Raw genomic sequence first — 67,338 nt, forward strand, 5'->3', positions numbered from 1 at the left:
TTTATTGTGAAGAAAATATTATTTATAAAAAGAATTACTAATGAACATAAAAGTAATTTTATAAAATATTTTTTTATAGTTTTTTTGAACATAAAAATTAATTTTAAAACTGTAAAATATATTTTCAAATATTTATTTACTACATAAAATATTTTTAAAATTATTTTTATAATCATTAGTAATATTTTTAGTTTAAATTTTTTTAGTCAGTTGTAAAAATTTTTATTGTTAATTGTTTTTTAATTATTATTTTTAGTTTAAAATTTATGTATATTTTTATTAAAAATATTTTTTATTTTAACTAACATTTGTAAAAAACTTTTTTCTAGTGTTCATAAACTACTTTTTGTTATCAAAAATTATATTTTTTATTTAACATAATTTTTAATAAAACAAATGGTTTAATACTATCAAACAAAATTTTGTGATGGTCAGAATTTGAAATTTAAATGTAAAATAAAATTTAATTAAACTTTTTTAAATACTCAATCAAATTTTTTTTCATTTCAAAAATATTGTTTTATTAAAATGTAAATTAACGATAACTAACTGCTTTGTTATTTATATTATGTATGCTCTATATTTATCATAGTTTTTACTAAACCAGACATTAAAATGTTAATAAAAAATATTTTAAAAGCATTTAATTTTTCAGGGTTTGCTAGAAATAGTTAATTTTGATAAATTTATGTTTATAAATATAAATATATACATATATATATATATTTTTTTTCCTGTTATTTTAGTTAAAAGTAAATCCAAGATTTTATTCAAAATTTTTTGTTTTTTTTGAAATGGTTTTTAAACTTTGAACCTAATTTGTTTCCAAAATCGGCAATTACATCCTCTAAATATGCAAACAGTTGCTCAGAAACATAAATTTTTCGATAGTAAATGTTGCCAGACACATGTTGACAGCATGCACAGCTCTGAAACATTTATAATTTTAGTAATCAGTGCCTAAAAACTACACGGCTTTCTAATAAATAGTCACAAAATTTGACACTATCGCAAACAAATGTTGCGCAGCAAATGTTGCGAAACAAAAGTTGCAGAATTATATTCAAAGTTGACGGAGAGTCGAAAACATTTTCATAGAGTGTTGAAAAACAGATTTTTGTACTAAGCTAACCGCCATACTACTTTCTATACAATTTCATGTTGTAAAGTATTTCAGTTCAAACGTAGCTGGCAACAATGTTGCGCAACAGTTGGATAAGCTTAACACGTTGAAATTTGAAGTTTCAGATAGCGCAATGTGCTATTTTCATAGATATTAACATCTGTTTGGAATGGTAATGTCTTTCAAGTTCAAATTAAAGCTGCTTTAGGTATGTTCTTAAACATAAGAGACTGGCAATAATGTTGCAGCACATAATATAGGCGCTGTAATTTCTAGTTTTGGAAATACAGTGAAAATCCTCATAACCGGAGACGCATCGTCGTTGCTTTTGTCCGGCTAAGGGAGCTATCCATATTTTGGGGCGTGGCATAAACGTGCAACTTGGCAATATATTTCTATTGAACTAATAAATGTGCGCCAATGTCAGCCATGAGTGAATGAATGCCAATTATCTCATTAGTTTCCGTTGAATCACCGCGTACCAGACGGCAGCAGCACAAGACAGACAGTTGGTTTGCTCTCAATATTTACCTATTGTTCTCAAAAAAAAACTATTTCAAAACACCAGAAATTAATAATCATTTAGAAGAGCGGGAACAATAAATTCTATACAATTTCCTTGACAAATTTTATGAAATCTTTCAAATATTTCCAAAATAATGTCCAGTCATTGAAACATATTTATGCCCGGTTATAGCAATTGCTTTTGTATGAAAGTAATAATGAAAACGTTGTGTTCATGAAGTTTGTCCAGCTATGAGAGATGCTTAGTTATGGTAGATGTCCGGCTATGAGGAAAATAGAACTTATATTATAACAAATTTTGTAGAATTTTTTTTTCTTTTTTCTATTTAAAATAATATTTTTATTTCCTTTTTTAAAAAATATTTTTTTTTCGTTTTTTTTTTAATATTTTTGCCTCTTTAAAATAATATTTTTTCTATTTCTTTTTTTAATACCATTTCTTCCTATATTCTTTTTATATTAAATAAAGTTTTCTTGTGGTAAAATATCTCTACGTACTCGTATAGCTACTATTGCAAATACATAATAAATAAACAAAAAAAAAAAACGAAACACAATTTTGTATGAAATGTGAACATTTTCAAACTAAAAGAGTCAATTCTTATTCAAGTAATTTGTACAGCGCAGAAAACTAAAAAATAAGTTACATATAACTATATATAAAACTAAACTACAAAATTAAGTCCATATAACTATATAAAAATTAACAAATTAATTATTATTAAATAATTAAGCTATATTAAACTTTCATGTAAATAAAAATATGCCTAGAAATAGTTAGTGCACTGTAAACATGCATATTTGTGTGAAATTATATTCTGAGAGAAAAAAAATAGTAGCAAAATGTTTAGAAATCAGCGCAGAGCTTGCAACGAAGTAAAGCTTCACAGCTTGCTAAGCTTTCGCGGAGCTTTTAATGCACATAAATGCCCACACTGTTAGTAACTTAGCATAGTTTAGCGAGGACACTGCACATAATAAATATAGGCTCATATAATTAAGTAATTTATTAATTTAAAAACAAATAATTATTTAGAAAAAATGCGTTCGTATGTATATACGAAAATTATAGCATGATAGAGTAATATTTAGTATATTATATGTTATTAAGAAAGCTTAATAAACTGCTTGTGAAAGCGACAATAATTCCACAATAGCTATAATCAAAATATATTATTAAAATATATTATTAAAAAAATAATAATAATTAGCATAGTTTGAAAATAAAAATTTGTATTAAATTTCAAAGCGGAAATATTCAAGAATTTATTATGATAATAATATGTGTATTGTATATAAATGGATATTTAGCATAACAGTTTATTATATGTACCGTTTTTTCTGCTTCTTAGCAAATTTGTTTTACTTACAAATTCTCGTCGGGACATGTGTAATGCAACATTAGCTTAATGTAGATAAACTTCAATAGAAAATATTGTAAAAAAAACTGAAGTAGAAAAACATAATTAAAACTAAATTAAGTTTAAATTAAGCAAAACAAGTAAACAGACAGCGACCTAATTGAGTCAATTAATAAACTAACAAACATAATATGTAAAAATAACGAACAAAAAATTGCTAATTCACTCAATTAGGCAGCTGTCTGCACAATACATAACTAATTTAGTGAAAATGTCATTGGATGAGTGTATAAAAATGAGCGTAAAAGTGGTGGCGTGGAGAGCGATGCTCGCTGTAGACAAGCGTTTCAATTTGGGAGGCACTCACTCTCAAGGCTGTGTTGACAATAAATACGAGTAGTTTGTTAGTTTGATGGTGTGGTAGGTAACTAGTGTGGTAGATAAGTGTGTGAACGAGTAAAAATAAGTAGTGTTAGTGTGTGAGAGTCTTATAAATATATAAAAAATTATGGTTTATTATTGAAATTAATTGTAATTAATTATTATGTAAACAGTTATACTTTCAATTAATAAATTGTAATGGAAATGGAACGTAATGGAAATGTAATGATTTTAAATAAAATAAATGTTGAAGTTGTATTATTTGTTAAAAAAATATTATAAATGTATAACAATTGAAACTAAAAGATATAAAAAATAATTATATGCAGTTAAATGTGTAAATATGTACGGAGTCAGTAAGAAATGATCATTAAATGCTTTTGTGAATACCTTTAAGTACAGAACTACTGTAAATAAAAATACATACGCACATAAACTTATGAAAAAATCCCTATTAAGTGTTTTATGACATAATTGAGTTGAAAATTTACACAATTTAAAATAAAAAAAATATACTGCAATAAAAATATATATGTTTAAAAAATTTTTAAAATATATATTTCAGTTCTTCAAGGTAATAAATTTGATTTAAGCAGCAAAATTTCAACTGAAAAATTATACATAAAACTAAAAATTTATTTTTTAAAAAATATTATAATTTGCATATTAGTTTTTCAAAGAATTAGTATGAATATCTTAAAAAACTCTATAAAACTTTTTTAAACTAAAAATTTATTGTTGAAAAAATATTATAATTCATATACATATTAGTTTTATTTCTCAAAAATTATAAAAATTTCCATAATTTTTTTTTTTTAACTAAAAACTTATTTTTTTTTAAATACTATAATTCTTACAAAGAATTTCTCGAAAGAAGAAATTTAAATATCATAAAAATTCCATAATTTTTTTTAAACTAAAAATTTATTTTTTAAAAAATGCTATAAACTGTAATATTATGAAGATCTCCATAATTCTTTTCTTAATAAAAATTATTATTTTTTTAAATACTATAATTCTTATATAGTATTATTCGAAGGAAAAACTTAAATATGATAAAAATTCTTTAATATTTTTTTACTAAAATTTATTTTTTAAAAAATATTATAATTTATAGCATTATGTAGCTATATTTTTCAAATATTATTAACATTTTCGTTTTTTTTAACTAAAAGTATATTTTTTTGAATATTATAATTTTTATATTAGTTATATTTTCGAAAAAAAAGCTATATATGATAAAAAGTTATAAAAAACTGTATTACTTTTTTAACTAAAAATATTTTTTTTTAATATTATAATTCTTATATTAGTTATATTTTTCGAAGAAAGAACATTTAAATATTATAAAGAATCATAAAGTTTTGTAGTAAATCTAAATTTATTATTTAAAAAGTTTTATAATTATATTTTTTGAAGAAAATGTGTATATATTATGCAAATATCCACAATTTTTGTCTATATAACAAAAAATGTAATTTAAAAATAATGAAAATTAACTTATTCTTTTTTTAATTTTTTCTTTTTGAATATTCAAAAACTTATTTTTCAAAATATTTTATAATTAATTTATTGTAAATATTTATGCAGCAAGTGCATCAGTCGCACGGCATTGCAAATATAGTATTAACAGCACGTTTCCGAATTCTTTATTTGTGCACTATAAAATATAAATGAAAAATTGTAAGTGAAATATAAAAATATAGCACAAAAATTTAAACAAAATTTAATTGTTAATAAAATGAAGTAATTTAATTAATTATTTAAAATTTACTGTAAAAAACTATACACCACCACACAGGCTTCCTGCAATAATAGTTAGTAAAAACGAGAATTGAAATGCTTAAATGTTTCGAAAAATTATAAGAAAATGTAAAATATTTAAAAAATATACAAAAAATATACGGCATGAGTAGGAATATTATAAGATGTGCTATGATTAACACACATAAATTAAATATACATATATGAAAAGCGGCAAGCTAGAAGTGCGGCTACAAAAAGCAGAACTTCAAGAAGGCGATGAAATATAAAAATATGAAAATATATATTAGTTTGTTAAAACCCTCAATAAATTTTTGCACCAGTGGGCTAAAAAGTCAGGAAACAAAATCTATTTGTGAAATAAAAGCTATTTTGAAATAATTTTTTAAGCGCCTAAAAGTATGCAGTAACCGAAAATGTAACGAAGTAATGAAATAATTTCAATTTTCAAATTTCAAAACATTTCTTCATTTGAAAGCCTAAAAATATACCTTTGTACAATTTTTTACAATTCGCTCCTAAAGGTAGGCAACATATGGCTGAAAACTTCAATTACTTTTCTTCAGTTACTTTTCTGCAAGCATACTGGCGTTACAAGGAACTTAGCAGCCCTAACCTAATTGAAAATAATATTCTGCATATAAAAACCTTACTAATATTTAATTTCCAACAAATTCAAAGCAAAAATATCAGAAACCTCTGAAACCTTCATCAATTAGCAGGCCTTTAAAATCGCATATTGCATATGAATTCAAATCAACATTTATAAACAAACTACTTAAGTATGTATGTACATATGTATGTAACTGTTTACCACTTGCCATGTGCGTTTTATTGTGCAATAAAAGTGTATTTTGTCACTATGCTAATCAAGCTAAATTTATTCTATGCACCTTTGGGCACCTTTGAATATGTATGCTTGTATATATTGGCGTGTGTCACTAATTAAATTTATTGTTGTTGTTTTTTCTACTCATTACGACGCAATTATATGTGTTCAAGTTATGTGCTCGTAGTTAAATGTAAGTATATTTCTGCAATTAGTAAGTAGCCAAATTTGAAGAAAAAATTATACTTTTTTGCAACTAAACTATTTATATGTACTATATATGTGTGCGTGTATATATGTTACTCACATTATAATTTAATAAAAATTTAAAGAAGGCAAATAAGCGGCTCATTACTTAAAATCATGCATATATACTTTGAATGTATGCGAATTCCCTTTCCGGCAAGTACCCGCCCATTTAAGTCAGAGCAAATCAAAGAAAAACAAGTGGAAACCCCCAAAAGAACATCAATACTAGCATATAGCATAGAAAGGTGTTGAGATATATTAATAAAATCTTAACTATACAAATTTATATATAAAAAACTGAAATTAGCGAAAATTGAAAAAATATTATCAAAATATATTGCCACTTTTACAAAGTGATCGAAGCTGTTTAAGTAAAAAAAATCTTGAAAGCTAGCCACATATTTATATGCTTTTCTAGTGCTTTAAATATTATTAATACGAAGACATATTTTAATCTTTTTTAGTTAATATTATTTTTAAATTTTTTACACGAATTTTCCTATTTATGTAAATTATGATAAAAAATAATACACAGGCATAAGCATATTTTCACATTTAAGAAATATATGTGACGAAAACTGAAGTATAGTTTCAGGCATATCTGAGCATATAGTGGAGAAATATTCTGCTTTCAAAACTATGAGCCTATCCTCCACCTGCCTTTATTTTAATTTTTTTGTCCTACATTTTTGTGAGTTCAAAATCTTACACTTCACTTGAACATAGAAAAACTGTATAGGACACTTTTAGGCACAACTTTTCTCTAGTTATACTCAATTAAGAGAAGCACACTTTTAGGCATAACATGCCCCATTTTCTAGCAGACTTTTTGGTTCCTCACACTCTTTTTTTGTTAATTTTGATCTTCTCTTCCCCTTAAGACATACTGAACAATGCTTAATGCAAAATAAGCACCATAACTAAATTAATTTGATACATTTCACCTATTCTAAGCGTACAACACAAAATTTAATTTCTTCAAAAACATATGCACTCAAATTGCAAACAAGCAAGCACAGTTTTAGGCGCCAAGCAATGCACAACGTATTTGTATTTGAAATTCACAAACAAATTAACTAATTTGAATGCCGATTGAATGTAAAATATTATTATTATTAGCACTCATATATGTAAATATCTATTTTACTAATATAACAAGCACACACAATTTTTGAGGCATATATTTAGGCGCACATTTTGCACAAACGGCACAAAATACTATTATGAGCACAAAAAACAGTTTTAGGCGCCTATGCACATGTATTAACCGCTACTAATGTTAAATTAGTAAAAGCACCAAAATATTTGACGTATACCTTTAGGCGCACATTTTCCACAAACAGCACAAAATCATATTTTGCAGCACGAAGCACAGTTTTAGGCGCCAAACTAACACCTAAGCACTTGTATTAAACGCTACTAATATTGAAATTCAAAGCACAAAAATTTTTGAGGTATACCTTTAGGCGCATTAACGGCACAAAATAATATTTAGCAGCACAAAGCACAGATTTAGGCGCCATATGCACATTAAGTACATGTATTAAACGCTACTAATATTGAACTTATATTCTAACTTGCTTTCACTAACAATTCTGACCTTTTGTTCTAACTTACTTTCACTTTGCACATAGCACATTGCACTAGCCGTTTCTGTAAGAATTTAAGCTATACAAATAAGTACTTTATTTAATTAAAGCTTTATTTTAATTTTTTTATCGTTTTTCTTCTCTGACTAAGTAATTTTTTATACCTCTCCGTTTTTCGATGCATAGTTTTAGGTGCTTTCATTTTCTCCTACATTTTTTTCCAGCACATTTTCTATTTTGAGGCACATTCGTTTTATCCTGCACTTAGTATGACTAATTTTTGTGAAAAATAAATTATTTCGGAGACCTCAAGCACCATGCACATATTATTTCAAGCACACTTTTAGGCGCATAAAACTTAAATAGCAAATGCACTTCTAGAAATTAATATATGAGCGCTCTTAAAGACTATGGCACCACACATTGCACAACATACCTACACATGAAAAATCAAAGCACTCGCGCACTTTCTTGTTTTCACGTATACCCATGGCTGTATGCATAGTGAAGCAAAGGACAAAGCACTGCTGATTGCATCAAATGGATTTAACATAAGCAAAGTTTAAATAATACTTAAGAAACTGATTCAGCTCCCAAACAGCTTACAATGCTTCAACATAAGAGACATTGGACACCTGGAGAGGAAAAAATCGGACTTTTTACCAAATTGAATGAGTTGCTGGCTAAGGCTTAATTTGATTATCACTCGGGCGTACAATGGGCCTAATGATGGCTTGAGTATGATGGCCTATGGTCTCATGAACCTTCCTTTTTAGCCAACAACAAATTCGACTGAAAATTCATTGGGTTTCCTTTTTACCAAAATCGCTGCTTTACTCGTTGCTTGACTGCGTGCTTGGCCTAATGCACAGTGTATTACTCTAAAAGCACTTCAATCATAATTTTCTGAATTTTAATTATTGTAAATTATGTTTTATTACTAGTTAAACGAATTTAATCGGAAAAAATGTTTAATTTAATTTGAGTTAAAATTTTATATCTTTTTTTATTACGCAGCAGCTGATCTTATTGTAAAAGTGGTTATTTGGAACGACTTAAGATAATTATAAATCAGAAGAACATCAATTTATTAAGCTTAACAAAATTAAAAAAAGTATATATAAAAAATATTCAAAAAATATTAAAAAAAAAATTAACTTAAAAAATTAAGCCTACAAAATTAATTGTAAAATAAAAGCTCTGTAACAAATAATCGACTGAACACTCTAATTAATTATAGAATAATGTTAAATGAAATGTATTAGCTAAAATTAAAACCAAAAAAATGAATATGCAGCTTAAAAATTATAAATTATTTGAACTTAAAAAATATCATATATATACCAACAAAATATATAAAAAAAAAATAAATTTGATTTATAACATCTTAAGACATATATAAAAAAAAGAAATTACGAAAAGTTTAACCAGAAAATTAACCAAATAATTAACTTAAAGTTCACTAAGCACATCAAAATTATACAATAATAACAACATAACTGAAACATATAAGCTAACTGTAAACACAAATCACATGGTATACTGGTTTGCAGCTAAATTAAAATATAGAAATCTCAGCGAGTTCTCGAAAACATTATTGAATGTGTATTTTATGTGTATTTTCTTGCTCCCAGCCACACACGAACAAAATATTTATAGTTATTAATTTCAATTGCTAATATTATAAAAGTACATAATACTTGCATATAATCAGCAAAAGCGTAAGAAACCTTAATATATATATAAATATAATACATACATATATATAATTGACTTGAAAGCACAAAGCAAAATCCAAAAAAATAATTAAATTGAAGTAAAATATTAAAGTAATTGCAGTCTGTAAAAACAATAGATCATCATTGTAAATGCATATGAAAGTTCCAATAGCAGTGAATAATGTATTTCCAACAAATGTATGCATTACTTATATAGTCTACAACTCACATACAAAGAAGTATATATAAAAAAGTAATAAACTATGAAATTAAAAGAATAAAGAGAAATGTTTGAAAGGAAAACAAAAATATAATGGATCTTTTTAATTTTGGGCGAGGCATAAAATATATTTTATATTTTGTGGGATTTTACAACTAAAAACTAATGCCATGCTTACACTCAAACAAAAAAATTCTTAATTAATATAATTCATATAAGTTTTCCAAGAAAAGTTCAAGAAATTTCGAACTTATTCCCATTTAAAGAAGGGTGCTTAGTAATGTACAAATGCATAAAAATAATAAATAAATAAATTCGCAAAAATTTTTTTTTTAACCCTGAAAGCAAATCAAAGAAAAATATGTGGAAATCCCCAAAAGGACATTCTTGTTGGCATATAGAAAAAAAGGTGTTGAGAAATATTAATGAAATCGTAACTATACAAATTTATACAATAAATCTGAAAAAGTTCGAATTTTCTTTTTATCTTAAGTTGATCCGAGTAATTGTTTTGGAGATACAGCCTTGAAAAAATGGCGCTCGATATCAGATTTAACAGGTCAATCGAAAAGTCCCCCCACCATAGTAAAACACATTTTTTTGTCAAAATTTGTTTTTCGTATTCAACATAGTGCCTTTCACTGAGCGACTTCCAATGTGTCCATACCATTTTTGTAGTACGATTTGCGCTTTGCTTCCGAATTGGCCACAGTTTCGACGATCACTATCTCATTCGACGAAAGTTTCATCCCAGCAAGCATTCTTTTGAGTTCTATGAACAGGCGATAGTCGCTGAGGGCCAGATCTGTAGAATACGGTAGATGCGAAAGTTATTCGAAGCCCAAATCATGGAATTTGCCATCATTTCACTTGTGACACGAAGCATTATCTCGATGAAACAGCACTTTCTTTTTTTCTTTAAATGCGGCAATTTTGTGGTGACTTCGTTCTTCAAACGGTCTAATAGCGCTATGTAATAATCGAGCGCTATTTTTAGTATTTACAGTAACTTAAAATATTCAGCTCGGCCGAAAAAATGAAATTAAATGGCAATGCCAATGATGTTGCAAGATCCTTATGTGATCTATCGTTAGATTGAGACAATTATAGCAATTAGTGGGACTAGCATACATTCAATATTACGTGAACATTTGAACGTAAAAAAAATTATTTACGTTGACTCTCGCACAATTTGTCAATGGCGCGAAAAAAGGCTCGTGTCAATGGTTCAAGAGAATTGTTAAAATGTTTATGACATCGTGGCAGTTGATGGATTGTCGAATGACTTCTTTTTATTCACGTACGTCAAATAATTAATTATGTAAGAGTTCAATGTTTTTTGACATCTGAAGTGGCGATTGATTCGTTTAGAACGCATGTTTTGGAGTCACCTAAATCAGGCTGGCAAAAGTGCTTCGAGAGTTGGCTCAAGCGCATGCAAAGTGTTCAGATCTTAATGGAGCATATTTTGAACAAGAATGTTTTTATTCTATAAAACCAAAATATAAAACTTAATATTCGCAAAGGTCCATACCAGCTACACATTTATGCTATGAAAGAATATATTATTTTATTAAGAGGAAAACGGAAAATATAGGAGGGTATTATTTTCCAACAAAATATTAATAATTACTTATTTTAAATATATTAAAACGAAAATTTAGGTTTTCGAATTTTATTGTTTTATTACATATCAAATATACAGCACTTTCTATATAACACTAAGAGAGAACACTTTGTACAAACATTTCAAGCTAAAATATAATAACCATGAAAAAACCAATAAAAATCTTTTATAAAAACAAACAAAAATGTTTTATAAAAACTAAAAATATAAAAATATTTTTATTTAATTTTTTTAATTTTTTAAAACAAAAAAATTTAAATAAACATTTTTTATAAAATAATTTAATAAAATAATTTTTTTTCTTTAATTTTTATAAAAAAAGATTTTATAAAAATTTTTATAAAATAATTTTTTTCTTTTTTTTAAAAAGATTTTATAAACTATTTTAATAAAATAAAAAAAAAATTTGATGATTTTTTTTTCTTTTCATAAAAACTTTTCTTAAAATAATTTATTTTTTGTTTTTATAAAAGATTTTATGACTCAATATATAGAAAATTATTGTTAGGTAAGTAAATGGCTTTTTATATAACAAATTTTTAAATATAAACTAGTCTAAATAATATTATTATAAATTACTAAAAAATATTTAAAATAAAACGTGCTTTAATTTGATCATGGAAATATGTTTTAGTAGTTCTCAAAATCTTGTATTAAAAAAAAAAATTATAACCAAATGTGTGTTATTTTAATTTGTTTATAAACGTTTATGAAAATTTAAATTTCAAACTAATTTTGATGCTAAATAAAAAAAAAATAATTATTGTTTTTCCTTCAAAACAATACTTTATGCAAAATGAGAAAAAATTTTCACAAATAATTTTTAGCAATTTTTTTCACTATTTTTTATTTTGTTACTTTAAAAATATTGATTTTCGTTACAAATTCAAAACCAAAACACTTTTTATATTTCATTTCCACCCTAATTCATATATACATAATTCCATTTCTACACTCTTAAACCTTTAAAATTAAAACTGTTCGAAATTTACAATATTTAACATAAATACATTAACTGGTACACAGTGAGAAAATACCCAATTCTATAACTAAAATCACAAGTACGCACTACTTTTATACAAGGAAGTTATAAATTCTAACTAAATGATTTATCATATTTTATATATACATATATGTGTATGATTCTAGGTAGTTGGGATTATCTGCGCACGCCTTGATACTCGCCATTGTTTGCGGAGCGTCCTTTTCCCGGAAAGCCACGCGCATAGGGTGGTTTGGCATTTGTGGTCACGTAGTAATTTCCTCGAGCTCTGCAAAAGTATTGGAAATATAGAATCAACTGTGGTGACTGCGTAAACCTTATAGCATATTATTTCACTGGTTGCACTAACTGAATCATACTGAAAAGCAGATGGGGGTTTTGAGCTAGACTCAAGGTTTTACTGACACGAAACGGAATGACTATCTCGGTATTGACATCGGCAGGAAGTTATGTTAGATAGATGAACCGAAAGGGGGTTGCTTTATGCAAAGCTAGGCTATTAATGTCGTATGATATTGATAGGGAACTTTCTGTACTGTGATTTCGGGGTAAAAGTATCCCATCTGCAAAGCGAATAGGGTGGAAATAAGAACTTGAGATTGCTTGTTTTTATAATAGAGTAATTCCGTCAAATATTATAAGAACGAGTAAAAATGGTTTAAAAACTTATATTCAAAATTTACTTCGAAGATCTCTCAAGTAAGTGTAAAACTCGAGACTTCGAGAGGCTGTAAACTATTCACGGATCACTCGATCGAATTTGGAGGATATACTTTACCTGGTGCGACCATCTACTTATTGCTTGGAGACATATTTAGAAAACATGAAGAGACAGACATTTTCAAAGACTATTAACAAAGTTGGTGTGAGTTCAAATAGAATTAAGGAAGCAATGTTAAGGGAAACCTTTCACAAAATCTGACGAAAAACTTCGTTCCACCTCAAACTCGACATATTACACTGTACAGCTTTCCAAAAACTTTTCCCTTCTGATTTTTTCTCAGCGTGCAATTTAAAATGATCACAACCAACCTTCTTTTTTTCGACTACTTTTTACTTACTCATGCGAGACATGTTCGCCCATCAGCACATAATCCGAATCCTTGGGCTCACACCAACCTATCAGATAGGTGAAGAGATTCGGACAAGGACCCGCATAGAAACCACGCGTCGAGGTTATGGATTCGATGAAGTACGGTGTCACCTTCGTATGATCGCAGGCTAAGGTTTCTGCACAAAATCAAAAAACAAATCGACAAATAAATAATAATAAGCTCCAAACAAGAAAAAAGCACTGAAACCTACGAAAGAGCGTCGCTGAACCCACACACGCCGGCTGACGCGTGCCGCCGTTCACATAAAAGTCCGCATGACCACTCGAATGCCACTGACCCAAAATGCCGGCGCCAGTATGCAGCACATCGACAAAATGCGCATCGCTCGAGTCCAAGTCGCGTGAGTTGTTCGTGCCCGCGTAAAAGAAAATGGTCGGATCCAAGGCGGTAATGCGACCCAACTTACCTTCGTTCGGCTTCAGATAGTTTGCAATGAGTCCGGCTATATGTGCGCCCACGCTATAACCGATAAAGTGTAGATCATCAGGCCGCACGCCACGCGGATGACGCGCCAAATACTTGACCAACTGTGAGATGCACAAGCTGCCAAAACGTGGCGCCCATTCCATTTGGCTGAGACACGGCTCCTTCACCGCTTCGGCATAATCTACAATAATGATATTGTAATCGCCGACGGTAAAGTAGGCCTCGCGCAGATCCGGACTGGGACTATTATTGCGTCCGCCGCCAAAGCCATGTATGATGATTTTGGTGGGATGCCGCGGATTGAAGTGCGTGTAGTAGAGCGCATTGTCGTCCAGCACATCGATGAATTCGGGATTCTGCTGTGTGCGTCGTGTGTAGAGGTAGAATTGTATCTTCGGATGTGGGCAACGATATGGCTTCTCCAGGCACGAATCGGTCACGTACACTTGATTCGTGTCGTTCTTACGTTGTGCGACTGCAAAGATGAAGCCAAACGGGTTTAATGCTTTGTACTCGTATGTGGTTGGTATGAAATCGATGGTGATGATGATGATGGTGTGTGTGTGTTTTGTGAAAATATGAGTTATTATTTGAGAAAATTGCACACTTTTCCGTTATCTGAACACTTTCACATGTTACGCAAATAAATGGAAAACCTTTTTATCTTCAAATCGTAAAAAAATATGTTTTCTTTGTGTTAATTTGTGCGTGTATTGAATTACATTTGTTGCATTTGCAAATCATAACAATTAATTGCGTGTCTTCATAAGCCGTTAACTCGTTTGATTCGTGTGGCGCCAAATTCCCAAACAACAATTTATGCAGTTACTTTTGTTATTGTTGCCGTTGCCTTGAAGAAAATTTGGCGGAAGTAGTGGATTCACACTTGCCAAACGGCATTGCAACGAGCCGATAATGCATGCAACATGCCACTCGCAGCATGCCACAGCAAATTAATGCGAGTCAAGTGTTAGTGCTGTAAGCTTTGTCATTGTTAAACCGGTTACTTTTGACCGAAATTTACCGTTGTTTATTCAGTTCAATATGCGGAAGCGCTGCCTTCGTTTATTCGAAAGTGGAATTGCGCTGCGACAAGTTTAATATTTACGATTTTTTTGCTTGATTGATTAGAGATTTAGCTTAACTTTTTTGAATAAAGGTGTGTGTCTTGGCTATTCGTTTTTAGAAAATACATGCACCATTTTAGAGCCTTAAACATAGAGAAATGCTCATTCTTAAATAATGTATAGAATGTCGAGAGTTTTATAGCTTAGGATAAGGCGGTTAAATAAAGAGAGAGAGAGGTCTGTTTTTTACAGCTGACTTTAACGAATGGAAAGAGCTTGAATGTTTTCGTAGTAGGAAGCACACTCAGAGAGAGACTTCGATTTTTTTGTTTGGATTTCGATACTAAAATAATTTTTGAGAAGTTGCAACTTGAAAAAGAGTAGCCGTTCATCTTAATCAGCTTCATTATTTTATTTTGAAACCCCTTTTTCTGAAAACTGCATTTTTCAAGTTTGCTGAGTGATTACTCATAGACATATGATCAGATAACTGAAAATTTTTCGAGAATATTCTGTATATAGTTCATCATAAAATGACCTCCCGAGTTTTTGATTTGGTCAAACAGCAAAATACATCAAAAACATAATTTGAATTTAATAATCTTCCACGTTTTTTTAAACATTTTGTAAATTTTTGGTTATTTTTCGACCGTAAGCCATTGTACACCCCCAGAGGTGATCTGGCGACTGATGCATATTAAAATTATGGAGGAAACACTTTTCCAGCCTGCTAAATGACAGAGAAAGCATAACACCTGGAGCTGGAGAACCCAATATACCCAGATATTGTGTCAATTCCACAGCTCAAAAGCTACAGAGCAACCTATTGGTGGGGAGTTATACCTTTGAAAGTTATTGTAACCTCAAATCTGTTTCATTTTAAGCCAATTCCATATCTCTATATACCAAGGTAAGATAGATAACGGCAAAAAGGTACTTTAAATTCTAACAATTTGGTTCAATACTACTTTCTACCAAGGATTCAAGGATGAATCCGAACGCAAGATTTTTCGAAGATATAGCAAATCTTTTCTTGCGTGAACATCACTTCATTTAAAAGACAATTTAATAAGACTTAGACTATAAGTCAGCACCTAAGCCATTAAAAAGAACTTACTTACGAGGATCAGTAATGGTTTTTTTTAATAATTAAAGATTTCAGGAACCCTGAAATATTTGGAGTTTATCTGAATACGTTTTTTCTGCAAGTTTTGTTATATTTTTATATTTATATTCTCGACTTAATCATGGAAGCCATCGGAATTTGACAAGTAGAAAAGCAGTATGTGACAAGATCAACTTTACGATAACGGCATTCTAAGGTCAAAACCATGAGCAGTCTAAATTTAGTGAATGTCTGTCGGCTCATAAGTGCCCATTGTTTCAAAAAAGTAGTCTAGGGCCTTGGCATCAACCGCATTGACTTCATAGGCACTACATTTTATCAAACCAATTTCCATAAAAATATTACAAGTGTCAGTGCTGAGAAGCGCTAATGTAAATCGTAATACAAACAACACCAACAACATATAGTAACAAATTACATCATCATCTTCACCTCATTGTGCCTCAAACAACATATTAATCACCGACATCTAACTTTTTTTTTGCGCAGGTCGAGCAACTTGAACTCTGCGCAGGTTATCTAATCACATAGAAATGCAACGCTTCCTTAAACAAAAAGTTGACAAATAGCAAAAAAGTAAAAATAAATGAACTAATGAAAATGCAATTCACAGTCCAACGAGCAACACAGTCATCGCCATTGGTGAAGTTGACAGTGACCAACGGCCCGCATACATACATATGTACATATGCTGCATGTATGAGGCTTATATAAGAATACCAAAAACAAAAAGTCATAAAAAGCCATTAAACAAAGCAACGCTACAATAAATGCAAACTGAAGCTCATGGCAACACTAGCGAACAACAACAACGTGATGAGCGTGCTTAATGGGCAATTGAAAAGTAATGACAACAACATGCATGCTCATACAGGTAAATAAATATTTATGTACATAGATATGTATGCATAACTGTATGTATGTTTGTATGGGTGTATTACATGCGGACAGCCGAAAAATTGCCATAGACAACTCACTAAGCCAAACTGGCGGTCACCATTAAATAGTTATCCGCCACCTACAGCCACCAACGGTAGCAATGTGTTGCATTTGAGAGTTGCACCGTGGGCTATTTGCATAAATTGGTTAAGTGGAATGAATGTAAGGTTAGGTTTGGTTTGATGGCTTGTCCAAAGACATTAAATGGACTACGAAATGCAGTCCTTTATGAAGCCAAAAAAATAGAACTCCAGTAATTCGAACTTATTAGTCAGCAAAATGCCTTGGGGCCGATAAAAATCATTTAATTTCTATTCCTAGCAATTCGGTAGAATATGTGGTGGGACAATCAAGAAGAAAGTGCTGAGATGTTTTCACCTCGTCTTCTTCCATACAGCTTCTGCAGTTTGCGTTCTAGTAAGATTTCAACCTTATGGCCTGAACGCCGAAGGAGCAATGGCCTGTTAGGACCCCCAGAACTAAGGAGAGGCTAGCCTTATTGAAGGAAAGAACTGACTTGATCTCTGCGCTAATTGACACATGGTAGCGTGGCACTGTCCAAGTTGCCGCGAAGCCCAGCTTTTAAGCACCGACCCGTTCCCATTCTATTGAGAGCGGAGCTAGGGTACATTTTCTGACCGATTAATCAGTTTACCGTTTACTGTGATTCCGCTACGGCCTGGTACGCACTTTTAGTGAGCTCAAGGCTAGAAAAGGATTGCAATAGTCAGGAAGTCTGAAACTGAAGTTGAAGAGACATTCTGATAATATACCCCTCCACCAACATTCTCCTCAAGCTTTCACTTATCCGTAGTAAACAAAATCATTTCCTCTCTTCTTCAACGGCTTCTACCCACCATGATACAAAACAAAGATATAAAGTTTAAAAATTAGTTAGTCCAGACATATTTTCATTTAGAAACGCAGATTCGATAGCAATTTTTTCTACCAAGCACCTTCCGTCGATATCTATGGGCAATATAAGCAAAATGGCAATAAGTGTCATGATTGGAGTGGACCTTAGAGCACCACACATGCTGATGAGCGCTGTACGTTGAACGCTCTCCACATTCCTTGAAAGTGTGGTCTCTTCTACGGCCCTCCACTACACAAAGATCCCATAGAACATAATGGGCTTGACTGTGGGGTCCTAGAGCTTGCGGTGGGGAATCAATTGCCAATGGATGCTCTGCAGCTGTGCAGGGCAACCGATGCCTTTTTGGTAGAGTGAGTCGATTAAAGGTAGACCACATGTTTTTCAAAGAAGGCGACAACATGACCTATTCAGCGTAGCCGCTGTCTCTTAATTCGCTGAATTATGTCAATTACTATGTATATTTCATACAGCTCATCGTTCCATCGGATGCTCTTGAAAACTCGTAAACTCGTAATATCGACTCATCATATGTTGTCATCGTCCATGCATCTGGATCATATAGCAGAATGGGAATAATGAGTGAGGAGGATAGAGTCATGTAAAGAAATCCACGCAAGTGAAAAAAGTTCTCTGGCCGCCATTCACTTGGAAGTGGCTAGAAACGACTCTTTTATATATGGCTCAAGGAGCTCACGACTTCCGGTCTTAGACCAAGTATCCTCTGGGTAGCCAAAAACATCAGTTTGAAGGCGAGCTAAAGTGAGAAGGCGAAACATCCCCTACCCTGGGTTGTGCGCCGGGTTGGGACTCGCCACGTAAAAAACACTATCAATGAAAAGGAAACAAAAGTCTAGGATAAGTGACCCCTTTTTAAGGACAAAGCATCGAACACTATTTAAAAATTTATTCAAACTTTGTTTTGGAATCTCGCCCCACTGTCCACCAGCCGGCGAGACGTTGAAATTCCACGTGAGTGAGCAGCAAAAATTAGCACAGCAGCCAAAAACGGCTGCAATTGCACGCACACACACACAAAAACAAACGCAAAAGCACAAAATACTGGCAACAACAATATTTCGTGTCTCATACAGTTACCAACTAACGGCTTTCGTGGTTACTGCCGCTCCGCAATGCTTCCACCTACCAATGGTGCTGTTGTTGTTGGTATTACAACGTTGCGTTTCGCTCGTAACTGGCATTTCTGCTCGGCTACACTCTGCGGTAACGATGCGATGTTGCAAGAAGCCGGCTGATCCGACGCGGCGCACGCGAATGAAACGTTTGTTGGCTCATTTTGCGCTGCAACTCTTGTGTTTTTTTTCTATATTTTGTATTACGTTTTATTTTTGTTTTGATTATGTTGTTTGGCTTTTGGTTTGCTATACTCGAATTGTTGGTGTTGCAGTTTAAGTAACCGGTACCTGCTGGCGTCTTCAACAGTTCAATGCATTTATGTTTGTATGTATGCATGTAGTTTGTGTGTGTGTGTGGTGACAGCTTGAGTGGTTAAGTGGCATTTGTAGGTGTGTAAGTGTCTGCTACTGTTGTTACATATGCGCCGTGCACAAATTGTCTGATTTTCATATATAATATTTTTGTGTGTTTTTTACACATATATTGTGTGTATATGTATTTGCATGCAAATATGTGTGTGTGATTTATTTGCATCCAACGAAAGTCAATGCTGTTGTCGTAAGTTTTTTTTTTATATTTTTTCAGCCGCTGTCAGGTTTTGCTTGTCTCCTTTGTCTTTGTTTTTGTTCACTACTATTTACTTTTGCCAATTTCATTACCATTTCTTTCGCATTTTTTCGCTCATTTACTTTTACAACACTTTTTATTGCATTCGCATTTGCTTTGAAACCAAAAGTGCATATATTAAGCACCATATATGTACATTTGTATATATAAATATACATATCTACATGTGTGCACAATTTAAGAATTCATGTAGGTATGTAAGCGATCTTGTCTTCCGAGCGCATTTTCGGTTTTTGGTAAATCACTAATGTTGAAATGTAATATAACAGTTACATAACAGTAATAGTGACCCACAGATTTAGTTCAGCGTTGCAATTTTGCAACTAGGAATTCGTTGTTATTTCATAGTTGGCATTTCCTGGTAGGAGAAATAAACACATAAGCGGCATACCTCGTGTGAAATTCAATATACCGTTGTTTTTCATATTTCGATAGTATATATCATTAAAAAAGGGAGATCCCATAATCTACACCAACTACCGTGAGATAAGCCTTCTCAACATTACAAACAGGATCTATGGAGCGCACTGTGTGAAAGACTGATTCCTACCGTCAACAAACTGATTTGACCTTATCTGTATGGTTTTAGACCTCGAAAATCTACAATCGACTAGCCAAATCTTGGAAAAGACCTGCGAAAGAAAGATCGGCACACACCACCTCTTCGTCGATTTTAAAGTCGCCTTCAACAGTATGAAAGGAACTACCTGGTTGCCTCTATGTCTTAACTTGGTATCCCCGTCATCACACTGTTCACTATTGACACTCATAACTTCGAAGTCGTAGATAAATTTTTACTTACTTAAATAAATTAAACAATAATTAATATATGTATTTATAGCACCCTTCACAAGGAAAAAAGTTTCCATACAAGAGCTTGACTTTGAGCCGCCAGTTTGTGTGACAGCTATTTACATGCCATAGTGGTCCGATCTGTCCAATTTGTTCAGAGATTTTAGCGTTGCTACTCACAGCAGCATCTTCTTAGTTCATATGCCTTCGGTAGAATCGCTGAAGAAGTGGATCGGTGAGCTTTTTCACGAATGGATCGAAGCTCCATGGAAGGTAGGAGAAGAAGTCTGCTGTCGGGAGCTCTCTATCAACTCTTGCTTTAGACTGCCAGAGGACTGTAGCGTATTTCAAGCAGAAGTGTCAGCTATCAAGACAGCAGCAGATGTAATTTTCCAAAGTGCGGTATCCCAGACGCAAAATCCATGAAGATGAGAACGAGTAGGAGTTCCCTGTCTTTATTCATTTGGCGGCTGGAACTATGGCTTCACGCGAACTCAGCAATGGTCAGTAACCAGCTCTTGTAGAGTTGCGAAAGCCCTCTGGCTCAAACTGGAAAGAAAAAGGCTCATGTCGCAGGAACGTTAGAACACTGTGCAACGCGGAGAGGATAATAATTTCGACGCAATCTTTCAAAGTTGAAATGAGGAAGGTGAGTTGGAAACATCTAAGCACTTTCTTTTCCACTGCCCAGCTGACGCCAGACTAAGATTGAAGCATCGCTGTTGTCCAACTTTTTTCGAACCCGTCGAATTGCCTCGAGTTGATATTAGCCGCTTCAATAAATTTGTGGCAGTCTCTAGACGTTATGTCGGCCCTTTTTAATACATCCGTAGGAGTTCTGGGTATTTACGTAACCTAACTGGAAATTAACCTCGTCTGAAGATATTTCGTCAAAGGTTCTCCACATAAGAACTTGATTTAGATCATTCAGTTTGTATGGCAGCTAAATGCTATAGTGGCCTGATCGGCGGCTCCGACAAATGAGCAGCTTCTTGGAGAGAAGTGGACGTAAGCTAAATTTCAGATCGATATCTCAAAAACCAAGGCACTGGTTTGCGTATATACCGACAGACAGATGTGGCTTACTCAGCTTAGCTCGACATGCTGTTCATTTATATATATTTTATAGAGTCTCCGATATTCCTTGTGAGTGTTACAAACTTCGTGCCAAAGTTAATATAGAATGTTCTAGGTATGAAGAACTATACGCTCGCTTTGGGATAAAGTTTGGCAATTCAATAGTGAACCCTACAAGTTTTTGAACCACTTTGACTGAACTTTGGCGGATTAAAATCTGACTGTGCTGGTGATAGCAACGGCAGAGAGAGCCTGCATTTACGTAGTAGAGGCATCAGGCAGAAAGCCTGCTTGGTTCAGAGGGGAGAGAGGCAAAGTCAGCTTGTATTTTAATAGGATAGATTAGGCAGAAAGTCTGCTTAGTTCTGCCAATAGTTTTTTCAGAATTCAGGGCGCATCTGTTTTGCACTGAAGCTTATAACTTCTAGCTCATTTCTTCTTTGAGGCGCCTCTTGGAGAGTTTTGTTTGCGGCGTCTCCAAAACTCAGCGCTGTTGGTTGTAAATAAATTTTTTTATAAATTTACATTGATTGTTTAAACTTTTTTAAGAAAGATATTTCATGTAACACACAACTCTTACATAGATTTTTTAAAAACTGCCACATTGTGCAATAGATAAAGATGCAACTTTGTCATCTCTGACTGCCCAACCGACCATAAAATTGCCTATGCGCTTAAAATGCGGGAAAATGCACACACACACACAGACATGTGCATTTCTATTTCATTAAATATTGCGCAATTCGTTGAAATTGCAACAATTTCCATGTTGCGATTTTCAAAAAACCACTCTTGCAACATATTTCAACTGACAGACGTAATACATACAAACGCACAAATTATGAACTGTTATGTCACGACGATATGTCACATGTGTATGTCTGTCTGTTCGCATGTTTGTACCTACTAATTGCATTTGTTAACTCCATGTCTCACTCGATTGCAGTTCGATTATGACAAAGTACCTCAAGCGTACATTGATTTCCTTCTTGCTCGTAAGGCTGGACTGTAAGGCTAAAAAGTCGATGAAGTGAAAAGAAAAACAACTAAAAAAAAGTTTGCTCATAAACGCAACTTGCAGGAAATTTGATGTGAAATACTTGCAATTACTCGAGGCTTATTAATATGAAATCAATTGTGACTCGCTTGAAAAAGATTGTATGTAATTATTTATATAACGAGTTAGGCGATTGTTATTATTAGCTGACCGAGTTTTTAAGTTTCCTGCGCACATTTTTGCAGTCATAATTGCATGTTGCAAGAAATGCTTTTTGTAGTTATGAATTCAAGTTGCAAGAAGCGCTTTAAGAAACGTTTTCATTGGGTTTTATTTGGAATTTATTAGTAGGAAAACTCGCTCAAGCAGTTGAGCGCAAATTGGCTGAGAGTCACTCAAACCATTTTTTGATATACATATATTCATAAGTAAGGAAGTACTGAGTGTAGATGTAGCCGAACATTTTATACTTTCGTGAATTAAAGAGATATATGATAGTCGAAAAAGTCTTTTCGTATTTTGTCAACAGTTGCCGTTGCAGTCGTATATCTCCAAAGCTACCAATCACATTGTGTCATACCATATAGTGTTGGAAAGGTGAGATCTTAAGCATCATTTAACTAAAAAAAATTATGCAAAAATTAGTAAAAATAATGAAGAAATTCGCTGTGTTTCGAACTATTGGTATAAAAAAGGTAAGAATGCTACGCAAGCCACGAATGAAATTTTAAATGGTTCACTCACTTCCGTTCTGGAAATTTCGATGTGAAAGATGCACCACGCTCTAGTCGATCTATCGTTGAAATAGTTGATGAAATTATGGAAAGGATTGACCAGGACCGTCACTTAAGCAGCCATGACATGGCTAAGGAATTTAACATTCATCATCAAGCGGCTTCAGCCATTTAAAATAAGCTGTCTACAAAAAGAAGCTCGATGTTTGGGTACCACATGAAATGTCTGTGAAAAATTTAATGGACCGAATTAACATCTGCGACTCTTTGATTGAAATGAGATGAGATCAAACCATTTCTGAAGCGAATGGTAACAGGAGACGAAAAGTGGATGAAATACGACAATATTGTGCGAAAAAGATCATGGTCCAAGCGTGGTGAAGCTCAACAAATGGTACCAAAGCCAGATTTTTTCCATTTGTCTATTTTTTTTCCTAGGTTGGTATGACTGTCAGTGATATTTGTGCCAAATGTCCCATCAAATGATTGGCTTTCTGAAGTACATAAGGAGCATTCGGCGATTTCGGCGAATTATTCAACAAAAAAGTTCAATTAAATTTTGTGAACGGAATCAAACTTCTGGTGCCAAAATGTTCAAAATGTTGGAAAAGGCCTTAAGCGAGAATTGTTTGTCGCGAGCAAGTATTTTCGGTTGGTACAAATTACTCAAAGAGAGTTGAGAACGCGTTGACGATGAACCACGTCCAGAACGGCCATCAACTGATGATCAAAATGACGAACAACAAAAGAAATGAAGCAAAAGAATCGACGATTGAAAGTCAGAGATCTTACTGGAAAACCATTTTCGGCCTAAAAAAAGTGAAAACACGACTGGTTCCAAAATCACTCAATTCAAAAACAATCGATTGCATTTGAGATCAGTAGTACATAGTCTTACAATTTTTTGCTCATACTAGTATGTAACTATTTCTGGAAAAGAAAACAGGAATTTCATTAAACTTTTAAATTGAGGAACTGTTCCGTTAATTGCCTTCCTTCATAAAATAATTTAAGCGGATGTTACAAGTAGCGTGATTTTTTCGTATTTCCACAACACATTCATAAATATTTATGTGAGTTTACGCCCACTAAAACCAGCTAAAGCTAAGCCAATCGATAAAAAAAATATTTTGTAACAACAAAACACAGTTTTCACAATTTTTTCTATGCAATCAACACACATTTATGCAGGCATGCATTTGTTGGGCATACAAAGCCGCGTTCAAGCGCTTGCTAACCACAACAATTTTATTAAGAAATTCATTTGGTACAACGAGTACAAGCGATTAGTGCAAGTGAAGGCATATTTCGGATATTTGGTTCAATAAACCAAAGCAACCGGACACGCGCTATGCTTGGAGTTATTAATATGCCTCGCAAGTGTTGGTTCGATTTCTACGCTTCAGTTGGTGATAAAATGCGGAAAATCGAAAAAGAGAACAACAACAAAATGTAAAAAAAAAAATGCAAAAAAAATTTTAAAGTAAACGGTAATGATTAGGCGAAGTTATTTTTTTTAACCCTCTGATGCACGTAAAAATCTTTCTCTCTTTGATATCATCACTTTCTGGTAGGGAGACTGACCGATTATTGAATTGTAATTTATTGCAATGTCCGTGTGGAAATTTCATATTTCAAAGCAACTAAAAAAATATATATTTAACCAATTTATAATCATGCAACCCTATTTCAATTTTTGTCACTGTGTGAGAACATCCTTTGAAAACGCCCAGAATTGTGGAAGAACAATTCATGGACTTCACATGATGATAATACACCATCGCATCGAGCAACGATTGTGACCGAATTTAAAGCCATAAACACAATGAATACCATCGCTCAACCAAAGTATTCACCAGATTTGCCTCTGTGTGATTTTTTCTTGTTCCTCAAACCGAAATTTCAGTTCCGTGGAACCGGTTTTCAGTCAATTGAAGAGATAAAACATTCCCTGAAGGAGCTGAAGGCTGAATATTTTGTTTGAACTGAATGTAGACTCTGAATGAGATTTCTACTAATGAAAAGACAGTTCATTCTAAAAATGTCACCAGCCATGAGTTGATTGCGTACGCAACTGGAAGCTGCTTCGGCTACAAGGTCCGACCAGAGACTTAATGCTGGTAACAGGGGGAGCAGTAAACCCTTAGAGTTTGTTCGAAACTACTCATTACCGTTGGATCTTTGGGGATATACGTGGTTCCTGGGGCAAACTCAAAAGCGGACGGAACTAACCTTGTGTCAATTGAATGTGGAGTCGCATTGTGGCCGGTTTCCGGACTCAAAGTACGGCAGAGGTTTTGAAAGGGCCTCGAACCCGACCAAGGTGGAATTTATTGTCCATTCTACTTCACCAATTAGTAGCAAATAATGCTTTCACTAATGAAAGCTTTGTTTTGAACCGCCGATCTCTTGAGCACCATGGGGTTAGGCCGTCAACGGTAGGTACCCACGTTAAATCCAACCAAAGTTAATGTCAGTCCCTCTGTGCTTCTGTCTGTATAAACATGAAAAATTCCTCAGTATTAAAGATAACGATCTGAAATTTTACACACAGCGGTTCATTGGCCGTTCCGATATCGAACCATTATAGAATATGGCTGCCATTCAAACTGACTGATCAAAATCTAGATAAAGATCATTTTACTCCCTTTATGCTATAAGAAGTGCTGTTGTGAAGGGTATTTAAGCTCGATGCCGTCGAAACATAACATTTACTTTTAAAATGTAATAACATGAACGAACCAGCTTAAATTGGGCGGCAACAACAATTTTATAAATTTCAACAATTTCAGAACTTAATTTGTTTTCGAATAAGTCATTATTTACCAGTTTTTCGGCGAATTATTCAAACCAAAATACAACAAAGATTAAAAAAGTCAAAGTAAAGGAATTTATTCGCTGCCTTGAACCTCTCCTAAAATAACTGTGTAGTTATTTATTGTTGTCAAACTAAATACAGCGTTTATGAAATTACGAAAATACAAAGACTGTATAAATTATGAAAAGTTCTTGAACTCGAGCAATTTGTACAGAAAATATTGCGCAAGAGTTCAACGACAATTAAAAGTGAACGTGCGCCTGTAACAAGCCATCAGAAAAAAGTGAGTTTTCAAAGCAGAGTTGGAAGCACAATTATCAATCAAATATGCGCATACCAAGTTATGTACATATGTTTAAGTATATATGTATTTATTTTTATTTATGCTTTGTTGGTAATTTAATTGTAGTGTGCATTCATGGTATACCAGCATAATAGTCCCTGTGTGTTAGATCCACCTTGACACTCATTTACACCAAATAAAGTTAGTAAAACAGAAAAGTGAAAAAAATATATAAATAGCAGACAAATTAATTGAACCATAATACAACTCTGGTTACAAGCGCACACGGTCGTCCTAAGCAAGCTAGCGAATATTGTAGGAAAAACAAAAGTAAATTGGAAGGCACATAGGTGCTTTTATACATATGTATGTATATAATAGGGTATGCCCCCCGAAGTTCATGCCAAGTGAATGACTACAAAATATATTTTAATTAGTCGCGTTAGTGTTGACAAGGTGCGTTACACATGCGCATTTCACGAATTTGGCGACTAAGGCTATGCGTATAGTGGAGTGAACAGCGAAAGTGTGCAAGACTAATAAGCAGATAAAGTCGACAATAATATTTTAGATAAGCGAATTATAAGGAAAACTTTTATTGTAGTTCGGAAAAATTTTTTGCAAAATATAAAAAACTCGCACGTAAAATATATGGGAAAAGTAAAATTATTTAGCTTGTTTACTTTGGATCCTTCTTTTATGGCAAAAACTGAAACTTTATGAGATGTTTACACAAAAAAAATCGACTTGAGGAAATATTAAACACGCTAATTTATATCTATAACCCTGGGATGCATTTTGCTAACGAATATTGAATATTTTTCTATACAAATTGACAATACAATTAGGTCAAATATTTTTTCAAGTTTCTCTGAGATTAGACTAAATTCAAATTTGAGGAATGCGCTGCGACCTATGGTCTATTATGCTCTTTCCTGTTATTACAACAGCTCGTTTAACCTAGACAATACCCTTGTATGGATGACCTGCCATATAATTGCCTGAAACTGCAAAGCCGATAAGCTAATCAAAAGCGAGTCGGTTTTCCGATATCTTCTTGTGTTCTTGCGTCAGGCCTGAAGTTATTATTGTAGTGGCAGGAAATCTGCAGATTTGATAGTCCTTGGCCTGATAAAAATCCGGGAATGGAGTCATCTTGTCACTTTCTCCGAAATTTCTCGGCTTTTGTCAGACTAAGATTAATTAGATACACCTTTGGAGTACCCAGCGATATGGTTGGGACTAATATTAATTACCTTAAAAATTTGTTGAAAACTCACAACGTTTCGTCGGTTTGTCCGGAAAGTTAGAGGACTGAGTCGATAAAAAAAAATTTATTGAAGCAATAGTTACAATTCTTTAAAAACTTTAAAAATAGGCTCTTTCTGTATCGATGCAGCGCTGCCAGAGCGATTTCCTTATTGTCTGCGTTTGTCGAAGTCGCAGGTCTCCCAGCTCGGTCTTCATCAGCGACCTCTTCTCCCGACCCTCCAAAAAAGTCTGGTGCCACCAAAACACACCACTTCTTTCTAAAGAAACTTCTGGGTATGCCTGCTTGATTATATCAAACGTCTCTGTGGCAGATTTACCGAGTTTCGTTAGCTAGGAATATCCTTTACCGAATCCAGTCGGTGCGCGTACGCTCCAAAGTACCGTCGCAGCTGAAGAAATTCAGTCCCATTACTTTCCAGACAAACCCTGTAAGAGGATCTTATCCACTTTTATGAGTTTATGGGAACACAAAGAACAAATATCTGTCCAAGTGAGATCAATTGATTTTTGTATCAACCCTACGACCTAACCTAACCGAGGTTGTAAAGTGTTCTCTCAATCTGCCCAATAGTCTGACTACTTCTTCTTGAAACTTCGGGGCATTCCAGGAGTATGTGCTCAGATGTATCTGCTTTTTAGTCACAGAAGTGACACAGATCCGTGGGATGGCGGCCTTATCTGAGAAGATGACACCGCAGTCTGCAATGTGCTGTATAAAATCCTACAAGCTACCGTAATTTGTTTCTAGGAGCTCGTTCGTTGAACCGTTCTGTTTCGAACACTCCGCGAAATCGCCCCAACGTCGAAACCCAGACACTTGTTGTAAAAGGCGTTTGCTATGGGATCTTTCCTCTTTCCATAGCCCTCACGTAAAGTATGGGGGCCCACAGTAAAGAACGGTTTCAGTCTAATCCTACTGGTTGCCACAGCTTCACTTGGATTACAAGCAATTGCAATTAGATTGGCATTAGATCTTAAGACCACATTCCCTCTTTGGAAAATGTTTTAAGAGGTTATTGGGAGCTTTTGCCAAAGGCAAGAAGTAAAAATTCCTATTTGTGGGCTTTCCAATCGAGTCAAATACAAGACAATCTCTAACACTACAATATAAAGGCTTCGTCTAAAGCCAAAATTATTCCAATATGCTTGTATCGGTTAAACAAGGCAGTTAGTTGAACCGTTTATTAAATTTTGTATGTCACGTAAATTTTGTATTATAATTTGGCTGACCTTGCGATAATTTGGAATATTAGATATGTAAGTATTTCAACGATTTCTGTGGATTGAAGACACAAACTTTTCAATATGCGACTCTATACATATCCCCGTCCTTCATAACTATACAAAAAACAAAAAAGAAAAAAACAATAACAAAAATTAAAAAAATAATAAAAACAATAACAAAAAGAAAAAACAAAAATCAAGCAAAAAAGCTAAAGCAATAATAAAAAATCGAAGAGTCCAAATAAAAAAAAAAACATACGTACGAATTATGAGTTCAAAAGCTTTAAAAACACTATTGATCGGGAACACCAAAACATAAATAAAGCTGCTTACATTTGTAAATACAAATAAAAAAACCGCTAATTTTTTGTTTCGTTTCTTTTGTTTGCCATTTGCATCTCTTTTTGCTTTGCCTACTAACACATTTTGTCGAATACATTACCACGAAATTCCGCCTCGCGCTCTATTCACTGAAGCTTCATAAACGGTCTGTCAATCGGTCAATCCGCGTGTTAGTCCGCTTGTCATTGCCAATTTGTGCCCTTTTATAGGCTTGCGTTAAAATTTTTATAGTTTTTACTTTACAACGTTTTTATTTGTTTTTGAATTTCGTCTGCGCACAAATTCGCACGTTTTGTTATTATCTGAAATTCCATCGTTTGTCGTCACAAACGCACAATGTAAAAATTCGTTTGGTCATTGCTTAGCTGATTGGTTTGGTTGGCTTTGCGGACTCTCTGCGCTTCGTTCGCCAGAAAGTTTTCAATTAGTGGCTTTTGCAGCCTGCTTTTGGTAAACCCAATTAATAAATATATTCAGTAGCAATGTGTTTATTGATTATTAAGCTGTTATGTGCCGCCAAAATATGGTGTTTCAAGGACTTCTAGAAAATTCCGGGCAAAGCGAAGTGCAAAGTCTTTGACAGAGCATGATTCATGTTTATGGATATATTTTTTGTACACAAAATAGCGTGATTTTAATATTTTTTTTTCAATTGGAAACAATATGTTCTCTAATCGAAATATCTGTTCACTTATTTCAGGAAATCGCATCCATGATAACATCAGTTAAAATGCAATATAAAATGGTTATGAAAAAATACAAAATATAAATGCTTGGGTCTACCAAAGCTGTTCGAAAACTGAAAATTTTCATACCATAAATACTCTTACTTTTTAGCCAAACTATAAAGAGAGTTTGACGTAGTAATTTTGCAGTGTAATCTTTATCACTTCTTCCTAAAAAGGCGATTTTGAGGAATTAATATAAAAAGCTAGTGTACCAATTGTTTTAAAATTTAATATTATGTTTGTAAAGTTTTTAAAAAAAATGTTTCCAATGCCGCTGGTTTTACCATAAATCCTTCTCCGTGGATTACCATAAACCATAAAAAATCACACTGGAAGATATTGTTCGTGCAATGACTTACTGTCGAAAAAAGAATCAAAAAGTGGCAAAATTTAATGGGTTTCGACCTGCCGAAATTGGAACGAGGACGAAATTTACATCGTTGCTGCGTTAACGAGGGTGTTTTGCTTCTGAAACTCAAAGAAGTGATCTAGTTTTGAAGCGCAATGTTACTGACGATGAAAATTGGGTTGTTTACGATAATGAAAAGGGTAAGAGATCATGGTCTAAAAAGCATTGACCAAATCAAACCACTTCGAAGACCGATAGTCACCAAGAAAAGGTTTTGTTATTTGTTTGGTGTGGTTTCAAAGCGATCGTTTATCTTTTTTAAGCCTTTGCCCGACAATACCACGATATATTCTGAAGTGTATTGAGATCAGCTGAACAAGTTGAGTGATGTGCTCAAACAGAAGAGGTCAGGATTGATCAATAGAAAAGATGTAATCTTCCACCAGGATAATGCAAGACCTCATACAAGTTTGATGATCAGGCAAAAGCTTTTGCTGCTTGAGTGTGGCTACCGCACTCACCATATTCTTCAACTTGGCTCCTTCGGACTATTACTACAAAATTTTTTAGATGGGCGAACTTTCACCTCAAATAAGGACGTCAAAAACACTAGGATCATTTTCTTGCCTGCATGGGTCAACAATTTTATAAACGGGGGTTCAATTTCTCGTCCAAAAGATGACGAAGGGTATTTAATCAAAATGTAGCATATATAATTTCATAAAATGTTTAAAATACATTAAGAAACGAAATTACTTAGTAAACAACTTAATAGTTGAAAAACTTGAAAAATAGCGTCGACTTTTAATTTATTTGTATTTTTAGCATGACTTGGAAAGAATTAAAAATTTAGTTAAGGAAAATAAAGTTTACTCCATTCACAAGCAACATACTTATGTACATATGTATATAAAACCTAACAATTTTCAAAACTACAGTTCAAACTTCAAAGCTCAGAATAAACAGCCAACTATGTAAAATCTAACATTTCAAGGTTACGTTACGTTAACACGTAAAAATGTATTCTTTCGATTCTTTCGTTTAAGGAAGTCATTAAAGATATAATAAAACTAAAAAATATGGCAACTCGTGCAAATAAATGGGCTAAATGAGAAGTTTATTGCAGTTTTAAGTGAGCCATTTGCTTTATATGAACACTAAATGAGTTAATTGCAAAACTATTTTTCTTTTTTTTTTTTACTTATTATGTACTTCAAAGTGCATATGTATGTATGAATTCCGGTGTGTTTGAGCAATAATTTTAGTGGTGCTACTTTCAATTTGTTGCACAATCAATGAAACAGTGGTACATACATACATATGTGCGAATTTGACCAAAATTTTAGCAGATATGTGAGGAATTGTATACAAGTATGTAGGTACACAGTAGGGTGTGTAAAAAAATTTTTTGCTAGATACTCTTAAAATTTGGTTGTTAGACAGCTCTAAGAAAGTATCTCGAAGTATGAGAAGAAAAATTCATATACTACAACACTAACTGGTTTGCAATTTTAAATGATAAACATTAGGGTGGGTAAAAAAAAATGTTTTTTGCTGAAATTTGTTAATAGACACCTCTAAGAAAGTATACCATGCGATAAAAACATTCCTTTCTTTTGACCCACCCTAGTACATTTATTTCTTTATATGCAAATACGCACAATGTATGTATGTAAGTCCTATTTTTAGAGCCATAAAGAGTGACATTGCAGTTTGTGGAAATATAGGCATACAAATATATTTATATATGTTAATATATAAGCAAGTGTGTTCCATTATTAATGGGAATTTGTATGCACTGTTGGTATTGACACATACACTCATGCACATAAGTACGCTGACATAGTTTGCTTGAACTTTTGGGCAGGTGCTAAAAAGAAAGTTGAAATCGATGTTTTTCCCCGTTTGCTTTTACATTGTTTTCGCATTTCGGCACATTACATGCAGCCGAGAAAGAAAAAAATGAAATGTGCCCAATTAACAGATGACTCAACCTGAGTAAGGGCAGTGTGATGCGAAAATATACTGAAATTATTAAAAACGAAAGCGATTTAAACAAATTAAGCACTAAATCATGGATTGTAGCCAATAGTGGTCAATTCCAATTCAATTTAACAACAAAAATATAGTTAATATTAAGAGATGAAAAAAGTAGCGCGCTTTCTTTACACTGAGAAAAGAGGGGCCGAAATTCAAGAGCAAGGCGAAAATGTACTCGAAAAGTTCATGCTTGGTCAAGCAGACAAGGTGATACGAAGACGAGTAAACTGCTTAGCAGTAGAGTAGTAGTAGTCCTTAGGCTCTGCTGGATTATAAAGTTATGATCAGAGAATGTCTTGGAGAAGTGGAATATTCTTCCTCTTTTGGTGTTGACAAAACAAAAAAAAAATATATTTATATTTTAGAAAAGACAATAGAGTTCAACACAAAAACTTCTCTCTCCTAAAAATCAAAAAAAAATTGCAAAATTTTTTAATTTAAAATTTTCCAAAGAAACGTGAACAAGTTAACACGAAAGACCATCCAAATTGACATAACATCGTGATTGTTTTATCACCGTGAATATACAAATCGAATACATAAGTACCGTACCTCCCTACACTTCATAACATAAGCTTCGGCATTTGAATGCTCAAATCTCAGAGCCAATAAACCAGCAAACTGTTAATCGGTCATTTAAGGCAAACATTTGTTGTTAATTGAAATGTTAAACAGCGCTACAACAAAATTGAACACATTATGGGTGTATTAACAAAAACAAATAAATTGCGAAGAGTATGAAAACAAAGTTGAAAGGAGGAAAAAAGAAAGGGCAAACATAAATATTACATAGCCATGAAAGTAAAAGTTTTTTGGCGCAGAAGCGATTGAAGATGTTGAAGAAAGATACGGCGCGAAGTGACGCGATAACGGGGAATAAGGTTACCAGGCGAAACAAAAAACATAAAATGATTAACTAATAGATATAAGGTGAACTGCTAATAATAAACAATTTTACGAAAAAAAAAACAATAAAAAATTAAAAAAAAAATTATGCAATGTGAAAAATATTTGAAAAAGATAAGAGTATTTTTTTTCAAAAAACACACATTAAAATAAAATTTTATATAAAAATTACAAATATTTTTGAAAACTAATTGTTTTCGCTTTTTTCAATATTAAATAAAAATTATGAGTGTATGAATATTAAGAAAAAATTAAAAAATTTTTTGAAACTGCTATTTTTAAAACTATAATTAAAAAAAATTAAGCAATGTGAAAAATATAGTTCAACAAATTTTTTAAACAAAATTTTAATTTAATATATAAACAACGAAAACAACTTCTTCAAACAATTTTTAAATTGCTTGAAAATAGTTAATTTCGTTTTTTAAAAAAAACTTGTTTGAAAAAAGTGTTCGAGTTTATATAATATTAAAAAAAAAAATTAAATTTTGAAAAAATATATTTTTTTTAGTATAAAAAACTAAAATTTAATCCTTTTTGAAACAATCATTTAATTTTTGTAACATAAATGTTAAAAATATAAAAAATTAAAAAAACAATTTAAAAAATATTTAAAGAAAATTAAAAATTTGCTGGAAAAAGTTATTTCCGTTTTTTATATTATATTAAAATTTTGATTAAAAAATTTTTTGAAAAAAAAAATAATTTTTTATATTTTTCACATTATGATACAAGAATTAAAAATTTTTTTGAAAAAAGTTATTTTCGTTTTTTTTGTTATTAAAAAAAATTATGCCATTTGAAAAATATTAAAAAAAAAACAAATAAAGAATAACTTTTTATTTCGTTATTTTCGTTTTCTTTAACATTTCACAAAATTATGCACGTTAAAAATATTAAAAAATTTTTTGAAAAAAATTTTAAAATTAATTTGTTACAAAAGGAAATTTTGTTTTTTTAATATTTTATTTTTTTTTTTCTATTTTCAAAACGAAAAATTTTATTGAAAGAAATGATTGTCGTTTTTTTAATATTTTTCATTTGTATAATATTGTTTGATATTAAAAAAAAACCCGAAAATATCTTTTTTTAAATTTAGAATTAATTTTTTTTTTCAAATAAATGCATTATTTTGTTTAATACAATAAAACACAGATAATTAAAAAAAAAAAAAAAACAAATTGAAAAGTTTTTAATATTCTTTAATTTTCTTTTTTTAATTACTTATGCATATATGTATGTATGTCCTATCAGTTTTTCGACTCAAGTCGTTTAGAATAACAGAAAAGTGTGCTTTTCGTCGGAATTCTATTTGGAATTGATGCCAAATGTAATTATAAACACACATAAATGGTGCGTGTGCGTGTAATTGCGATTTTATGTGCTAACTATAATTAGCTAATACTAACCGGCGTAGTCCGCATGACAGCTGAGTAGCAGAATAATGTGTAGCAGTAATGTGGCAACAATGTTGGTGTTGTATTTGCGGCAAATCAACCACATTTTATATAAATTCGAGGTTTTATGGCGTTGATTCTCACAAATATCGTTGTGTGTTAGTATGGAAATTGTTGCTATGATTTATTTTTTTTCTTAATACTAGTAATTGGTTTGTCAGATGGCCCACTTAGAATTAATATTTTTTTATTTTAAATTATTCGTCTCGATTTGAAGGTAGTGCGAAGTGTGGTCAGCTATTTAATTTCAGTATGCACCTTTACACTATAAATAATTGGTTTCTGTTTTAATAGTTCGAAGAGTTAGAGAAAGAACAGCTGCAAGTAATAAAGATTCTGCAACAATCAAATAAACTATTTTAATTTGATAATAAACACCAAGCTCAATCAATGTAAGCCATTCTTTAGTGAGATGTTGATTTTATTGATATTATTTAATTTTTTCAATTATGCAATTTATTGTTTTCTTTCTTTTTAACGTATGCAGTGTTTGTGTAAAAAACCATGTAAAATTTTATATATTTTAATTCTTGTTATTTCTTTTTTAGTACATTTATTATTTAAACTAATTTAATGCCGTAGTTTATACCTTGATAAAATATTATTTATATAATATGTTATTTTTTGAAAATTTATTATTCATTTATTTTAAGGTACACTTAACTGATTTTACACCTGTAAAATGTGGAGCGAACGTTCTGGGCGGGCGAAAAAAGTCGGGCGATGAGGAACTGGTAGATGAAGATTGTTGCCAAATACAAAAAGAGCTGCAAAAATTTTTGAGAGTCACTCAAGCATCCATTTCAAAATGTTTAAAGGCAGCCAGATACATTTAAAATCAAGCAAATCAGGTGCCACATGAGTTGAAGCCATAAAACGTTGGAAAACGATTTTACATGAGAGAAATGCTGCTTGACTTATACAAAAAGAAGTAATTTTTGCATCGTACTGTGACCGGTGATAAAAAATGTATCCATTACGAGAATCCTAAATGCAAAAAGTGAAATGTGAAGCCAGACCAAACAGTCGAATATCCACGACGCCAAAGTAATGCTCTTTATTTGTTTAAATCAGCAGAACGTGCTGTATTATGAGCTTCTTAAATGGGGTGAAATCATTAATGAAAAACGCAACCGGCAACAAGACATCAAATTGAAGCGAGTGATTGGGATAAACGTTAGTAATTTGCAACTAGAAAACTGTTTGGAAAACAACGACTAGAATGTTTTGCTTCACAGGCTTTATAGCCCAAAACTTGCACCATTTGACTACCATTTGTTCCTCTCTAGAGATTTCGAAGTCAATAGAATAGGCTAACAAAAATTGGCTTAAATCATTCCTGGCCGCCCGGCCATTGCAGTTCTTTGGCGATGGAATAAACAACTTGCCAGAAAGATGGGAAAATGTTACAGCTTCAGATGGGTAATACTTTGAACAAAACTATTGAATAGGTTTTTCTGAAATAAACGATGAAATTTTGTTATATTATATATACTTGTTTATTGTTTGCTAAATTATATATAATAGGTTGTCAAAAAAGTCTTGCGGTATTTTCGCTAGTTGGCGCTGTAGTTCTAGTTTTATTCGTCGCATCGGGTCATGCTATACCTTTTTGGAAAGCTCATTTCACGCGCTAACACGTGTTTGATTGATTGTCGTTTCTTTTAAGTCGTTCGTGATTTATAGCGCCGCAAACATGGAGCAAAATAAAGAGAAAATACGGCATATTTTACAGTACTAGTACGATAAAGGTAAAAATGCATCTCAAGCCGCCAATAAAATTTGTGCAGTTTATGGACCCGATACAATTTCCATTTCCACAGCACAGCGATGGTTTCAACGTTTTCGTTCTGGTGTAGAGGTGGTCGAAGATGCGCCACGCTCCGGAAGACCTGTCGTCGAAAATTGCGATAAAATGGCTGAATTGGTCGAAAGAGGCCGGCATAGTAGCAGCCGTAGCATCGGTCAAGAACTGGGCAAGAGTCATCAAAAATTCATTTCGATTTCAGTAAAAAAAAATTCAATAAAAATACTGCAAGATTTTTTTGACAACCCATTATTATATAATACTGAAAATAATATGAATGTCAGTGACTTCCGTCCCAAATGTCGTATCAAAATAATAATTAGTGAAATTATTCAACAAAAAATTTCCAATCAAATTTCTGGTGCAGAAACGTTCGGAATGTCGAATAATTGTTTCTCGCAAGCAAGTGTTTTTGATTGATAAAATTCATTCTTCAAAGAGGGTCAAGAACGCGTTGATGTCAACTGATGATCAACACGTCAATAAAATGAAGAAATTGGCGCTTGGGAATCGACAACTAACAGTCAGAGATTTAAATGGATTTGTTGGAATATTCGAAGGATCAGTGAAAACCATTTTGAAAGATCATCTGGGTTTAAAAAAAGTGAAATAATGAAAAAAATCACTCATTTTTTTTGAAAAACAGCATTGCGTTAACATCTGTACATCCCGACGACCGGAATCTCGTGAAACGCATTATTACTGGAGCTTATTTTATTTTAGAAAATAAACAATTTTAATTCACATAATCTTTTTATTTCAGTTAAAATGTTTAAATATTACTAATGCACAAATTTTAGTAAGCTTTTATTATACAGCGTCTACCAATAGGTACAACGTGATTTTCACTGCTCGTAGCGGCTTTTTTATGAATTTGTGTCAATTTTTTTTCAGTGTGTTTAGCAAGATTCGCGATTTCATCATGTCACGTTTCACTTTGCTTTAACGCTTGGAAATTGTCAAAGATTATTACACAAATTCACGTTCTCCGAAAAATCCGGAAATCCGAAAAACAATCAACTCAAATGAGACCCATTTCTCTTTAAATGGCTTCGTCAACAAACAAAATCGTCGGTGTTGTGGTGAGTCAAATCAGGAAAGCCAATTAAATCCACAAAAATTGACAATTTGATGCGGTTTTTGGTATAATGGCATGGACCTTATTTCTTTCAAAGTGAGACAGGAAATCTCGTGATCATCTATAGCGAGGGTTATAGCACGATATTGATCGACTTTTTTCACCGGAGTGCGATGAAATTGACACGGACGATCTCGATTTTCAATAAGACAGTGCGTCGCTTCATGATTCACGCTTAAACATGGAAACATTGCATGCAAAGTTTGGCCACTATGCCAAATGGTCGCCAAGATCAAGAGATTTAACGCCTCTAGATTATTTTCATTAGTTGTATGGCAAATCAAAGGTTTAAGCCAATCAACCAACAACGCCGCAAAAGCGCGAAGACAATATTCAGCGATATTCCAATCGAAATTCTGCACCGGGTCTTCGAAAAGTGGCGTAAACGGGTGAAGATATGCTTATTTTGAGCAACTTTGTCAAAAAGACTATGTGTCTAAAACCATTTTCAAGCCAGCGATTTTTAGGCGAAACTTTTTGAGGTTTAAAAAAATTTGTTCATCAGTTTTTGACACATCTGATTGAAATTGAATACGTAGGCGCATTTCGATATTCTATTGAATATTTGTCGAAATCGACCAGATCGGACAACTATATCACACATCTCCCATACAACCGATTATCCAAGGTTTTAAACTTCGCCTAAAAATCGCTTGTTCGAAACCGCGTTGAGAGCCACAATCTCTCAAACAAAGTTGGTCAGAATGGTTCATAAAAAAGTTCTCACATAGTGATTTCATAGAAACAAAAATTATAGAAAAAAATCGACCCGCTCTAATGTAGGTTTGTAGGCGTTTAAGATCCATAATACCTTAAACAAAGTTGGTCAGAATGATCCGTAGAATATTTTTCGGATAACAATTTTATATAAAAAAATTTATAGAAAAAATCGATCCGCTCTAATGTACATATGTTTTTAGGCGTTTGAGACCCATAGTCTCTTAGACAAAGTTATTCAGAACGATCCACACAACATTTCTCACATAGCGATTTTAAAGAAAAAAAATTTATAGAAAAAAAATCGACCTACACTAATGCATATATGCTTGTAGGCGTTATGTGGCTACGCGCATGCGTCTGGTTTACAACTTTTACGACTTTACACACATGCATATTTGCTTGCCGCACTCGCTTGCCTTGATGGCCACCAACCGCGATGCTGTAATATAATTTTTTGGTCATTGGTCTCTAACAATTCCGGCTTAAGTGGGCAATTTGACAGCTGGTACAACGAGTAGCCCAGAGGCTTGCAGCCACTTTACAAGAAGACACGCTTCGAAAACAAAATATTTATTATTTAAATAGTTTTAAACGTTATCTTTTTGAACTTATTATTTTTATTATATTTTATTTTTATAATTTTTAATTTATATTTATAATATTTTTACATTTTATTTTTTTTATATTTCTATTATTTCTATATTTAATTTTATCATCATTTCTTGTAATATTTATTTTGCTCTTGTTTTAGTTAGTAATTTCACCTTCACCGCACTGCGGATGTGCACGTCATTTGCACTTTTCTTTTACTTTTACTTTCGCATTCACGTTTTGTCTTCGCCGCCGCGTTCACTCTCGCTTATTTTGCTTGCTGTGCCGCCGTTTCGCCTATTCGGTGTGCGCGTTTTTGTGGCCGTCGCGTTTGCGCACTCAAAACTGTCTGTTTGCTGTCGGCCAACTTTTGCTTTCGTTTGCCTTTGCCGCCACAGCGCCGCGCTCAGCTTTGGATTGTAAGTTTTTCAATTTGGCGAAAAGTTTTCGGTTTGCATGAGATTTTCGTACGCGATGCTTTTTGCCACCGCTCAGCGCACCATTTCGATGATGAGCGCATTTTGAGCTTACAAATGTGAATTACTGAATTGCGAGCTGCGCGCTGTGAGCTTGGCACATGCTCAAGGGGTTGTCTCGAGTGGCGCCCCTCGCATGCAATGCATGGTGTGCGTGTAAATACATAGTAGCAAAAAACGAAAAACTTAAGCGACGAACTTGATTTTGGGGAGTGCGCGAGTACTTGAGCGGTAAAAACCTTATGAGTGTTAATGAAGTTGATAATATGTTTGTTTGGCTAATAATACTTGACGAATAAAAAATAATTATATTGGCATGATATGGCTTAATAAAGTGAGCTTAGTGATAGGAGCGAGATAATTTGGAAAAAATATATATATTTTTAAATATCATACATATCGTCACCTAAAATCAAAACAATGTATCATCAAAAAAAAAAAAAATTGAAAATTGTTGTCAGTTATAATAACCAATGTATAACCATTTTATAACGAAAATATGAGTGATGATAATCAAAATATAACTATTTTATAACCAAAACTCAAATTTGGTTTCAATATTACTGGTTGCTATTATATCGTTTTTCCTTCGCCTGTAAACTTATGAAAAGTAAGCATTTTAGGTGACGATACTCAATATGGGTAGTCGAAAAAGTCTTTTCTTATTTCAAACCAAAATCAAACTTATTTAGCAATAAAAATCATTACACTGCATATTGTCTCCATAATATTTTATTAAAAAAATTTCAGTTTGAATTGTTTACAGCTGGTTTGGATATATTCAGTTCCACATCGATAATCGGACCCTTGGCGAATGGCGCGAACGCTTCAGTTTGCAAAAAGTAGGAGCCAGATGCACTAAAAAAAGTTCAATGAGCATTTCTAAACGTTTATTTAAAAATTTAAATTAATATTTAAATATTTAGTTTATATTTTATAACATTTTTAAATTTAGTTTTAGTATGAATTATTAATTTTTTTAAACTCATTTTAATTTGTTATAAATTATTTTATTCTATAACTATTTTTTTATTTATTTTTTTCAATTATAATAATTTTGAATTTAACTTTTTATTTATTGTTACACTTAATTTAATTTAATAAAATGTCTTCTTTCTTTTATATCGTCAATAAACAATGTATCATTAAAAAACTCGAAATTGAGTTTTTTTTGCTTACGATGCACTACATCATATTAAATATATGTAGAATAAAATGTTCAGCTTACGCTGTCAGATATAATCAATATCTAACCCTTTTATAAGCAGTGTATAACCATTTTATAACCAATACATAACCACTTTCTAACCAAAACTCAAATTATGTTTCAATGTGAATGGTTTCTATTTTATAGCTTTCCTCCTTCTATAAACTTATGGAAAGTGATGTTACGATATTTTGCATTGTAGGTGACGATATTAAGGCAGATATCGTGTTATTTTAAAACTTCTAGCCTTTCTGAAGGTAATTTCATAAAAACTCCCTTTCCTATTCTCAGACAAATGGGACATGGCTTTTCACAAGCTTCTTTTGAAACACTAGTGAAATTAATTAATTAATTGGTGCCAGGTTCGGACTATAATGTGGATGCATAAAATTCTCCCAACCAAGCGCTGGGAGCTTCTGGTGAGTCACTGTCGAGATGAGTGTTCTGCCGTTGTCTTTTTGGAACAGAATTCCTATTTAATCGATATTTTTGACAATTGGACAATTGATGCATATTTGACATAAAAACTACGGGAGCAGAGTGGCCGAAACTAAAATTGCGCATGATTGACTACTACAGTATCGGAATCATAAAAAGTATTCACATCAACTATTGTCGAAGAAAAGCTATAAAGTATGGCCTATTTTCTTTTTACTGGTGCCCATATGCATGCTCGAAGAACATTCAGTCAGGCAATCCAAAAACGGTCTGAGAAGTATTTCTACTTGGAAATCTTTTCATTATATCGACAATCGCACTTATGTCACTTATGTATATAACGTAAGATACGGACTACTTAAATCGACTAATGGAAAAAGCCTGGATTATTTTTGTCCTTATGCGATACAAAATGTTTCATCTTAAAGATGTTGGATGATGAATCTTGGATTTACGCGTCTGAGCACGAAAGTAAACAGCAGTCGAGTGCATGTGAGACTAGTTTTAATTAGTTTCAAGTAATTGAATTGACTTTATTATAAAGCAATTAATTTCTTTTTACTTCATTTAAATTTCTTACGAAATCGTATATTGTTTGAAATGAATTTATTTAGAATGACTATGATTAATTGAGTTAATTTTGGATTACTTGAAGTGTGTTATGTTCACTGTACTCACTTTTTAGACACGAAATAGCCCATTTGAGTGTGTGGCATGTCGGCATATTCGCGACACTGCTGCATGACGAATTTCAGCCACTCACCACACTGATAAGACCAGAAACCGCGATTACTAGCAATCGATTCGGCATAGTAAAGCGGTGCACGAAAGTGATTGCAATTACGTAAACCTTTAAGAGTTTACAAAATAACTTTAAGAAAACATATGAATTAGAAGCACGTGACTTACGGCCATCCTGCACAATATTACAACCAGGCTGAAAGAACTTATCTAAATTTGGATAGAAATCGGCATGACCACTGCGATCCAAAGTCGAATAGAAGAACGGATCTGTGTGTATGACATCGACAAACTCGGCATCGGAGGCATCGAGCTTCTCGCTGCGATTATAAGTAACGAAGGCGGGACCAGCGGGATCCAAACCTACAGCGAAATGTAATCGAGGATGGAAGACGTAGTTTGGAAAGTGTTTAGTTTTATTTGCAACACACCTGTTATGCGCCGCAAAGGTTGCTTCACACTATTCGCCGACAAGCCGGCGATCTGAGCGCCCAAGCTGAAGCCAATCAAATGTATATCTTTATCCATATAAATGCCACGCTCAATTAAATTATCCGTTAGTTGCGCTAAACAGCGTGCCACGACACGTGCATTGCTTACCGCCCACGGGTAGTAGCAGGGAAATGCCGCCAGCCTGCTGTAGTCCACTGAGATCACATGTACCGGCTGGGTGCGCAAAAGCACGGAACGCGATTCGAGATTCGGTGAGGTATACCGGTTACCGTTAAAGCCGTGTATGAGAATTTTCAAAGGCCAGCGGGGTTCGAAATCGGCCTTTATGAGATTAAGTGGATCTAAGAGCTGCGGTTCACTTGAGGCGCTGTGGATTTTTTTATACTTTATTTCATTTACGCACACTTTAGTTTCATGCACTCACTTTTTGTAGAGCCAAAATTTTATATGCTCATTGGGACACTCATCGCGCACATAAATACAGTCGAAGGGAAATGTAGCACGGATCTTGGCGGCAGACGGTAGAACTTTAGCGGCGTTAAGAGGTAAAAATTGAAAATACCAAATATATACACATATAACAAGTCAATTGAAAAGTATCCGGCCTGACATGTAGATTGCACTACTAGAATTAAATCCATATGAGTTTTAGTTAGCCCTAACCTTCAAAAGGCGCGTGTGTAAATTTGACAGCTTTCGGATCATAAGTTTGTGAAATATGTCATTTTGAGTGAAACAACTTTTGTTATTGTGGAAAAATTCATAAAAAAGAATTTCGTGTGTTGAAAAAGTATTGTTTTTTGAAGCGAAAAATACAGCTGACGCAAAAACTTTGCTTGATGATGAGTCCAGAAAATAATTTTGAATGACAGTGAAATGAAGTTGTTCGAGATATCAGGTACTCTAAAGATATCACCTGAACATGTACATCATATAATTCAAGAATATTTGGGTATGAGCCAGCTCTGTGCAAAGTGGGTGCCGCTCGAGCTCACTTTTGACCAAAAACAACGTGGAGTTGATGATTTGGAGTAGTGTTTGGAGATGGTCAAGCATAATAAACCCTAGTTTTTGAGTCGATATGTGACAATGGATGAAACATGGCTCCTCCATTTCATTCCGAAGTCCAATCGACAGTCATCCGAGTGTACTGCACACGATGAACACGTACCAAAGCGTGGAAAAATGCCACAGGCGGCTTGCAAGGGAATGGCGCGTGGAATATTTTTTATTGACTACCTTGAAAGAGAAAAACCATCAACTGCGGCTATTACATAGCGTTATTGGACCGCACTTGAAGAAAAAGAAAGCGCGGTTTCACCAAAACAACACATCCACTGTATTTTCTAGATCTGACCCCTAGCGACTATAAACTGTTCTCAAATCTCACACGAATGATCGCTGGAAAGAAATTTTCGGCGACCGAAGAGGGGATCCCCGAAACTGAGGCTTATTTTGCACAAAAAAGTGTTTTAATCGTAGGCCGGGAACTTTTCAATTGACTTGATATATATAGCACATATGTGTACTATATATTTCAAACAAATATTACTCACTTATAGCCGCGATAATTACGCAGAGACAACTAATTTCACACCTCATATTTTAATTTTTAATTGATAAATGACACACGCCGGCAGTAGAACCGTTAACTTTATACACATTAATATGCTAATCGTACCCTCATAATTACTCGTAATTAAATTCATATGCGAAACATCATTGAAACACATATTGAAAGGCCGTTATCAACACCCAGCTAAAGCCCAGGGTCAATTTCGATTAAATTCACATAATGAGTAAGACTTTACATTTTTTATTGTTTAAATAGCTAATTGTTATAAATATTTACACAAGTGCGGACGCCTTAAACTAAAGTATGTGGAATTATTTTAGGCAAAAACAATTATTTACTCGTTAAATTGACTTCCTTTTGTAACCACACGGAAATCTTTTGTACTTAAATATTTGTCGAATTCAACTAAAATCGGGCGGTACGTCCACATCCATGCCATATTCGGCGCCGTAGCGTAGAAAGCGACACATCAGCAGCTGATCGCAAGCCTCTTCGTTCAGCATATCGAGATCGTAATTCGCGCGCCAATTCGGCTGCTGTTCTGGCGGTTTATCTTTCATACGGCCGAGCGCGAAAGGTGTAGAGTTCGAGGTCTTGAGAAAGTATATGCCTGTTAGGCTACAAATACATATTGTGTTTTATGGATTCTTTAATTTCTTCATAGATGTTTGCTGATTTTTTACCTTTCATCAATATGATAGCCCATCCTGGCATCATTCGATTCCACGCCGCATATATTTAGCACGAAATAAAGCCAATTCGTACAACGGCTGCTCCAGAATTCTTGTTTCGGATTGATGGATTCGGCGTAGAAACGTGGTGCGCGTTCGTGATTACAGCTACCGGGTTCTTGAAACAGAGAGACATACAAATTGTACGATCGAGGTAAACACTTTGAACGAATTGGAGCCGACGAGGTCGGAAGAAAGTGTCTGGTCTGTTTCGGAAGGTTTTAGTCGGACCCACTTTATCAAAACATAACGGAAGTTTGGAAAACTGTTTAAATTAAAGATCTCTAAGCCTGATAGACTAAATTTCGGAGAACACTTCTTATAATAACATAAATTCCGATACCTTTTATTTGGTATGAGTAATCGAAACATATGAACCATGGTAAAATGCAACTCTTATATCTAGCTTCGGAGACAAATGTGGTCTCGAAATTCTTGTACATGCTTTTAACTTAGCGAAAGCATTGGTATGAGCCTCAACCATGGTAAAACACAACTCTTATATGAAGCTTCAGTTGAGATTTTTAATGCATGTATGTAGATACCAATGTAGCCTCAGAAGTTTGATCGGTTAATGCATTTCTGAGTCACAAGAGAGGAAATCAACGAAAACCGAAAAACGAAAAGAGCTTAACGAGCTTATATACCACTTTAAAATATCGAAACCCTTAATAAGTCTCCATATTCTTTGATTCCCTCAACTGCCTGTAAATTCCACTTCGCACTTATTTCCATACATACCAGCCTCCACCTCACAACCGGGCTGTATATAACCGAAATTCGGATAGAAGTCCACATGACCCATCGGATGCATCATACCACGCCCTAGCACATCAGTATGTATGACGTCCACAAAATCCGCATCATCTTTACTCAACTTGCGTTCGTTGCCAGCGGTGATGAACAGCGGCTTTGCGGGATCCAATCCTAGAAAAAAGCTGCCAACTAAAGTTTAAATGCGCCACAACAACAATACGCCGCTCACCAGTTATGCGTTGCAATTTTTTCGTCACATAATTTGCCGTTTGACCAGCCACTTGTGCGCCCAGACTAAAACCAATCACGTGCAAGTCCTCATTTTGCACGATACCCTGATCGACCAGATTGTTGATCAATTGCGCCAGACAACGCGCAGCCAACGGTAGATTTTGCACAGCCGAGGTGTAGCAAGGTTCGCGCACGAGCGGACCATAATCGGGTGAGATGACATAAACGTCCTCATGCTGCAGCAGCACTGGGCGTATAAAGGTGTTCGGCGCAAAGTCACGATGTCCTGTATAGCCGTGTATGAGTATTTTGACAGGTCGACGCACGGGAAAATCGCCTTTTTGTAGACTGAGCGGATTTAGTTGCACCGGTGTATTGGCTGTTGCGCTAGAAAATATGGCGGAGATCACTTTTTTGAAATTAAAAGTCACTTTTCACTCACTTTGTGTACAACCAGAAGGTGACATTCTCGTTGGGACACTCACTTTGCGCGACAAAACATTTAGGATCGAAGAGACCCTGTATCGGGTTGGCGCACAACGAATTCTGACAAACTAAAAAAAAAATCACATTTCTTATGAATTACTAAATAATTTCACACAGCTGATTTCACATTACTCTGCAATATAATAACCGTTAGAACGGCGTTCAAGGCGCGCATTTTTCAACGTAGAACGTGTGCCAACAAGGAACGCGGTAGTTTTAGAAATGCCACACAAAATGCAGCGTTTGGCGTGTTTATAGCGCGACACACGATTTTCACATTTATTTTTATATAATTTGGAGCGACGACATTTATTATCACATATGTATGTTGCTGTAAAAATGCGCAATCAACCCACTGAGCTTACAAATTATGTTTGTTAATTTTGTTTTTGTTGTTATTTTTTTTGTTTTAACACTTTCTATTACAAGTCCATGCCTTTTTGTTTTCATTTAAATAATTTTAATAAACCACCCACATGCCATTGGTACCCCCAATGGTGAAATTTAAGTGGCTCAAGTTCAATTGGATTTCGCCATGGCTGTCAACATGTCGTTGGTATGCGGGCTTAGCGGTTTATTTTACCTATATTTTTGCATTGAGGGCAGTGTTGGAAGGTGTCTCTTTGTGAAGGTATCAACTATTTTCATTACATTTGTTCAAATCACAACCTGTCGTAAAGCATCGTAAAATCGTAAAATTATAAATTTTTACACTTGTTTTTTTATAATTTTACGATTTTACGATTCTTTACGACAGGTTGTGAATTGCTCAATTATTTTATAATTATTTATATATGAGCTTTGAAAGCAGAAAAAATTGCAGTGAAATTTGGAACATTTGTATTTTTAGTAATTAAAAACAGGGTCGGGTAGACAGTGTATTGCAATATTCAGAGATTTAAGGAGTTATATACACTTACAAGTCAGAAAAAATGTGTTTTGTCGTGAATTGTTTTCTTAGGAGTGGTATTTTATTTAATAAATGATAAAAATGTACATTTACAGAATTTAATGTGCTTTAAAAATCCATGAATCACTATGAAAAATGTTGAATACACTTGATCTCGTAGTCTAGCTCTAGGAAAAAAGAAAGAAAAACTGTCCTGCGGTGAGAAAGATTTTTCGGGCTTAAATTGTCTCAACACCAACAAACCCGTCGCAGGACCACGTCTCAAACTCCCCGCACCATGGGGAGTTTTCTGACTTCTGTTGCAACTATCCAACGAACGTGTAATACAAATACAAATACACTACTGGTGCAGGAGTGTAGCGAACGGCTGAATAGCCTAGCGAAACGTAACCAAGTGAAGCTTATCTGGGCGCCCGGTCACAAAAGTATAGCGGATTGAACTGGTTGATGAGCTGGCCCGCTTCGCAGCATCCACTAACATGGTAAGACCTGCACCATTCAACCAACAACAACCTCAGCAGGTTTAAATATGTAAACAACCTCCCTAACAAATTCAGACTATTTGTCGCATTATACACGGGCCACTGCAAGCTGAAAAAGCACTTAAACCTAGCTTCTTAAATTGCCAGTTCTGTAACATGGAGCCTGAAACACCAGAACACCTGCTAATTGACAACATAACAGTCTGTAGATACAGGTTAATGGCCTTTGGATCCATGTTTTCAAATAGGGATCACTTCGCTTCGCTAGTATCAAGCAGTTTATTGGACTTTATCAATATGCTGGAGCTAGGTAAGCCTTTGTGACTTTGGAGAGAGCACAATAGACCTAAGGTCGCCGTGCATTCTACGGTCATCTATCTAATTTAACTTAAATTACCTGTCCCATATATTAAAAAGATCCAGCCGTTTTGGAGAATTTTTTTGCACCGACTTTAAGCATTCCGAGAAAAATGCATTTCATTTGTAAGAAAATTGCAGTAAAATATTTTTTTATATTACTTTGCTCATATCTCCAAAACTACTTGACGTATCAACTTTAAAACATAGGATAATGTGTAGTAAGTGTGTACTTTCAATATACCAAAGAAATATCGAAAAAAAAATGTATAAAATCATATAACTCTAATTATGTTTCCTCTTATGGATCAACCAACATTTGTAGTCCCTGTCTTCAAAATGGTACATATAAATATGATCATATTTGTCTGTTATGCATGTAGAGCGCTTCAAAAATTTTCATAAAATCATACATACAAATATGATTACAGGCCCATTTCTTCCATGGATAGAAAAATCAACATATTGCACAATTTTCTGTTTAAGGTTTAAATTTTACATTTTGAATACAAAGTATTTAATATATATGTATGTATATATGTAAGTATAAATATATTGCTTCAGAAATAATAATACGCATAAATATGTATATACTCATATGCATATTAATTGATAAATCGAATAATTTCATATCAAAAAACATATATACTTGTATGTCTAGCACTTACCTTACTATTTTACGACGGTATCTGCTAAAAGGCAATTTTCTTTCTGTTTAGGCCTGTATTTATCTGTGCACTTGTGTACTGAAACTGAAACTGAAGATTATTTTGAAATCCGAGCAGTGGCCATTTCGGTGACGATTTTACACGAGCAGCTTGCATTTGCGTGCACACATTGCCGAGCACTTCTTCAATAAACGAATATTTGCACTAAACCTTTATATATTTAAGCACTTGCACTTACACTCACTTTTCCCTATAATAATTGGCACAAACTAATAATAATTGACTTGCATATTCGCCTGAGCGATTTTTTACATTGCACTTGGCATATTTCCTTCGCCTTTTTTCACTTCATCACTTTACCATTTCACATTTTATTACATAAACACCGAGGCTATATCGCCTTGCTTTTGCAAAAAACACACAACTTTTAAGGCAGCACCATATTAAACTACCAATTTTATGCACTTTCTTACACTTTTTTCACTGCATACTCTACAACTATCGGAGCACTAAATAATTATGGAATATTCACAAACTATATTTTTCTCATTTGCAAATTTCTTTTGTGGCCGGCAAACTACGGAAATTGCTAGAAGGCATTTCCTTTTCCCCTCAACGGTATGGGAATTCATATAATTTGCACACAGAACACTTATGCCCAAACCACTTACACTACCCACAAAACACTTTTACACAAGGTTTTTAGCACATTTTACTCTCTGATACACCACTTTCACTCGCGCGCAACAATTAAGTCATTTACCACATTTTTTATTTAGTAAAAACTAGTTTTTTTACGAATTACACAAATTCATTAACGAAAAAGGCACGCGTTCTTGAAAACTGACATTTTATTTCAAGCTTGAAGCATACATACAAACAAAGTGCCGTTAGATTGCAAACAACTTTACAAAGAGAGGGCGCCTTCCAGCTTACCCAAATCAGTTACGTGTAAACTATATGAAGAAAAACCAACTTTATTAATTGTTTAGCGCGCCATCTAACTGTGAAAACTTGTATGCTTGAAACAATATCATGCTTGATTTCCCTGACAGCCTATAAACAGCTGTTTTTGCTATCAGCTGCAATTATTTATTTTTATTTTTAGCAAAATGACAATTTTGTTATCAAAATAAGTACACAATTATGTATGGTGATAAGAAGTTATTACCAACAACACACATGTCTTCAGTATCAGTTAACACTAGAAGTCATGTCAGCCAAATTGCAACACATACAGAATCTGCGACAGATCTTCCAACGTTCGGTGGAAGCTGTGCGGCCGGCGCAATTGCTTAGTGAGGCCAACCAATATGCCTTGCGGCCACAGGTGAGCGCAGATGGACGCCGCTTGAGCATACAAATACAGGGTAAAACTTTGGATATAACACGTAAACATTGTCATGTTGTTGGTTTTGGTAAAGCTGTGCTTGGCATGGCAGTACAATTGGAAAAATCGCTCGAGAAACGACTGGTCAGTGGCGTGCTGAGCATACCGCAGGGAACAAGCGAACGATTTCGTGATGTGCCCGAAATGCAGTTGTCAGCAGGTACGGTTATAGACGTTATCGAAGGCGCACCAAACAATCAGCCCGATGAGCAGGCCTTGGAGGCTGCCAAGCGCATAAAAGAGCTTGCTGCGCATATGACAGAAAACGATATACTCTTTGTGTTGATATCTGGTGGTGGTTCGGCATTGCTACCATTGCCGCGACCGCCACTAACGCTGGGCGAGAAGATGCAACTGGTGCGGCGCCTAGCCAACTGTGGGGCCAGCATTGATGAGATGAATGTTGTGCGTATTGCCTTGTCCGACATCAAGGGTGGACGCTTGGCGGCGGCTGCACGCAAAGCTTTTGCAGTTATTTCGTTTGTTATCAGCGACGTCGTTGGCGATCCGGTCGATATAATAGCAAGTGGTCCAACGTGTGCTGTGATATCAAAGCGTTCTACAGCAAAAGAAGTGTTGGAAAAGTATGCATTATTTGCTGATTTGCCTGAGCACATACGTGAATTAGTGGAAGTTTCGGAGGCAAAAGAACCATTGACACCAACGCTCAACAACTCGGTTTACGTGGTGGGCGACAATCGCGTTGCTACTGCGCAAGCTGTACAGGAGGCGCTCAAATGTGGCTACAATCCTTTTATAGCCAGCACAACGATTGAGGGTGAAGTACAGCAGCTGGTTACCAAATATAAAGACTTCTTGCAAAGCATTTGCGATTTTCGCAAAGGTAAATTAACTGAAAACGATTTGAAAAGCCGTTTTCCATTCGATTCACGCATCTTCCAGCATTTTTTAAAAACACTGCTCATGTGTGAGCGCACGCAGAAGCCACTGCTATTGATCTTGGCTGGTGAGCCGACCGTCAAGGTAAGTAGCAGTATGCGTATAACACTATGCAGTGCATAAACCTTCTACCATTTTTACTTAAGGTCACCGGTGGCGGTTTGGGTGGCCGCAACCAGGAGTTGGCTCTACGCATGGCAATCACTTCATATGAGAATGCTGACTTTAATAACGTTATTTTTCTCTCTGCCGGCACAGATGGCATTGATGGCCCAACGCCTGCGGCTGGCGCTATCGGCTGTAATTTAGTGATAAGCGATTTTTTGGCGAACAACGCTAATACTCTGAACGATGTGGAGTCTTTCTTGCAGCAGAGTGATTCGTACAACTTTTATAAAAACCTCAAAGCTGGTGAATATCATGTGGTTACTGGCCACACCGGCACCAACGTGATGGATCTCCAATTGTTGCTTGTAGTTTAGCCTTATTGTAAGGGTGGACAAGTTTTGTTGAAAGGAAACTAAGATAATGTGTCGTAAAGTAAAGTGATGTCAAGAAATTTGTGTTTGTTTTGTTTTTGTTGTGCTTTATTTTTTATTAGTTTCAACTTTGTACACCCGTTCGAAAAGGAAAAATGACCTGAAGGGCTTATTTTCCTCGATAGATAGTTGGCTTCAGGAGCACATCCCCAAAATTTTCTGATTATGCCATTCCTTCAGAGCTAGTCTGAGGAAACTTGATATTTCCGGACCTTGTGTCCATAAAGATGTTAATACTTGAGGCATTCCTCTGCAGACTGCAGGGTTTTTTTTTGGAGATGTTGGAATTTCATCTTTTAGCAGTCAGGTCAGAACAAAAGAAACTCCGTGCCCGCGACTATCGGGTCTATGTAAGCGGAACTGACCGGAATCGGAATTTTATCACACCAAGGACTGTCCAATCGGCAGCATACCTCTGAACTACTTCAGTAATGTTTTCTTCCGCTATAACAACAACAACAACAAAAGAAAAAAAGTGAAGTCCGTGAATGATTCTCGATATACTTTATGAAGCTCATACGAAAGAGGAGCTTTTGTTTGAGTTTCTAAACCTTTTCTCCAATTGACCTCAATCGGTCAGTAACAGTAACCCAGAAATCTTAATTTAAGCAATGGCGGGTATACATTCAGATCCGACCGAAACAGCTCTATGGGCTCTTAAATGGTTCCACGAAGATCCGACGGTTTCGAGCCAAATATTGTTCAGCGTTGAGACCCATTTCGGGCTAAATCGGCATGTAAATAGCCAAATTGTCGATTTGGTACGAAGAGCAACCGGAAGAGATTCAAGAGCTGCCTTTTCATCCGGGGACGAAACGGCTTAGTGAGGTTCATACAAGTATTTCGGTCCGGCGTAACCGTTAATGGCGACCGTTATCGCGCCATGATAGTCGACTATTTGAAGCCTGAAATTTAAGCTCGTGATCTTAATGACATTTGGTTTCAACAAGACGGCGCCACTTCCCACGCATCGTCTCAATCAATGATTATTATTGAGATAACACTTCGGTGAGCAGATAATTTCACGTTTTGGGCCGGTCAATTGGCCACCAAGATCGTGTGATATCATGCGGACAATCCCGCTTCGATTCAGTCCTTGGAGCAAAACATCACGTGTGTCATTCGCCATTTATCAGTCAAAATGGTCGAACGAAAATTGAACTCAACGAATGGACCCCATTAAATTTAAAGGTTCTGTGCTTTTCTTTAAAAAATTAGGAAACCTCGAAATGGATCACCCTTTACATGAGCCTAAAGTTTTGTTTATTGTCTGTTTCGCTGATTGTTGCCTGTCTGCTTGTCCATTTTTTATGAATTCAGATAAAATTTTAATTAGCACACAACAACCTTGAGTCATCATAAATTTCTTAGTAGCATACCCACATAAATACATACATACGTACACGCATACATGCATATGTGTATGTGTTTCAAATCGGCTGCGTGTTAATTTTCTTGCACTTATTTTAATTCCGTTTTTATTGAAATTCCTCAATTACTCGCTTTACTAATTTATGCCTTTGCATTAAAAATATTTGAAAATTTGTATGTATGTTTGCGTGTGTGTGTGTGTATATAGCTGCCACATATTCGCATAAGTGAAATTCCTCAAATGACAATTAGTGTCAAATATGGCAAATGATTGCGCCGGCGTTGAATCATCGGCGCTTCACTGGAAAAATGGCACGGAAATATGTTTGAAATGGACACACACATACAAACATGCAAATATATATACATGAGTATCCACATAACAAAGCAGTATCATATCAGCGCTTATACATACATATGTATGTGTATGTGTGTATGTTTATCGCTGCGCTGTTCAATTTGTTTGTCCTCCATTGAATCGAGACCGCAGTGTGAACCTTCTTCTCGCATGCAAATAAGTGACAAATCAACTAAAGCAAAGTTCAATTGAATTTGTTCAAATATGCATATACATAAAATACATATGTATGTACATATGTGTGTAATAAATAAATAAATATAGTAAAACGATAGTAAGGGAACCAAGCATATGGTCACCTAAAATGTAAAACAACGTATCACCAAAAAAAAAAAAAAATCGAAAATCGCTGTCAAATGTTATAACCTATATATAACCATTTTATAACCGAAATTCAAATTGTATAATAACCAAAATATAACCATTTTATAAATTAAATCCAATTTTGTTTCGATATGACTGTATGATAACCGATATATAACCATTTTATAACCCAAACTCAAATTGTATGAGTGAATGATAACCAAAATATAATCAATTTAATAACCCAAGGCCAAAGTTTGTTTCGATATGAGTGTATGCTAACCAAAATATAACCTATTTATTACCTAAACTTAAATTTTGTTTCAATATGAGTGTGTGATAACCAATATATAACCGTTTTATTACCAAAATTCAATTTTTGTTTCAATATGAGTGGTTTCTATTATAACGGTTTTTACTTCGCCAGTAAACTTATGAATAGTGATGTTACGTTATTTTGCTTTCTAGGTGACGATATACTACATATGTATATAGTACATTTATGGAACACACACTTGGTAATAAGAATATCAGAGGGCGCCTTTGGGGGTTACAATTACCTCTAGATATGATTTCTTATTACCAAAGGAATTTCTAGGAAGGATCCTCTACTGGATTCTACTGAAACCTGGCTTAAAATATTCTTAAGACCATTTTCTCAAGTTCTGGTTAGCAACAATCTGAAAGTTCTGGTTAACTTAACCAATACTCCTTCTTTCGGCAAAGAACTTTTTTTTAACCAGAACTGAACTGACAGTTGACTGATAAACAGAAATAGGAAATAGAAAAAACTGCACTTAATACTTTATATAGGCTATAGGTATCCGAATCGTGTCGGAAAAGGCTCCAAGATAAAGTCGAGATTTCGGAAAAAGCTAAGAAAATTTAAAATTCTCAAGTATCTGAGAAATTCTTAACTGCAACTAGATCTAGCTTATCTGCAGCACTAAAAGTCAAGTTCCATTTTATTCGCTCAAGTTGTTGATAACTTTCTTGAAGCTTCTTTAAGCGCCGTTATGGCTACTTTCTCTCCAGTCTATTTAAATGTATTTGTCCGCCTTAAAGTTCTTGTCAGACTTTCAAGGACTCTTTTGATTTCTGAAGCGAATGGTGACATGAGACGAAAAGTGGATCAAATATGACAACAATATGCGAAAAAGATCATGATCCAAGCGTGGTGAAGCTCAACAAATGGTCGCAAAGCCCGGATTGACGCCTCAAAAGGTATGCTGAGTGCTTGGAGGGATTGGAAAGGAATCATCAACTAAGAGCTGCTCCAGTCTGGTGAAACGATTGATTCTACATTTTACTGTCCACAACTGAGGAGATTGAAGCAAGCAATCGAAAGAAAACGGCCAGAACTGATCAACAGAAAGGGCTACGTCTTCCATCAGGACAACGCTAGACCACACACATCTTTGATGACTCGGTAAGAACTGGGAGAGCTTGGCTGAGCAGTTTTGATGCATTCACCATATAGCCCTGACCTTGCACTACCATTTGTTTTGGTCAATGCAGAATTCCCTTAATGGCGTAAAATTGGCTTCAAGAGAAGCATGTGTGTGTACTTGTCGCAGTTTTTCGCCGAGAAACCAGAAAAGTTTTACACTGATGGAATAATGTCTCTAGCGGTAACATGGCAAAAAGAGGTCGACCCAAATGGTACATCATTTGGTTTGAAATACGAAAAGACTTTTTGGACAAACCAATATTTTACTCTGGAAGTTCAGGCTTATTGTCCCCCAGTCCTTATTAAATTGACTTGAACTCTTTAAGGTTCACATCGGATTTTCAAGAACTCTTCTCTTTTCTTTATATAATATTTTTTCTCAAAATTCTCAATAACATTATTTCAAGTTGTTTTTTCCCAAGCCTTCACTAGATTTCAATCTTCTTCCTGAAGTCAGCATCACGCTTGGTTCTCTCAAATTATACTTAGAAAATCTTCCTGCTGTCTCCTACTGGTTTATATCCGATATTTCCTTCTTGAATTCCATGACAGTCTTGGTTTCGCGTCAGATTAGTTCTCAAAAATTTTTTTAAATTGGTTTCTCGAAGTCTTTATACGTTTCATTTGCTTCTCGAGTCTTGAATTAGGCTTGTTTTCATTAAGTCGTGCTTAGTTTTCTTTGTACTTCTTGAAATCTAAATTAGGTTTAGTTCCATCAACTGCCTGTTAAATATCTGTATTCTACGGACTAAAGTAGGCTTGCTGTGTTGGTTTATAGCTTCTTTAGATTTTTTTACGGAAACCTGGGGTTCTATTGTCTAACTCTCTCTTTTCCTTCTAGTAACTACTTTCCTTTTGGGTTTTTTTTGTTTAACTCTCCCTCTTTTCCTTCTAGGCACCTTTTATATTGGTGTTCTTTCGTCCAACTATCTCTCTCTCTCTCTCTTCATGACTTCATTACTAATGATATTTTGATTTATAGTTCCAGATTTTGTTTTCAGTTCTAAGAAGTTTTAAGTTTTAGAGTGAGACTCCCTTTACCTATTATTCAAAAGCCTTTAGTATTTTAACGCTTTCTCGGTTTCTTGAAAATGAGAAGTGGTGTTGTTGTTGTTGTAGCGGCAGAACAGTTCTTGACCGAATAAAAAATCTGGGTCCGTCCCGCCTCCTTAGACTCAACTGTAGTGGAAACGGCTGGACTGTCATGGGAACAAATATTGTCGATTCTAATGCCTAATAAGGTACCCATACTCTTTGTAGCAGTCAATATCTGAACTGATGTAATCGAGAACTCCAATAAACAAGACAGACTTCGCCTTCCAGACAATCGTGACTACGACACGGAACAGTTTCGGGTTAAATCCGGTAATAGAATTTCACAATTGCGGCATATTTTATCTAACAACAACTAAAATTATATATTTTCAAAGGATCTAACGGGTTTCGATGGTTAAAAAAAATAATCAAAATTATCTTGACCAATAAAAGCTCTATTGCTTAAGTCATTAGGTTTAAAAATAAAGCATACTTGTTACTAAATGAGACTTACCAGATCTTTTTTTCGATTAAGGGTTGAGGATCCTCTACGAGCCCTAGAAATAATTTTTATATCTAGATGGCTCAAAACAAGTTGGTGGATATCACAGAGACCTGAAAAGAAAAATAAGAACGTAGTTATATCATATTTCAGATGGATTTGGATCTTACTGGAAAAATAATGGAAGAAAAGGTGAAAGAAGTAGTCTCTAACTTATAATAAAACCTATAAAGAACTAATTGAAGAAAGGTCTTAAGGAACTCTCATGTTCTATATAATTCAAAATACTATCTCTAGTGGATTTTTCTTGCTGCTGGCAGCATTTGCGGTCTAAAACCCGTCCGTAACCCTCAGAGAATCGTTCTAGACACGCCAATGCTTGCACATACCATACATAATGAAATAAAGTTATCACTTGTATTATTAATATTATTGTTGTTTTTGTTTTACATTAGCAAAATTGAGCACAAAGTGTCTGCCTGACACTGAAGCAAGTCCACATAGCCGGCCGCCGAGTCGTAGACGAGCACCGGATCAAACAGTCGAACACGTTGTCGCATTGTGGCTGCTAGCAACAACAACAACAACAACCGAAACATGTGGACTGTTGCTATACGACTCTATTGCGATTGCACGCATTTGGTAGTTGCCATATTCTGCGAGCGCCCACTTGATTAGCGCACATTCCTAAGAACATGCTTATATATGGTACACTCTACACCCATTTATATGTGTGTGTATGTGGCCGCCTGGCGCTTGTTCGTTTATTTATTATTATCTGCAATTTATTTCTTTGGTTTTACTGCATTTGGTTGTTGTTGTTGTCACATGTTATTGCCACATAATTTATTAGTTGCATTAATTGATGCCACATTAATGAGTTTGAGCTTGAGCGCTGAGCGCCGGGCGCTGGTTGAAGCGCCTATTAGTATGCAGGCATATTTACATACACATGGACTTAGACATAGATATCTAGGTTCGAAGCTCAGTGATCTGTTTCGAAGCATTATTTGTTACTTTAATTGGTGGCACACTTTTTTCTCGATTCCACTTGTTTCGGTTGCTGCAAATCTTCACTTGATTTCAATTATTTTCAGCTGTTTCTGGTTAGAAGAGGAGTTTCTTGGTTCACAACTCATGTTATTACAGTCGTAGATTTACTGTAGATCCAACTTAATCAAGTACAAAATTTGTTGGTGGTAAGAACTTCAGATTCCTAATGAATCGCAGCATGGGTTGCTCAAAAAGAGGCGGATCTAAGTATCAAAACTAAAATACTTGCGCAACTCCTCGATCTTCGGAAGTCCAAATAGTAATTTTCAAGCGTCCTCAACATCGCATATAAGGTTCTGTCAAGCGTACTGTGTGAAAAATTAAAATCCAGCATCAGCACACAGATGGGACCTTATCAATGTGGGTTTAGGCCTGGAAAATCAACAACCGACCAGATATTCAACGTGAAAGAAAGAGCGACACACACCACCTCTTCCTCAATTTCAAAGCTGCTTTGGACAGCACGAAAAAGAGCTGCCTTTATGCCGCGATGTCTGAATTTGGTATCCACGTAAAACTAATACGGTTGTGAAAACTAAAGTTGAGCAATACCAAAAGCTCCGCCAGGATCAGTAAGGACCCCTCCGAGCCGTTCGATACCAAACGAGGTTTCAGACAAGGCGACTACATATCGTGCGACTTCTTCAATCTACATACTCCTGAAGTTGGAGCTACAGAGCTGAATATAGAATGTACAACCTTCCATAAGAGTATACAGCTGCTGTCGTACGCCGAAGATATTCATATCATTGGCCTCAACAACTGCGCCGTTAGTTCTGCTTTTTCCGGACTGGGTAAGGAAGTGAAGCAAATGGGTCTGGTAGCGAACGAGGGCAAGACGAAATATCTCCTGTCATTAAACAAACCGTCATCGCACTCGCGACTTGGCTCCCATGTCACTGCTGACAATCATAACTCCGAAGTCGGAGATGATTTCCCCTATCTTGGAACCAGAATTAACACCAACAACAAAATTCGGAACCAACTTGAGAAATATTAATCGAAATAGTCGAAAATTTAAAGCTGCCTAGACACCATCTGGCAGTACGAATATGAATAATTCTATAGTTCCTCTAACTGTGCGTGTCTAGACAGTGTGTCCACGACATTTAACGGCCGAAAATACTATGGAAAGCTCCCGAAAAAGAGTAATAAGCTCAAATTTTCTAATTTAGCTCTAAAGTCTTTGAGTAGAAGTTCAGAAAGGTTTGGTTCCATATTTTACTTTCGCTTCAAAAAGGTTCTCGAAGTCAAAAGGACTGTAAAAATAATTACAGATCTCCTTTGGTTGTGAAGTGATTTTAGATACCCAGTGATTCCAGAAAAGTCTGCCCAAAAAAGCCGAAAACTCCCAGAGGACTAGAGTAAATGTAATATTGCAGTTAATGCAAGTCTATGATAATAATGCGAAAGTGTAATAGCGAATGATTTCAGATGAAACGTGAGTTTCCGCTTCAAGGCACAGTCAAAGGTTTTTTTGGGGTTATCTAACTATTTGTTGGCTTAATACACAATATTCAATCGTCATCATCTGCTTCATGGAATAACCTGGTTTCGGTCTTGGCCGCGTTGGAAAGACTTAGCCAGTTCCATCCGCATTGCAAGCGACGGCGGCAGTTGGGAATTTAAAGTTTCGTCAGGTCTGCATTCCCTTGGTTCTTCCATCTTAGTTTTAGTCGTACTCTTTTCCGTCGGTCACTAAAAGACACCGTAATTTGCGAGCTGGAGTGTTTTCTTCCATTGTGACAAGACAGCATAGTAGCTGTATTTTTATGCACTGCAATAAGTCCACATCGCCAAAGTGCTGTTTCAGCTTATTATACATGATCGAAGCCGGTAGTCTTGCTGAGGCGTCCACAACGCTGTTCTTGCTGATAATTTTTTCTATAACGTTGCTAAGGAACTTTCATTGTTGTTTTTGAATTTTTCTGTTTAACGTTCCTCAGGAATCCTCATCCCTGTTCGTCATCGTCCATGTTTCCACTCCATATAGCAAGACGAACATTATGAATGACTTATAGAGCATTAGTTTGGTTTTTCGAGAGAGGGCTCTACATTTTAAGGCTAAGGACATGATACACCTGTTACAAGGGAAATTCTTCCATTGGTTGATGTTGTTATTGGTATTTATGGATCTCAGATAGACGAAGTCTATCACTACTTCGAGGTTACTTGTGATCTCCCAACATTTGATATAACTCTAATAATACATGTTTAAAAAGCTTTCTATGTCTTTAAAAGAACCGTCAACTCAGGTATAAAAAACAAAAAAAAATCAGAAGTTTTTTTTTCTTATAGTTCCTCATCGCAGCTCTTATCTAGCAAATTTTACACGCTTCTGCTAATTAAATTTTTATCACTTCCTCCACTAGCATCCAGGAAGTGCTAAAAAATCGCATAAAACGCAGCGCTGCCATTGAAACCATAAATAAATATTTCATAATTATGAAGTAAAATTGCGCATTTGTCGCTCATAAAAGACAATTATGGCACAAAGCGCACGAGCGCGCAGAACGCGTAGGCACGAAACGCCCACACATGATCATACACACACACACACGCAACGAAAGCATTTCCGTTTCCGCACTTTCTACGCATGCGCGCGCAGCAGCAACACGAACATGGCCAGCCGAGTGCAAGCAGCGCATGACGTCGCACAGCAGCAATGTCGCGATGGTGTCATAAAATTCAAATGCTGAATATATTAGCACAAGCGCTTATTATTTTTTCAATTTATTTTATTTTTATTATGATTTTATGGCATTCCGCCCGCCTCCGTGTGAAATTTCTGTCGCTAATTGCTCATGTTGCTGCTTGCTGTTCTTGATGGATTTTCATGTTGCTCGTGTGCCACTTGCCTTTTTATTGCCCTGCTTATGCTCTTCACAGCTTGTGCTACGCGCTAGCCGCTAGTCGCTGCTCGCCGATCTGGCTGCCTGTGGTCAGAGTCTAAATTTAAATTATTATGAGGCTTGGAATTGTGTGTTGGTCCCATTGCTGGCGCGTCAATTTGTCTGCAGTAAACGCGCCGCACATGGCACATGGCATAGTTGTAGGCGTATGGGCGGCGCAAGCGTGTTACGACCCCGGCAACAGCCACCGACAGCCACTGTAATAATTTATGTGCGTTTATGTGGTGGTGGTTGTGAGTATGTGGCAGATTCATATTATTAGACATACTTATATGTTTTTACATATACATTGAAATATATTGGAGACTAGTCTGCAACTAGTTTAATAATAATCAGTTAAAATATCACTTCCTTAGACTTTCTTTCTTTCGTAAATACAGAAATCGTTAGACTTTAAGTTCAATATAACTTAGTGATATAGTCTGCGCTGCGATATCGGTCGATCCATAAAACGGTATACTAAGTAAATTGAGCTACCTCTATAAAATTTTATTGTATGAAAACGACAAGTTGGTGCAGCAGACTGAAAGGAGTTCGAAGAGAGTCAAAAAGTGTTCTATTTCATAATCAAGGATCGGAACTATGAAAATCGCTAGAAAAAATATACCAGCCGTAGCTGAAAGTATACACAAAGACCGTGGAGAGTCGATACGGCGCCGTACACAGCAACTTGGACTGACGTGTGGAAAGTACCTGGCGCATTTTACATCGAGACCTTAAATTGAAAGTGCACAAAATACAGCTTGTGCAAAAACTGAAGCCGTTCGGCCTAGTCAAGCGCCATCGTATCGCTCTCTGGGCGCCTGAAAAGTTTTAAGAAGATCCGACGTTTTCGAGCCAAATTTTGTTCAGCAATGAAGTCCATTCCTGGCTCAATGGGTATGTAAACAAGCAAAATTGCCGCATTTGGGACGAAGAGCAATCTGAAGAGATTCAAGAGCTGCAATTTTATCCAGAAAAATCAACAGTTTGGTGTGGTTTGTGGGCCGGTGGAATCATCGGTTCATATTTCATATGATAATTTATATTAGAATCATCGGTTCATATTTCTTCAAAAATGATGCCGTTGAAAACATAATCGTCAATGGCGACCGTTATCGCGCCATGACAACCGACTATTTCATGCCTGAAATTGAAGCTCGTGATCTCGGCGATATTTGGTTTCAACAAGACGGCTCCAATTTCCACACATCGCATCAATCAATGGATTTGTTGAGAGAACACTTCGGTGAGCAGATAATTACACGTTTTAGGCCGGTCGATTGGCCACCCAGAACGTGTGATAACACAGCGTTAGACTTCTTTCTTTGGAGATATGTAATGTCTGAAGTCTATGCGAATAATCCCGCTTCGATTCAGGCCTTGGAGCAAAAAATTACGCCTGTCATTCGCCAGTTACCAGTAGAAATGCTGTAACGAGTCATCGAAAATTGAACTCAACGGATGGACCATCTGAGACGTAGCCGCGGCCAACATTCGAAAGATTTAAACTTCAAAAAATAAATGCCAACGAAAGTTCTTTCGAATGATAATAAGCACTCATCATTAAATTTGAAGTTTCTGTGTTTTTTCTTTCAAAAAAAAGTAGGAAACCTCGTAATGGATCACACTTCAGTTTCATCATAGAATTATATTAAAAATTAGATGGCAAGAACGAGAGGCATAAGATCTACAAATAAATATTCAGGAAACTGAAAAATATTCAGGCAGTATGGAAAATCAAAATCGCTGGAACAGTTCTGCAGCCAAAAGGGAGACTTTTTACAGACTTTTTCCGCCGAAAAACATATTTTGAATGAGTTTGATTCTCGAAAGGTGAATCTAAGGCATAATTAAAGCGATACAAGAACACTGAGTCTATTTTAAATGATAATTTAGTATTTTTTCAAAACTTTTGCAACTATAACAACAATAATAAAGTCATAATTCGTCATATTAAATATATATGTATGTATGCATATGAATGAATAAACCCACAAAGTTCAGTCTTCGAACTCATTAACCGCAAACGGTCTGATTAATTTTTTTAATACAAGAGTCCGAACTACATAAATACATTATATTCAAGCACTTACAGCAATACATATAAAGAGAGTAGAAACTCTAAAGTCGTCTTTATGTCTGGCCGAGCAATGCTCGAATTAAAAGTATATGTGAGATCACATATACAAGTACATACATATGTATATCACATACATATATTGCAAGGCAATGATGCCAAAAATATGTGTGCCCTTGTATGTGTGAATGTAGCTCCTTGCGAATTAAGCACACAAGCTGCTTGCCTCATTCATGCCACCGATGCCACATAACCTCAACCGAGTACATCTGTTGGGTTTTTTTTCTTTGCTCTGCTTCATTTTTCTTCCACTAATTACGCATTTTTTTCGAACATTGTTTCAAATAGCCACACTCGAGTACTCGCATTGAACAAGTCAATTAATTTAAAGCTTGTGTACTTGGCGCAGAGTGCCACGCATCGATACCAACACCAACATGACACTTCATTAGACAGCGACACTGCGACGCGGCGTTCAGAATTTTACGACAAACGCAATGTGTGTGTTGCAATATGTTCTATGTGTGTGTGTGTGCGTGTGATTTTGTGTCAGGCAGCCATTTGGGCATTCAAGCAGTTCACCAGTCATCCAACCATTCATGCAGACCAACCGGCAGCAGGCAAGCTGTGCCCACTTCGAGTGCCACGAACGCTTTTAATTAATAAATCAACGCGACATTTGCACTCTTCAATACATACACAAATGCGCCTGCTCATATTCACACATACATACGCACATTGAAACACAGGTCATTGATAAGCTTGAAGATCTATTTGGTAGGGTTTAGAAAAGTCTTAATCGCTGAGGGAATTCGAAAGCATGATTTGCAATTTTGCTGGTTTTGCTTGAGGAAAGTTCTCTTGATTGCCAGAAACGCTTCCTTTACATATGGCTTAAACGGCTCACAATTTCCGGTCTTATACCAAGTATCCCCTGGGTAGCCAAAGAACATTCGTCTGAAGTGGAGCTTAAATGAAACATCCCGTCCTAGGGGTTGTGGGATGGATTTGGGATAAGTGGCCACTCTTTTGATGACGATCCCTGCAAATGAGTTACGGATTATGATTTGATTTGCATGCCTGGAATATCCAGTCCTTTCATTGGGAAGAGGCCGCTGCCCAACTGGTTGATGTCCTCGTTAGAGTAAAGGCTGACATTACCGTCGTCCAAGAAATGCAATGGACAGGACAAGCACTGAGGCGAGTAAGTCCATGTGGTTTTTACTACAGTGGCCATATAAAGGAGCGCAAATTAAGTGTGGGGTTCGGGGTGAGAGAAAGACACCATCGTCGGGTACTGTCATTCACCGCGGTGAATGTCTAGTCACAATCCGCATCAAAGCGAAGTTCGCTGATTTGCGTCCACGCCCCGTCGAAGAGAAGATGTGACCAAAGATGACCCCTACGATGTCAAAATCGTGCTTGCGACTTTAACGCCAGGGTGGGAAAGAAGGTATCTTTGGCACAGGTAAATTCAGACGATGAAACATCCATTGAGGCTGATCGACTTGGCCGGTGTCCGAAATATGGCTATCTGTAGTACTAGATTCCTGCATAGAAAAACTCACCTGGCTGTCTCTCGATCGAAAAGCTACCAACCAGATTAATCATATCTACGAAAAATTGTGGCAACTAACAGAAGGTTTGAAGACCGGATCATACTCTTGTAGAACCGCCAGAGGTAATCTAGTAACCGATGCCCAGAGCATACTAAAATTATGGAGGGAACACTTCACCTGCTTGCTGACTGCTAGTGCAATCATAACACCAGGAAACGTCGAATCTATCGATGACGATGGAGCAGACGTTCCATTGCTTGACCACGATGAAGTTCGAATAGCAATTACACGCCTGCAGAACAACAAAGCGGTAGGAGCCGATGGATTACCGGCCGAACTATTCAAACACGGCGGCAAAGAACTGATAAGGGGCATACATCAGCTGCTTTGCAGAATACGGTCGGACGAAAGCATGCTCGACGATTGGAATTTAAGTGTGCTCTGCCCAATCCATAAAAAGGGAGACAATCTGTGCCAACTACCGTGGGATAAGCCGTCTCTACATCGCATATAAGGTTTTAGCGAGCGTATTGTGTGAAAGATTAAAGCCCTCCGTCAACAAACTGATTGCTCCGTCAGGATCGGGAAGGTCCTCTGCGAGCCGATCGACATCACAAAACATCATATGACTATGTTAAACTAATTTTAAAAGGTATAACGGGACGAAACTGTGGTAATCTTTCTTTTAAAATCAGATTTATAATTTTTTTGCAGACAAATTCGATAAGCTGGAGATTCTATAACTTTTTAGTTATTTTTGTAAAGCTGACTAATTATTATGACTACAGTTTCGAGAAATAAAATACAATGGTTGCTATGATAATGTTGACAGAAGTTCTACGAATCGTAATGAAGCCTCTTTACATATCGTGATGACTTATTTACTATGTATGTATATATGAATATAGCTATTTTACTAACATATTCAATTATAATTTCCAGGAAAACGCTTTTGGTTGATAAATGTCACAGCCACTTGACAGAGCTCAGGCCGCCAACAAGATATAGAATTCATGCACTCATACTTATTTAAATTATCTTTGAAAGCCATGAACTAATTGAATTTCAAAGAAATATTATACAAAAATATTTATGTATATACATACATAAGTATGTCTGTATTTCTCTCCTCCCATAACAGTAATAATAAGCATAATTTAGACGAGCTAATTTGCAAGTGCAAGAATGCTGTGTTTATAGTGGGAATTTGCCACTCGATCAAGTGTCAGATGTACACTAATATATGTATGTATATATGAATATAAATATATGTATATACATATACGTATGTACATATGTAGTTTATAATATAAATATATTACATATTAGTATATGAAAAATTATTGTTATTGTTGTAGCTATTGCCATTTGTACACACATTATCGTGGCAGTACATATGTCTATCGCATAACAACAATAAATCATAATAAATATAACTAATTATTACTTGTGAAAAGACACACAAAACAACAACAATAGCAATAATATTTAATTTTGCATACCCACACACACACACACACACAAAGAATGCACAATCAAACAGTAGCAACAATGCATGTGGATGGAGCAATTACAAAAAATAAAAGAAAAAACAACAACAATAGTAGCTGTGTGGTGCTAATAAGAACGTTGTTGTTGTTGTTATTTTTCTGGTGCTACTGTTTGTTGTGGGCAATGGAAAATAACGCCAGGCGGCAGCTTTGAAAGCCAGCTGAAAAACAGTAAACAAATCGCAGCAACAAACACAAACAAATACAACAACAACTAAAGACATGTCACACACTTTACACGTTGCTTACAAGTGTAACAAAGAAATAACAACAACAACAATAAATAATTAAACACATTATACTTTGAAATTAAATATAAATTATTAAGAGTGTATGTAAAAAGACAACAACAACAATTTGTTGCTAGTATTGTTTACAAGCGCAAAAGTGTAGAACGATTTAGCAGTTTCCAACTAATTGTTGTTTTTATTGCTATTATTGTTGTCGTCGTCGTTTCGTTGTTACTATTTCTGTACATTGTATTGTACTAGTACACATATTGTTGTTGTTGTTGTTGCAAATTTATTTATAGAATTTCTAGCCCACAGCTGTCGCATTGTTGTTTTTTACAACAATCATTTGCACATTCGCTTATGACAACTTATACACTCTGGTGTATGTGTGTTTGTATGTTTTTTGTATATTTACAACAAATGTAAGCTAAGCTAAATTTGTTTTTGTTGTTGCATTATCGTTTACTTTATATTCGTTTATTGTAATTTTCAATTAATCTAACTAAATTTCTAATACTTGCTAGTTCTTTGAAGAATGTATGGCGATAGTAATTGTTAAGGGGCCTACTTTAACTTTATCCGTTTCAAATAAATATCTCAAACAACTTTTGAGTTATAGCCTTCTAAAGTTTAGCCACTCAGTTCAATCAGCTCTTTTAAATTATATTTAAACACATTAACACATTTTCAAAAAAAAATTAAAAAACTCAAAAAAACTAAGCAAAAAGACGCTATTTTTTCAAATTAAATTAATTAATTGATTAATTAAATTTTTTAATTAAATTAAAATTAGTGAAACATAAAAATTTTTAATTAATTTTTTCTATTTTATTTAAAAAAATGGGAAAAAATAAATTAATTAAAAATTACTTAATTAATTAATTGAAAAATAATTACCTAATTAATTTTAATTTAACTTAATAAAAATGAATTAATTAATTACGTTATTATTTTAAGATTTATTTACGTTATTATTTAGAGATTAATTAATTATTTACGTAGATTATTAATTAATATTTTCAAATTAAATTAAAATGTACGTAATTACTTTTATTTTAAGGAAAATAAATTAAAATTAAAAAAATTTTGCCTTATTTTTTTATTTTATTTAAAAATATGAAACAAAATGATTCCTTAAAAAATTCCTTAATTAATTAATTAAAAAATAATTACGTAATTTAATTTTAATTTAATTTAATAAAAATTAATTAATTAATTACGTACATTGTTAATTAATATTTTTAAATTAAATTAAAATACACGTAGTTACTTTTTGTATGGAAATTAAATTAAAATTAAATAAAATTTTACTTAATATTTTATTTTATTTAAAAATATGAAACAAAATGATTCCTTAAAAAATTCCTTAATTAATTAATTAAAAAATAATTACGTAATTTAATTTTAATTTAATTTAATAAAAATAATTAATTAATTACGTACATTACTAATTAATTATTTTAATTTAATTTAATAAAGATTAATTTATTAATTACTTACATTACTAATTAATATTTTTAAATTAAATTAAAATATAAGTAATTACTTTTTTTAAAGAAAATAAATTAAAATTAATTATTTTTTAATTAAATAAATTATAATTAAACTAAAATTTTAAAGCGTTAAAAAAAGTTGTA

General features: G+C 34.4%; 4 protein-coding genes across 4 annotated transcripts; 1 reads left to right on the forward strand and 3 right to left on the reverse strand.

The window, feature by feature from the left end:
- Positions 1–12,456: 12,456 nt before the first annotated feature.
- On the reverse strand, positions 12,457–39,217 carry LOC120769698 (phospholipase A1 member A). Its single transcript, XM_040096825.1, has 5 exons — positions 39,149–39,217; positions 34,672–35,037; positions 13,695–14,405; positions 13,451–13,619; positions 12,457–12,657 (listed from the first exon to the last, which is right to left on the reverse strand). The coding sequence occupies exons 2-5, from the start codon at positions 34,763–34,765 to the stop codon at positions 12,546–12,548; spliced, it is 1,086 nt and encodes a 361-aa protein (XP_039952759.1). The 5' UTR covers positions 34,766–35,037; positions 39,149–39,217; the 3' UTR covers positions 12,457–12,545.
- Positions 39,218–40,197: 980 nt separating this feature from the next.
- On the reverse strand, positions 40,198–43,892 carry LOC120767634 (inactive pancreatic lipase-related protein 1). The gene is made up of 6 exons (XM_040093800.1): positions 43,847–43,892; positions 42,715–42,817; positions 42,269–42,657; positions 42,006–42,200; positions 41,775–41,946; positions 40,198–40,309 (listed from the first exon to the last, which is right to left on the reverse strand). The coding sequence occupies exons 1-6, from the start codon at positions 43,890–43,892 to the stop codon at positions 40,198–40,200; spliced, it is 1,017 nt and encodes a 338-aa protein (XP_039949734.1).
- Positions 43,893–44,156: 264 nt separating this feature from the next.
- On the reverse strand, positions 44,157–46,245 carry LOC120767635 (endothelial lipase). Its single transcript, XM_040093802.1, has 6 exons — positions 46,203–46,245; positions 46,027–46,138; positions 45,583–45,971; positions 45,339–45,524; positions 44,550–44,715; positions 44,157–44,484 (listed from the first exon to the last, which is right to left on the reverse strand). Exons 1-6 carry the CDS (start codon positions 46,243–46,245, stop codon positions 44,268–44,270), a joined length of 1,113 nt encoding a protein of 370 aa, XP_039949736.1. The 3' UTR covers positions 44,157–44,267.
- Positions 46,246–49,593: 3,348 nt separating this feature from the next.
- On the forward strand, positions 49,594–51,336 carry LOC120769389 (glycerate kinase). Its single transcript, XM_040096359.1, has 2 exons — positions 49,594–50,861; positions 50,924–51,336. The coding sequence occupies exons 1-2, from the start codon at positions 49,638–49,640 to the stop codon at positions 51,257–51,259; spliced, it is 1,560 nt and encodes a 519-aa protein (XP_039952293.1). The 5' UTR covers positions 49,594–49,637; the 3' UTR covers positions 51,260–51,336.
- The last annotated feature ends 16,002 nt before the right edge of the window (positions 51,337–67,338 follow it).

This window comes from Bactrocera tryoni, chromosome 2, assembly GCF_016617805.1.
Source record: "Bactrocera tryoni isolate S06 chromosome 2, CSIRO_BtryS06_freeze2, whole genome shotgun sequence".
In the NCBI taxonomy this organism is placed as follows: Eukaryota; Metazoa; Arthropoda; class Insecta; order Diptera; family Tephritidae; genus Bactrocera; species Bactrocera tryoni.

Excerpts from the sequence above, each read along its gene's own strand:
- LOC120769698 (XM_040096825.1), bottom strand. The coding sequence starts at position 34,765 with ATGTGGTTGATTTGCCGCAAATACAACACCAACATTGTTGCCACATTA. Across the intron at positions 14,406-34,671 it reads CTGTCATGCGGACTACGCCG|TCGCACAACGTAAGAACGAC; the intron begins GTTAGTATTAGC and ends TCATCTTTGCAG. Across the intron at positions 12,658-13,450 it reads GGCGAACATGTCTCGCATGA|AGCTCGAGGAAATTACTACG; the intron begins GTAAGTAAAAAG and ends ATACTTTTGCAG.
- LOC120767634 (XM_040093800.1), bottom strand. The coding sequence starts at position 43,892 with ATGAGGTGTGAAATTAGTTGTCTCTGCGTAATTATCGCGGCTATAA. Across the intron at positions 41,947-42,005 it reads TAATATTGTGCAGGATGGCC|GTTTACGTAATTGCAATCAC; the intron begins GTAAGTCACGTG and ends AAACTCTTAAAG. Across the intron at positions 40,310-41,774 it reads GGCTATTTCGTGTCTAAAAA|TGCATCTGGCTCCTACTTTT; the intron begins GTGAGTACAGTG and ends AACTTTTTTTAG.
- LOC120767635 (XM_040093802.1), bottom strand. The coding sequence starts at position 46,245 with ATGCGCGCCTTGAACGCCGTTCTAACGGTTATTATATTGCAGA. Across the intron at positions 45,972-46,026 it reads ACCTTCTGGTTGTACACAAA|CGCAACAGCCAATACACCGG; the intron begins GTGAGTGAAAAG and ends CATATTTTCTAG. Across the intron at positions 44,716-45,338 it reads CGGTTGTGAGGTGGAGGCTG|AACCCGGTAGCTGTAATCAC; the intron begins GTATGTATGGAA and ends CTCTGTTTCAAG.
- LOC120769389 (XM_040096359.1), top strand. The coding sequence starts at position 49,638 with ATGGTGATAAGAAGTTATTACCAACAACACACATGTCTTCAGTATCAG. Across the intron at positions 50,862-50,923 it reads CTGGTGAGCCGACCGTCAAG|GTCACCGGTGGCGGTTTGGG; the intron begins GTAAGTAGCAGT and ends TTTTTACTTAAG.